General features: G+C 37.2%; 4 protein-coding genes across 4 annotated transcripts in view; 3 read left to right on the forward strand and 1 right to left on the reverse strand.

The window, feature by feature from the left end:
- The first annotated feature begins 1362 nt into the window (after positions 1–1362).
- fgg.S (fibrinogen gamma chain S homeolog) lies at positions 1363–12252 on the forward strand. The gene is made up of 9 exons (XM_018243249.2): positions 1363–1480; positions 2724–2771; positions 2856–3039; positions 3273–3363; positions 5231–5361; positions 5722–5855; positions 8068–8252; positions 9460–9737; positions 11975–12252. Exons 1-9 carry the CDS (start codon positions 1412–1414, stop codon positions 12169–12171), a joined length of 1317 nt encoding a protein of 438 aa, XP_018098738.1. The 5' UTR covers positions 1363–1411; the 3' UTR covers positions 12172–12252.
- A 6341-nt stretch (positions 12253–18593) lies between these two features.
- Positions 18594–27739, forward strand: fga.S (fibrinogen alpha chain S homeolog). Its single transcript, NM_001086860.1, is given in 6 exon segments — positions 18594–18667; positions 20186–20311; positions 21719–21902; positions 24237–24382; positions 25514–26582; positions 26907–27739. Coding segments are annotated over 6 exon segments (2292 nt in total). The 5' UTR covers positions 18594–18610; the 3' UTR covers positions 27617–27739.
- A 22265-nt stretch (positions 27740–50004) lies between these two features.
- fgb.S (fibrinogen beta chain S homeolog) lies at positions 50005–56427 on the reverse strand. The gene is made up of 9 exons (XM_018243250.2): positions 56313–56427; positions 55479–55499; positions 54577–54786; positions 54277–54460; positions 53434–53661; positions 52928–53041; positions 51791–51913; positions 51061–51346; positions 50005–50332 (listed from the first exon to the last, which is right to left on the reverse strand). Exons 1-9 carry the CDS (start codon positions 56403–56405, stop codon positions 50104–50106), a joined length of 1488 nt encoding a protein of 495 aa, XP_018098739.1. The 5' UTR covers positions 56406–56427; the 3' UTR covers positions 50005–50103.
- Positions 56428–63598: 7171 nt separating this feature from the next.
- plrg1.S (pleiotropic regulator 1 S homeolog) overlaps positions 63599–72089 on the forward strand; it is a 20484-nt gene continuing 11993 nt past the window's right edge. The window contains exons 1-10 of the mRNA XM_018243251.1: positions 63599–63803; positions 65873–65979; positions 67567–67691; positions 68513–68566; positions 68887–68980; positions 69345–69435; positions 69649–69750; positions 69866–69958; positions 71506–71655; positions 71762–71863. Of these exons, the coding sequence (XP_018098740.1) occupies positions 63774–63803; positions 65873–65979; positions 67567–67691; positions 68513–68566; positions 68887–68980; positions 69345–69435; positions 69649–69750; positions 69866–69958; positions 71506–71655; positions 71762–71863 (948 nt within the window). The 5' untranslated portion in view covers positions 63599–63773. The remainder of the gene's footprint in view (positions 63804–65872; positions 65980–67566; positions 67692–68512; positions 68567–68886; positions 68981–69344; positions 69436–69648; positions 69751–69865; positions 69959–71505; positions 71656–71761; positions 71864–72089) is intronic.

Consider the following 72089-nt stretch of genomic DNA (forward strand, 5'->3'; position numbering starts at 1 on the left):
GAATTAAAATAGGCTCTGGCATTTCAGGTACACAGAGGCCCAATTAACCCACACAGAGGCCCAAACAATCCACATCAGCCTACTAAATACTGACTTTCTATGGGACCTTATAGCAGCCCCTCTGGCATTTGCCAGAACCCACAGATTGCCATTCCGGGCCTGGGAGTAGGTGCTGCCAACTGTGAAAGACCTGATTAAAAAACAAACAAATGCTTCTCTAATTGTATCTAATCTGCCCAGGCCATAACCCAGTTGGTTCCTGATTTCTACACTGACCATTCCAAGGGTCAGAATATTTAATTTGCCATATTCCGGTTGTTAGCCCCTAAAAACATTCCCCTGTAATCTGTAAATATATGGGCAGTGCTGTGTGTCCAGGTCCACAGGGTCTGCCAGCTCAGGAGCCCCCACATATCCTCAAAGGCACCCCAGTTGTGAGCTCCTCAACATGGCATAATCAGCACTGCAACCACATCCATGTGCGTACCTTTTACTTCTTGCCATGATTAGGTGGGTGGTCAGGATGGAGTGCCCACAGTTTCCAGGAATGAGCCTGGGTCAGTGGGGCTCAGTCCTACATATAGGTATGAAAATTGCCTGGTTAAATTTCCTATGTGAAAACACTAATAGACAAAGCTAACAATTCTATACCAGTCTGTAAACCGTCACAGTGGTGTTTCCAATTTAGGTTTATTTTGGGAGAAGGTAGGTATTTCCATTAAACGCCACTCCAAGAGGGTGCTCTTGAGCCAAAAAATATTCCATTAACATAAAAAAAAATTTGAGTCATTTTCTGTAATGCACCGTTATCCAGAAACCCGCTATCCAGAAAGCTCTGAATTACAGACTCTCCCATGGATTCCATTTTATCCAGATAATCCAAATTTTCAAAAATTATTTCCCTTTTCTCTGTAATAATTAAACAGTAGCTTGTACTTTATCCAATCTAAGATATAATTAATCCTTATTGGAAGCAAAACAATCCTATTGGATTCATTTAATGTTTAAATGATTTTCTAGTTGAAGATCCACATTTGCAGAAAGATCCATTATCCCAAAATCACTGGCATGCATTTGCTTAGTTCAAGCTATAAACAAATAATAGCCTGAATATATAGAATACATAGAGGCCAGGAGATAACAGGCTAGGCACACAGTTAAGTCGACTTTTTACTCCAGACAGAAAAGCGTTAATGTTCCCTCTTATGCTCACTGTGTAATAAGTCATTTGCTGCTGAGGGTCACCACCTCCATAGCACCTCCCCTGCTGCCCTTTTTGTTTACTTTTGAGCAACTTCTGACCACTATTTCTTGTGCCACCTATGAGCACATAAAACTGCAGGAACCAGCAAGCTTTGCTTCATTTCAAAAAATCCAACCAAGAAGGTGCGGGGACATAGGACCTGCCAAAATGACAAGATTACACAAGCAAGGATTACTGCTTCTCCAGTCTTTAGCCCTCCTCTCTAGTGCCTTTGGTGTGAGTATCAGAATATCAATAAATTCTTACAAAATGCTTTTAGATTCTGCCTCGTTTGAAGAAAAAACACAAAACAGATAGGCATTGTTTGCCTGAAAGGCACATTTTTAGTATATGACAATCATTTTTTGTGTTTATAAAATATCCAAAAACATACAGACAAGTTAATTGACTTTGGATTAAATTACCCAATTTGAACTTTAGTTTGTAAGATGTCTAAAGCACTGTGTAAATCATGTTATTTAAATCACAAAACAATAACATTTAGGGAGTTATTTACTAAATTCCAGTCTGGCTTTTTGGTGCAAAACTTGAATTTTTCGTTTTTTTTTTTCTAAAAACTGACATTTTTCGGGATTTATTAAAATCCGATGCTGCAAAAAGTCAGAATCCAAAAATCTGCCATCTCAGACCAGTAAAAAATGATGGCTGATCCCAATGTTATTAATAGGGAAAAAAAGATAAATATATAGGATTCTTTTCCAGAAAAGGTGGCAACCCTGGCTGAGGTTGTACATAAGTCAATTGGAGAGGTCCCTATTCTATTCTGAAGATTCTGTGGTCTGCACTGGAATTACCGTGAAAATCTGACTATTTCGGGCTTTTCGGGCAAAAATCCAAAAATGCTCTCTTTTCGAGGAAAAATCCCTAAAAATTTGTTTAATTGGGAAAAACCTCAGGAAAAAATCATATGATTAGGTTTTTCCCTCGATTTTATCAAGATTTCCCCGATCTGATGAAATCATGCTTTTTTAATAATAAAAAAAATCCAATCATGGATTCTAGTTTGCTCTGACTTTTTTTAATTAAAATATTCAGAAAAATGTGGATTTTAGTAAATAACCCTCCCCATGATACATTTAAACTGCTTTTTGTGAAATGGTTTCAACATAACATCTAATTTTAAACCAAAAGTAATTTGTTTAGCACAGGAGTAAGATTCACAGAATACATACAAATTCTTTTAATTGTAAGGGTTCAGTATTTCTATTTGTGCTAATACTCAGCACAGGCATGTTGATATTTTATATACAAGTTTAATATAGATGGAGCACGGCTTGTATTACTTTAATTATTATTAACTTCTGGCACATGCTGTTTCACCTTTTCACTACTGAGTGACTGAGCCAGATGAGAAAATAAAGTACCCTCCATCTGTATGTTCTACAGGGAAAGTAGATGAAGTATGCAGCAACTTTGTTGCCTCTTTACAATTTAACAGTCTATTCCTTTTTTCCTACAGAATATTATACCAAACACAGACAACTGCTGCATCTTAGATGGACGTTTTGTAAGTTAACAATATCACATCATGATTAAAGGAGTCAATGGACTGGTCTGTGCTGGAATAATAATGCTTGTCCTTGTGTTCCAGGGGGAGTACTGCCCTACAACATGTGGCGTTTCCGATTTCCTGAACAGATACCAAGAAACTGTTGACACAGACTTGCAGTACCTGGAAAATCTTATAGCTCAAATTAGCAACTCTACAAGTGGAACTACCATAATAGTAGAGCATTTGATAAGCTCTGGGAAAAAAACAGAGACACCTCAACAAAGTAAGGAAGATATATTAGGGTATATTTTATATGCCTTTGTAACATTGTTGTGTGGATTCTAAACTTGTAGGTCCCCGGTTGTTGTACATTGCAGTTCCCAGCATCCTTAGCTCAGATTTGTATTTTTCTTTTGCAGCCGGAGCTCAAATGTTTAGCATCCCTGCTCTAACAAAATATTTTGACTATTTGTTTACCCTGTGTGCCTATAAATATATGTCATTTATTTCTACCAGCCATAGATCCCCAGACTCAGAAATCCAAAAACATGTTGGATGAAATTACAAGATATGAAAAAACGATTGTCCAGTATGAAGAAAATATACAGTAGGTATTTCCTTTGTGCTATTATTGCTGAATGGAAATGTTTGGTTACAAACACAGTTAGTTTATAGATAACAACGCATCAGACTGCGAGGGGTTTTTGTGAGGTGAGTCAACTTAGTGCAGTTTGCAGGAATTGTGTTTCAGCATAAATACCTTTCTATATTATTAGGATGATTTGCAATGGAATGAAATAAATTAATTGTAATTCATCACTATATAGCGACAGGTCTGACCCTGCCTATTAACTGTTTACTATAACTTTACTATAACTCACTATAAGTATGGGGCTTGTTACACAGAATTCTTGGGACCTGGGGTTTTCCAGATAACAGATGTTTCAGTAATTTGGATCTTCATACCTTAAGGGCAGATTTACTAAGCTCGAGTGAATTTTCAAAGTTAAAAAGTTCGGATTTCAAAGTAATTTTTTGGGTACTTCGACCATCGAATAGGATACTGCGACTTTGAATTTACTTAGACTTCGATTCGAAAGTACTGTCTCTTTAAAAAAAAATTTGACTTCATATTTCGCCAAATTAAAGCCACCGAAGTGCAATGTTAGCCTATGGGGACCTTCCACAGCACTTTTCTAAGTCTTTTTTGGTCGCATAAAAATCCTTAGATCGATAGCTTAAAGTGGACCCGTCACCCAGACACAAAAATCTGTATGATAAAAGTCCTTTTCAAATTAAACATGAAATCCAATTTCTATTTTTTATTAAAGCATTCATAGCTGTTGTAAACTCATTTAAAAATCTCAGCTGTCCATCAAATATTGTCTGCCCCGCCTCTATGCCTAGGCATAGAGGCGGGGCAGACAATTGCTTTCACTTTCCATTCAGCACTTCCTAGATGTCACTGCTCTCCCCACATTCCCCCAGTTCTCTTTACCATTTAATTGTGTAACCAGGACATGGGGATGGACATCGGGTCCTCCATTCTGGTGCACAAACAAGATTCTGAGACGATACAAGACTTGTCTTAATAACAGTGTCCACAAAATGGCTGCTGCCTGCTGGTTATAATTATGAATTCCCAGACTGAAGGAAACAAGATTCAAATAATTTATAAAGTGTAATTAAAGTTCATTTTGCTTGACTAATGTGATAGGATTTGGAATAATTTTTTTGGGTGACGGGTCCACTTTAAAATCGTTCGAATCGTTCGATCGAAGATTTTTATTGCCAAATTTGTTGAAAAAACTTTGAATTCAATATTCGAATTGGAAGTTTTTTAATTCGATGGTCGAATTTCGACGTTTTTTTATACTTCGAAATTCGACCTTTAGTAAATCTGCCCCAATCTACTAGAAAATCATGTAAACATTAAATAAACCCAAATAGGCTGGTTTTGCTTCCATTAAGGATTATTTATATCATGTACATTATACTGTTTTATTACAATGGAAAAGGGAATCCTTTTGACTATTTGGAAATGGAGTTGGCTTTTCCGTAATTCAGAGCTTTCTGGATAATGGGTTTCCAGATAACATATGTCATACCCAGTACAACAATTCACCAAATGCACCAGTACTTGCCTCAAACATATGAAACAGAGCTCGCCACAGTTCACCAGAGGTAAATTTCACGTATGCAGCATTATTAGAGACATATTTATCAAGGGATGCTGACAGTTCCCTCTTTGATAAATATACCCCTAAAAAACCTATTCAAGTGAATAGAGACTTATGGGATTTTTCCTGTGGTGAACTGCAGCCAGTGAGCTTGGTTTTTGCTCTATAATAAATATCCTGTATATTTGACAATGGTATTGTCTTCTGTACATAAAGCAAGAGTCTCAAAATACCATTTAATTCGATTTTAGAAGGCCTGTAAATTGGTAGATAATATTGTAACCGTGTCCACAGATACCTGCAAGAAGTATATTCTTCAAATCAAAATAAGATTTTCCTGCTTAAACAGAAAACAGCAAATCTGGAATTACAATGCCAGCAGCCTTGCCGGGATACAGTTCAAATTCAGGATTTCACAGGAAAAGGTAAACTCTTTATCATTCTCACTGTATAATAGTACAGCTCAGTGTGTTCGGCAACTCAAATTTCATTATTAAGTATTGAGAAAGCAGCAAAATAACATTTAATAACAATGAGGTTATGAATATTACATATTACTATATACTGTAATAAATATCATGTTGTGCAGGGCTATAACTTTGTTTTGTGCTGGCCTAGGCACCAGAGGTGCAGATATATAGATACAGCTCTGATATTACATACTCTCAGATGCAGGGAATGATTTAGAAATAACACATAACATATAAATGTTTATATGATGATACATTTAAAAACTTGATGGCAAATGAAAATATATTGATGGCAACATGTTGGACTTTTTCCAGACTGTCAAGAAGTTGCTAACAAAGGAGCAAGGGTTAGTGGACTCTACTACATCAAACCTCTGAAAGCCAAACAGCAGTTCCTGGTTTACTGTGAAATTGAACCATCTGGCAGCGCATGGACTGTTATTCAGAGAGTAAGTTGCTACTATAAAGTAAAAGTCACAACTGTGACTTACAAGGCCATTTTGATACAGTAATAAAAATACTGTAAATTGCTGCATAAGTGTCGCCAGAACTGTACTAGATGAACTAGTGTGGCCCTGACCTAATGAGAATTTGTCCACAAAAGGCTCGCCTTTCTTGGTCCAGTTACTGAATGGACCTCTTGTGTCAGTTACTTGTATATACAGTAAGGGGATTATTTATCAAGCTCCAAATTTATCTCAGTATTTCTAAGATAAAAATCCGAGCAACTCAGAATTCTCGAATGGACCTTATTTATCTTTCAAAAAAATAGGTTCAGGCAAAAACCCGAAAACTTTGTGTGTGTTTGTGTCTGTGTGTGTGTCTCTGTGTTTGTGTGTCTATGTGTGTGTTTGTGTGTCTGTGTGTGTCTATGTGTTTCTCTATTTGTGTGTCTTTTTGTGTCTGTGTGTGTGTGTCTCTCTGTGTTTGTGTGTCTCTGTGTGTGTCTCTCTGTGTTTGTGTGTCTCTGTGTGTGTCTGTGTGTTTCTCTGTGTCTGTGTCTTTTTGTGTGTTTGTGTCTCTGTGTGTGTGTCTCTGTGTTTGTGTGTCTGTGTGTTTGTGTCTGTGTGTCTGTCTGTGTTTGTTTGTCTCTGTGTGTGTGTGTCTCTCTGTGTTTGTGTGTCTCTGTGTCTGTGCTTGTGCGTCTCTTTGTGTGTGTGTGTGTGTGTGTGTGTGTGTTTGTGTCACTGTGTGTGTCTGTGTGTCTCTCTGTTTGTGTGTTTGTGTCTGTGTGTCTCTATGTTTGTGTGTCTGTGTGTGTGTGTGTCTCTGTGTCTCTGTGTGTGTCTCTCTGTGTTTATGTGTCTCTGTGTGTCTCTCTGTGTTTGTGTCTTTTTGTGTGTCTCTGTGTGCGTGTCTCTGTGTGTTTGTGTCTGTGTGTGTCTCTGTGTTTGAGTGTGTGTTTGTGCATGTGTTAACATGTGGGCTGCTTTGTTTGTTTTTTGCCTGGGCTGCTTTTTGCTCCCAGTCCGGCTCTGGATATCGGTACTGACAGCAGCGCAGACACTGGGACCTTCCCCATTGACTAATACAGGACCCGGAGACCTTTGAGATGACTTTAATAAATCCTGAAAAATTCTGATTTTTTTTTAAGGTCTGAGAACTTCGGATTTTTCGGACCTTAAAAAAAATAAATCAGAATTTTTCAGGATTTATTAAACTCATCTCAAAGCTCTCGGGTCCTGTATTAGTCAATGGGGAAGGTCCCATTTCGGGTATTCACAGCTTAATAAATAACCCCCTATATCTTTAAGTTCAATGCATATACCATTTATTGTACAGCACTGCGAAATATGTTGGTGCTTTATTAATACATGAAAATATTACTAAAATATTTCTAAAAAGGAAACTCGTGGCTGTAAATAGATGAAGCCTAGCCATAGCACAATTATTAATTAAATTATAAAACTGAATAATATTATACAATATGTGCAAAATTAATATCCAGGTATTTATTATTTATTATATAGTATATTGTATATATGGCAAATGAATCTAAAAAACTTACCTACTGGTCATATTCTTAGGGGCAGATTTATCAAGGGTCAGATTTAGAATTTGAACAACATCAAAATTCGAATTCAAAAAGACCAACCAAAATGAAATCGAAGGTTTTTTTTTTGGACGAATAGGTCCATTTTCAATCGAATTTCAATCGAGGTTCATTTCCGAATGAATTTGAATCGTATAAATCAAAGTAATGGCGCATCCGATCGAATCTGATTCAAAGTCCACCAATTGACTCCAAATAGGTTCTAGGAGGTCCCCCATAGGCTAATACAGCAAGGTTTTAGAAGGCGTATGGTTGAAGTCGAAATTTTTTCAAATTAGAATCGGATTTGGACTATTCCCTAGTCAAGGACACTAAAATTAGCTTGAAATTCTAATTTTTTAAATTCTAATTTTCACTTCGACCTTTGATGAATCTGCCCCTTAATGTTCGTCATGCCATGTCTTGCTGCAGTGGTTCACACTGCTTGTGATTGAGTCATAGTAGGAACAAGCGTTAATGCAGTACAACACACACTTTAAACAACAACTTTTTTGTCCATTTATAATTATATTAAAAATTACAGAATACTTGCATGTTGCTATTGTTTCTAATAAAACTGTGAAAAATGTCTTTCATAATAAAAAAGTTTTCTTTTAATTTTCCCCCAGAGACTTGATGGTAGTGTGGATTTCCATAAGAACTGGGTCCAGTATAGAGAAGGTTTTGGATATCTGTCACCAAACGACAAGACTGAGTTCTGGCTTGGAAATGAAAAAATACATCTAATAAGCACTCAATCTGCCATCCCATATGTTTTGAGAATTGAGTTAGAAGACTGGAGTAATCAAAAGAGGTATTTAAAAGACTATGGGGCAAATTTACTGAAGGGCGAAGTGGCTAATGCTAGCGAAAATTCACCAGCGTGACGTCATTTCATTACTTCACCGATTTACAAACAGGCGCTGGCTTAAATTCGCTAGCGAAGTGGACCTACTGTAGCGCTAAGTTGAGCTATGGCGTAACTATGCTAATTCACTAACTTGCGGATTTTACTGAACGTTACCTCTTGGGCCAGACTTGCCTTCGCCACCTCAGACCAGTGCAATAGAGTAGATAGGGCTTGCTGGCGTTTTTTACTTTTTTAAGGGTGATAGGCCTTATGCATTGACGAATTAACGCTAGCGCAACTTCGCTACCTTTCGCCTCCCTGAGCGCAACTTCAGATTTTAGTGAATTAGCGGTGCCCTGTCGAAATGCGGCGAAGGCGCCGCTAGCGCATTTTTGGCGTTTAGTGAATTTGCCCCTATGGGGGTTATTTAAGCTCCAAATATTTCGGACTTTTACAGGGGAAAATACAATCTTTTCTGAGGGAAAATAAACTTAATTTTTTTCGGGTTTATTAAATTTCGATGGTGTTAAAAGTCAGATGAAAAAAGTACTCCAACTCAGACCTGCCAAGAACATGTAAAAGTTAACAATTGGAAGATTTTCTGAGTTGCACTGGGTTTCTGAAAAAATTTTAGCTTTCGGGTGATTTTATAAAAAAAACGTAGGATTCTTTTTCCGCACAAGAAAAAATTGTGAAAATGTATTGAGCAGTAGGGGGGGAAAGTCTGTGCGGATTTGGTCTGAGTCGTTTTCAGAAAATAATGAAAACTAATAAATAACCCCCTTTATGTGTTGATTTACCAAAAAAAGAATCACTGTAGCTACTGTCAACTTTAAAGGGGATGTTGCAGCAGTCTGACACCCATTAAAACATCAATGCAATGAGGCAGTGAGGCAATGAGACTGTTTCATCTTATAGATAAGTCTACTGCTAACTTTTTCTGAACCCTCTTTCTGTATCTCTACCTGCTTTCTCTTCCACCACCCAAAATCTCTCCTTTTTGCCACTGTCTCTCTTCACATATCCATTCTTCGGACTCTCTTTTGTTGTCTCCCTTGTTTTATTTTTTATTTTTGTTCCTGTGCCTGGCTTCCCCTTAATAACCACATCACATTTGCACTAAATACAATTCCAACAATTTTAGACTTGCCCTTTTACTTTTTTTTTATAGCACAGCAGACTATTCCACATTTAGACTGGGCTCAGAAAAGGATAACTATCGCTTCACTTACGCATACTTCATTGGTGGTGATGCTGGCGATGCCTTTGATGGGTTTGACTTTGGAGATGATCCAAGTGACAAGTTCTTCACATCTCACAATGGAATGCAGTTCAGTACTTATGATAGAGACAATGACAAGTTTGAAGGAAACTGTGCTGAGCAAGATGGGTCTGGCTGGTGGATGAACCGATGCCATGCTGCCCACCTCAATGGCAAATACTATCAAGGTAATATACCTTTTTACTATAAAAACATTCATAATAACAACTGAGACAGGTTTTAAGGGCTTTGTGCAAGTTATATCATTTATGATTATCAGAGAACATATTATATAACAGATATCACTTTTGTTTCATTTTTCTTTTTTATTGTTTCTGCAAAGGCTCCCAACATCAGTAAAAAAATTAAAACCTAATACAAATTCCCTTGGAGCATTTTGGAGCCTTTTGACTACCTAAACTTCAGCCATACCTTAAACTTAAGGTCAAAAAGAAGAAAAGTTTTCCATTTTTACAATAAGGGGCAGATTTATCAAGGGTTGAAGTGAAAATTTGAAGTAAAAAAATTTTGAATTTCGAGCTATGTTTGTGTACTTTGACTAGGGAATAGTCTAAATCGAATTTGAAAAAAAATTGAAGGATTTTAATCCATTGATCGAACAATTTTCCTTCAATCAAAAAAGCTTGGAAAGCCTATGGGGACCTTCCCCATAGGCTAAAATTGATGCTCGGTAGGTTTTAGGTGGCGAAGTAGGTGGTCGAAGTTTTTTTTAAAGACACAGTACTTCGACTATCAAATGGTCGAATAGTCGAACGATTTTTAGTTCGAATTCGTAAGTCGTAAGTCGAAGTTGTAGTCGAAGGTCAAAGTAGCCAATTCGATGGTAGAAGTAGCCAAAAAAATACTTTGAAATTCGAAATATTTTTTATTCTATTCCTTCACTCGAGCTAAGTAAATGTGCCCCTTAGTGTGCTGAAATATGAAAAGAAAGTGCCACAATATTTTGTAGACTGAGGCATAGATTATAAACGAAGGTTCCCATTTGTCCGTTTCCCAGGGTAAGACCCATTTTCAGAACGTTGGTGCTTTGCAAAACTGTCCTCTGAATAAATCCTCCCATGGACTTTTCTATAAAAAGTTTGTTCATCAGAAAGAAGGGGATGTAGATTATTAAATGTGTTTGAAGATATTTTTCATATGGAACTGGAAAGAAATTGAAAGTAATTAATCTTTGGGGAAATGTGCTCAAATCAATTTTTCTAAGGCATAAAAACTATTTTAATGAACTGGGAAATAAATAAAGTTGTTGGAGACTTTTCCCACTGAGATCTTTTAAACCTCTCCAGCTGTTGCTTGCGGTTATTTGGTTTTTTTTTTTATCAACCTTGTGTATGTTTCACTTCCGTGTTTTTTCAAATCATGGAAAAGAACACTAACTTGATTTTTGATAAATCAGCCATTTAAAGAAAGCTTACTGTATATAAATGATAGAGTTTTTTTTCAAAGAAAACATTGTTCTCAGCATTACAAATGGAATTTTGTTCCTCAATCTGGAACTAAGGGGGTTATGTAATAAAAGACACTAAGGGGGTTATATATCAAAGTCCGAATTTATCTCAATATTTTAAACTCTGACCAAATCCACACTTTTTTTGGGCTTATTTATTAATACACTTTCCCAAAAAATTTGCTTGCGGGAAAACATCCAAAAAAATCCAAAAAAATAAATCAGATTTTTGCGTTTTTTTCCCAGATTTTTCATCCGATTTTCAAAATTTTTTACTCCAAAACTCAGAATTTTGCCGCAAACTTCGGGGTATTACCAAAAACCCAGCGCACATCAAAAAATCATTGGGACTTCTCCCATTGACTTATATGCAACCTCGACAGGTCTGAGATGCCGGATTTTCAGATTCTGACTTTTCTATCGTTGGGGGTTTAATAAATTCCCAAAAATTTGTGATTTTTTAAAAGTCAGATTTTATTTAAAAAAGTGACAAATATTTCAGGATTTTTGCATTAAGAGTAAAGTAAATAACCCCCTAAGTTTGCCAAGGAGCAGTAACCTATAGCAACCATTCAGCAGGTAGAATTTACCAGTCACATGTTTAAAAGCAAGCATCTAATTGGTTGCTATAGGTTACTGCCCTTGGAAAAACGTGGTGCCTTTTATAACATATGGGGGTTTATGTTCTTTATCTAAAGCATAAAGGTTTACTAGTTTACCGTACTTTGACCATTGAAGCAGAAATCACCAATTATGCATCCTCAGCTGTTTCTTTTATAATTGGATGTACAGTACAAATATAAATTATTTGTCAATGTAGTAAATCAGAGGGAGTTGGATGGAAATAAAACAGGAGGTTTATAAACAGGAGAAGTACACAAACTGGCTGACAGAATGAAAGAAGTGATAGAAATGATGCATACATTTATGGCCTGATCCCTTCTGTTGTTTTTGCAGGTGGTACATACAGTGAGGCAGACAGTGGACCCAGTGGCTATGATAATGGTATCATCTGGGCTACCTGGCGAAGCCGGTGGTACTCCATGAAGTCAGTGACAATGAAAATCATTCCCCTTAACAGATATGGAGCAGAGGGACAGCAGACATTGGGCGGATCAAAGAAATCTGACTTCGAAAATAGAGGAGACTTTTAATGATTATTTGGATTATTTTCATAGTTCATTGTCTTACTTTATAGATTCGATTCACAATTTATTTTTAAATAAATATAAACCATTTTACACTGTTGTTTTACTTAGTTTTGCTTAAGTTAAAACAGTTATACAGAATAGTTTATTTTTGCCTATTCAGTCCAGGGTATAAGTAACAATATAAACACGCTTGTAAACTTATTTCAACCTTTTACCTGCTGCCTTAGCTGGCCAGGAACAGAATAGTCCATTTACTACCCACTACCTAACCTGAAAAGTCTCACGCTTGTCACTCTGTAAGTTTAGTGTTGGGGCCTTGGAGTCTGTGTTGTTAGCTGTTTAAACTGCGGGTATCTGCATATTTGTTTTAATACCTTTGAGTTGCAATTCTCTTTCATTAGATTGTACTTTACCACAAAAATTAAAAGTCACAAAGGATTTCCAGACAATATAAAAGCACAACACCAAAGGCATAGTTTATGGAATATTTTACAACAGGGGGGGTACATTATTTATTATAATATACAAAGAATCATGTGACAAAAATGATGTCACTGAGCACCATTTATGAGGATATTATTTACCGGATATTCGTGCCTCTTCTGTATTACAATTATTGCAACAATAACTATATTTAACCTATTTAAGGAGATTTAACTTGTGTAATCGAAGGAGCAATTCATTGGAGTACACAAGCACACGTAGAACACAAGGAATTTGAATCACTGTAGATGTGCAACAGAAGGATAAGCAGCATTACTTCACACTGCCACATATGCAAAGATCCATGTATAGTCTCAGAACCATGATAATTATGGATTTGTCTCTATTTGTAGCTTATCTTATTACCATCAATATCTGTGGGCAATATCCTTTTACACAACTCTTACCAAAGTGTAGGGCTGATTAATAATAATATCACAGATCATTAGTGATGGGCAAATTTATTAGCCAGGCGCAAATTGGCAGTGAATTCCCACGATTCGCCGGTGGCTAATAAATTTGCGAAACTGCAGCAAAAATTCGACAGCGTCCTTTTTTTTGGATGCCGGGCATATTCGCCGTTTCGCGAATTTCGCGGCAAATTCACAAATTATTTGCTGCAACGCCCCAAATTTGCCCATCACTACAGATCATAGTAACCAGTTACTATTTTGAATTACAATGTGGAGATAAGCAAAATGGAAAAGTAAATACTAAAAAAAACATATATATTTAGCCAGTTCACACATGATAAACTTGGCCCCTGTAGAGAGGAGGGAGCTGCCCGTGTATGTGGCCATGTTGGGGCAACACATGTGTATTATGTGTAAGTGCTCTAGCGCATTTGAAATCTATGTCACATGCAAGTGCATAACAAGCAAGGTTCATTATTCCTGGTGCTGGGTGCACAGTGGTCAATAGAGGGCTTTTCTTTGAAAACTACTACTTTCCACATTCAGAATGTGGCCTCTATTAGCCTAACCTCTGGTGGGAAAAACTATTTTTTTCTGTATTAAAAATTAATGGTATGAAGATTCTAATTGTGTAAAGATTTATTATCTGGAAAACCATAGGTCCCAACAGGTCCGGACTGAGAATTAAAATAGGCCCTGGCATTTTAGGCCCACACAGCCCCCACCAGCTCTCTAAATACTGACTTTCTATGGCACATTAGAGCAGCCCCTCTGGCATTTGGCAGAACCCACAGATTGCCAGTCCGGTCCTTGGTCCCAAGCTTTCTGGATAACAGGTCCCATACCCGTAGTATAATACTACATGATATAATTCAATGGCTTGATACGAGCTGCTAGAGTAATGAGCAGCAGAATATACATTCCTCAATGCAAGCAGAAAAAATACTAAGGGGGTTATTAATCAAAGTCCGCTTTTATCTCAATATGTTCTGCTGAAAACTCCAATCAAATCTGCTCTGGTTTTTTACGCTTATTTATTAAATTTTCCCGAAAATGTGCTTTGCGGGAAAAAATCAGATATTCACGATTTTTTCGGATTTTGCACCCGAAAACTCAGATTTCTTGTGCTTTTTTGCCTGAAAACTTCAGGGTATTGCACGAAACCCAGCGCACATCAAAAAATCATTGGGACTTCTCCCATTGACTTATATGCAACCTCGACAGGTCTGAGATGCCGGATTTTCTGATTTGGACTTTTCCATCCTCGGGGTTTAATAAATTCTGAAAAATGTGTGATTTTTTTAAAAGTCAGATTTTATAAGAAAAAAACCATTATTTTCGGGATTTTTTGCATTCAGATTTTAGTAAATAATAGTCTAAATATTACACTAAATATTACATTTAATATTTAATAGTTTACCCCACATGGCCCTATATAATGTAGAGTATCTAGCTCAGGTTAGCGGCTTTACCATATTGAGGGAAGATTGCAACAAGCAGGCTTGGTGAATGAAACATTGAAGCCTAAATTGTTGTCTTGTTTACTGTTTTATGTAATGCATTTGTGGATAAGTTCTATCTAGGTCTATCAGTACTGGGGCAGACAGGGAAGACAAACCCCACAGCATTTGGCTTTACTGTAAATTAAAATGGTGCATTCAAGGCCAAGTGTGCCATGTTCATTCGTTCAGTGCTTCCTTGAGAAATGCTGCCTGCATTGTTTGACTCTTCTACCCCAAATGTCATTGATTGAAAACGAACTAATTAGACAATAATAACAGTGATAAAAAATAGTTATTTTAACTGACTTATTGGTCATCATATTAGCAGTTACTTTTATTTATTTATGCATTTTGAATTCAAACCATGTTTTATAATTAACGGTTTCAGTACCATCTGACAGTAGGAGGAGCATGCAGTGAAAATGTTCTGTAAGGAAAACGTTCTGCTAAAATTTTCAAATTTAAATTTAAAATTGCCATTACTGTAAAGGCTACAGACATCACTAAAGGTGACCCTCTTCCCATTCTTGTTATTCCCCTTTAGATAGACGACTGTACCTCACAGCAGATTGCTTTTAAAGACTTGTTAACGTTGCTGCTGACCTAAAGGAGTCAATAATAGGAGAATGCAGATATGGAAGACCTATCAAAAGGTTTTACAGGGTGAAGTGCCAATAGTGTAGCTTTAAATCTATTAAAATGTCTTCACATCCTTGGCATATGGCCAATTTAGATGCATCAGTAAATATAAACTGTGTATCAAATGACTTGCAAAAACATTATTCCTTTAGGTAAAGTATTGTTACAAACATATTCAAGTAGATTAAGCAGAATTGTTTTATCATTGGTATGGATTGGTAAGAACAGACAGAAATATGTCAGGTTCACATATAAATACATTCTTCTTCCCCTGGTGAGATTGTTAGTGCTAAATTATATTTTGCATTGCTCTAAGTCTAAAACCAGCAACTTCAAGGTCCTTAATGGTAAGGGCGGACGGGCAGATTTATGTTATCCAAACTAACCTTGCATGGGTTGCTCAATCTGTTTGATGAAGGATAAGAATAAAGCTAATTCTAAACAAAAGTTAACCTATGCCCATTAGTTGCAAAGTTCATATATGGAGATAAAAGGGAAAAAAACATTGAAATGATTTAAACGTGTCCAAAATGTGTTTAAGCCCCCTATATATAATTTAGTTAGCTGAGGTCTTGGACTCAATGAAACATAATAGATATCAAGTTTAATAATTATGTTTTCAACCGTTTTCATTTACTTTGTGCATCATTTTTCTGGCAAATGTTTAAAAATGTCTTTAAATTCAGATTACAGGGCTATATTTTTTAAGCATTATTTTTACAGCACTTTTTTGTGTGGTGTGATGGTTTGTGAGGCCTGGAGTTTGGAGACATTATTTGCAAAAAAGAAAGAGACAGCCGCTTAGATTCCACTATTTTTAAAGAAGCTTTATACAGTAGAGACCCCTTTTTATGTGTTAGGACAAAATAAAACTTTTTACTTCACTTCAACTATTTGATGGAAGATTGCCTTTATTTGAGTGCCTGCTCCAAATCCATTTATCCTTATTATGTGTAAAAACGTATTACTCAAGTACTCAAACGATATAAGCATAGGAGTCTGTTTAACTTTGAAATACACTATTTACTGAGTTAATGACAAGGGTTACGCTTTGCTTCATTAATGTTAATATTTGGGGAGGCATTTGCAAGGTCTCTTTCATGGTCACAACCTAAAACAATGTCATTTCTGCAGATCCAGACTGTGAGTTCTAGCAAATGCCAGAGGGGCTGCTGTAAAATGCCATGGAGAGCCGTTATTTATTGGGTCTTTGGGGGGCTGTTTGGAATTATCTGTACATGAAATGCCAGGGCCTATTTTGGACTGGATTTGTGCATATCTGTTTGAGGTACAGACTAATTAGCATTCACTATTTACAGAACCATGGCAAAATATGTATCTGGATAGTATTTCATAATTAAGTAAATGGCCCATTGGTGTGGAAATTATGTAAGATGTGTCCCATTAAATAAATCTCATTTTTGTTTAAGCAAAGAGTGATAGGAGTGACTGGATATATTTTCTGCTTAAAAGTGTTGAGTTTCTGTGCACATTGGAACCCTTGATTTCAAGTGAAGCACAATTACCAAAAATTCTGATATCCTTCTAGAATCCAGTCAAAACTTCTGCCAGTGCAGAAAATGAATCTTCTGGCCCCAGGCAAAACAACCATCTTAATTACACCTGTCAATCACCTTTACTTTATTGTTTTTTGTCAGTAATTTAAAAAGCAAATAGATCCCAATTCACCTGCCTTTGTGAACTTGGTAATGTCAAGTTAATCTTTTCAATTTTAGGGAAGGGTGGGCAGGAACAGGAGGGGGCACAATTAGGATATATTCATCACAAATGAATACCCTGTTCTATAGTTTCATAGTTCTTTCTCCAGGAAGGTGCATATCAGGTTAAAATATGAGCCAGGCTACATGCCTTTCTAGTTGGAGGACAGTCAAGATCATATGCAAAGGTCGAAATCTTGTGGGTGCTTCTATAAACAGTTTCAATGTAAGATATTTATGGTATTTTCTCATGAGCAGCATCAGAATAAAATCAGAATACAATTATTGGAGAGACGCTCAATATAATTAGAATTTGAATTTTAGAATTTTATCTTCCCTGAGTGTTAGTTAAATGTCCCTGATAGTCAGGAAAGTGTGTTAAAGGATAACTAAATCCCTAAAGCCCCATTATCTAGAGGGCTACCTTCCAAATGGTATCATATTCTCTGCTTTACAATATCCAGGCAATCTCTCTCTTTTAAAAGCTAATGGCGTTGGAGGACTAAGCCCTCTGACTGAAACCAATGCCTATGTCAGGAGACACTTATCCCAAGAAATTCTACCATGCAGGGAAGTACCAGCTTTTGAATACTTTGACCAGAGGTTAAGAGTTAGGAAGGTGCCAGCCTTTATAACTATGACTGGAGGTAAATCGTTAGGGACGTAGTATGGTGGCTTACCAATTTTATGATCTTTGTAACTAATAACCCCTGTTTTTGTAAAATACATGCACTTGCATAGATACTAGATTGATTGTGAGTCAGGGGACCAGGGAATGTGCATTGATCAATCCCCCTTCTTTTTCCACAATATGAGGATATTAAGGTCCACAAATTGTATAAGGCTTGATAAAGGGTCCAGTAGGGCCCGAAACGTTGCCCTCTTGTGTGATTGTATATGGGCTAATAAATCACTGAAGATTTCTGCAACATTACCAGTGTGCTACTGGATTTTTTCATTGGATGTGAAAGTTGACCCAGCTTGCAGGCAAGGGTCTTCTGGTTTAGCACCTGGACCTGCACAGGTGAATATAAGAGGGTAGAGCACTCCTAACTACTTGCTATTCACAAATTGTATAAAAGCACTTGTCTCTTTGTCTGTGGCCTTGTGCCTTTATAGGTTCATGGGGTACATTATTCCCTATATATTTTATAGAAGGGGCTACATATTGCCAGTCTCCCCACACACATAAGCATTTGTGTTTAGGCAACATGTCTACAATAGAATAAGTTAGAAAAATAAAAAGGGACAGTGTATCAGTGTGTTGCAAGATTTTCTTGCACAGAAGATGTGGCAGGAGTGTTTATTTACTTATAGTCCAGTTATATGTCAACCTATTAAGAAACATTTTCGGAAGTTGTTTGCAAAATTAATGCAGGAAAACAATAGTAAACCATGAGGCAAAGGTTCAGACGTGTCAATGCATTTGTTTTGGCCCTCTAGATATTTAGCTTGACCAATCTCTCTTTTTCATGGTGAAAGAACCTTAGGTCATTTGGAATAACCTTAGTTATGTTTGATCTGTACCTTGACTGCTCGGAACAGTGACACATCAGATGGGGTTGCAAGTAGTATTTGTTGAGTAAACACAACACAGACTAATGATTGACAACAGAATAGTGCCTAGGCTTAAAAGGACAAGACTTTACTCCATGGTTATTGTAGGCATCATCGAGTCCAAGCCAAGATGATTCAGTGGGCAGCCCTAATTACATTGCTTCTCTGCTTTGCAGGCAGTGTATGGGTATGATTTCTTTTTATTTTGCTTATATTGCAATTGTTTTTCTTTTCTTATTCCTTATACTTACTTATTTGCTAATTTATGATAACACTCTGCCGTAATCTTTCTCAATCTGGCAAGCCAAGTACCTGTTTTAATGTCTATTACATAATGCAAGCTACTAGTATGTTCTAGAAATATTGTAATATGTATGTATAACTTTATTTAAAAAGCACTATTAAAATATGCAGCAATCGATCTATCTATCTATCATCTATCATCTATCTATCTATCTATCTATCTATCATCTATCTATCTATCTATCATCTATCTATCATCTATCTATCATCTATCTATCATCCCCCCCCTACAAAATAAATTCCAGGAACATTATCCACGTTAGATATATTATGTGCAATAGATTTATACAAAATATACATACATCCTTTTTCATACTGCAACTCATTTGCCTTTTTTATATATTTAATCTAGATGAATTGCTTTGTTATTTGATATACCATATCCCAGTACTCGGTGAATAATTTGCAAAGTAATAATATCATCATGTAAAGTCAATCATTTTCCCTATGAAAATTGCTTACAGAACCTTCAGTGAGCTGAGGTTTTTTTTAAGATGTCTATAATTAAAAGATAATATTTGCATATAAATCGGCAGAAGCTAGGACATGGAACTCTGTGATTCATTGCATTCTCCCTTAAGTTATTATTGCACAGGTATGAGATCCGTTATCCGGAAACCCGTTATCAAGAAAGATCTGAATTACAGAAAGGCCCTCTCCCATAGACTCCATTATAATGAAATAATCCCGATTTTTGATTTCCTTTTTCTCTGTAATAATAAAACAGTAGCTTGTACTTGATCCAAACTAAGATATAATTAATCCTTATTGGAAGCAGAACCAGTCTATTGAGTTTATTTAATGTCTACATGATTTTCTTTAGACTTAAGGTATGAAAATCCAAATTATGGAAAGATTCGTTATACGGAAAGCTCCAGGTCCTGAGCATTCTGGATAACAGATCCCATACCTGTATTGTATTTATTCATATAGCGCCACAAATGTACACAATGATTTCATGGGCATAAACACAAACAGGGAGAGAATAAAATATGCATTGCAATGAGGATACATATACTACAAACCACAACATATTTCTAAATGCTATATGAGGCTCACATCAGTCTATCATCTATATTGCTATCTATCATCAATCTTTGTGTCTATTAATATCTCTATCTATCATCAATCTATTTTTGTCTATTAATATAGCTTGCTATCTGTAGTATGTATACATCTATCAATGTTAATATACTTTCTGTATTTACATACTCTATTATCTATATGCCTAGCTATCCATCAATTGTGTGCAATATTTTGCACCATTTATTGTAACATTTCTGCTCCTTTAGCATGTTTGCTTAATGTTGTAACTCCAAACTGAATCTTTATTTACTTTTCATTACTATAATACAATAACCGAAGTTTTCATAATATCTTTTTGTTGTTATTGAAACTTTAGTCTGAAGGAGAAGGCGGCATTGAAGCACAGGGAGGAAGCATACGTGGTCCTAGAATAATGGAATCTAAAGCAGAATCTGACTGCAAGCAGGAAAAGAACTGGCCTATCTGTTCAGATGAAGACTGGGTAAGAGTGTTTTGAGTGTTGTATTATAACTATGCTGTTAGTGAGACTTTAGGTGACAAAATTAGGGATGCACTGAATCCAAATGCCTGGTCAAGCTCAATACGAATCCTTAAAATGATGTGAATTTTTGTCACAAAAAGAATTGAAAAAACCTTCCAAACTCTAATTTATTTAGCATATACATATGCAAATTAGGGTTTGGATTCTGTTTGGGATTTGGGCTGAATCTTTCATGAAAGATCCAGGTTTCGACTGAATCCTAAAATAGTGGAATCTGTTCATCCCTTAACAAAACAAGTCCCATTAGTGTACAAGACACAAGCAATATGAATAATCTTTTTTTGCTCCTAAGCATGAACAGGTGCCAAATTGGGATTTGGTTGGCATGGTGCTTCTGCTACTCACTCTTAATAAACCAACAAGAGATTAAACAACAAAAGAAAGAAAATCTGATACCGTTTTGTTGGCTGATATAATTTAACCAAAAAGTCTCAGGTTCTGTTATCAATTTTAAGATGCTTTTGGCAAAAGTAACTGCAGTGGCTCGTAACTAGGGTGAAAAAGCCTACCACTTTTTGTAGTTCTTATTGCTTATATACAGTATATTAAAGGAGAGAACAAGTACACTATATATCCACAATTAATGTTTTTTTAACTGCCTTAAAGGAGAACTAAACACTAAAGATGAATAAAAATGTAATATTTTATATAATGACCTTATTGCACCAGTCTAAAGTTTCAGCTTGTCAATAGCAGCAGTGATCCAGGACTTCAAATTTGTCACAGGGGGTCGCCATCTTGGAAAGTGTCTGCGACACTCACATGCTCAGTGGGCTCTGATCAGCTGTTGAAAAGCTAAGCTTAGGGGTCGTCGTAAATAATCAAGCAAAAAATGAGGTTGGCCTGTAATATAAGCTGATCCTACAAGACTAATTATTACATTCTAATGCTAATTGCACTGGTTTCTGTGCTGCCATGTAGTAATTATCTGTATTAATTACTAATCAGCCTTATATTGTGACATTTATATTCTATGTGTACTGTATATTTCAAGTTGGTCCCTAAGCTCAGTAAGTGACAGTAGCACAGAGCATGTGCAGTGAATCGGCAGAAAAGAAGATGGGTCAGCTAATGGGGCATATTTGGAGACAAAGATCTTTACTGCTAAAGGATTGTGGTTGCCTTGGCTGGTACAGTAGCTCAAAATATAATGTACAACATTTCTAGACTTCACTTGAAGCTTTAGTTCTCCTTTAAAAACACATAATCCATATACGTAACTGTTGTGGCATACTGTTTTTGAAAAAAAATTCTCTCTAATGAGAATGCATGTAATCGTTATGTCAATATTTTGCTTATTTTTCTATGTCATGTAAAACTATGACATCATTTAAATCCTATTTGCAGGGTCCCAAATGTCCTTCTGGGTGCAGAATTCAAGGATTAACTGATAAAACTGATAAAGATTTTGCCAAGAGAATTGAAACAATTAAACAAAAATTTAAGGATGGAGAAATCAGTTACAAAAGTATAGATGTGCAAACCAAGCAAACATATGAGAATCTCAAGAATAACCTTATACAAGCCCAGCGTAAGTACAGTCCTGATACAATTTGAATTGGAACCCTCTTCCATTCAGTGTGACACATAAGTGATCTATACTAACAGGACCAGGTTCTTTTCACATTGAAGGTTCTATGATTTACCCAAGTTTTATCTCTTCCAGCAACTCAAATATATGGCATTCTGGTGGGTTTAGTTCAGTCTGTAGGTTTTGTATAACTCAATGAATACTGATCACTGATCTTTAGCGGTCACCTACCATTTTCAAATTCAAGTTTTCTGAACTCAAATGTTCAAGATTTGTCAAATGAGGAAAACTCTAAAACGAATTGGCTGCTTAGTGTGAATTAAAAAATGGCATTAAATTGGGTAGGTCAAATATAATTCTCCCATGATTTCTCAGTTCAGTAAATAATATTTTGTATATAGTAATTATTAGTACATACCATCTCAGCAGCTCATACTCAAACTAGTACCATATCCTACTATGGTGCTACAGCATTAAATGGAACAATACCTGTGTGTTGAAAAATAATTATGAATATTCTTTTATTATTATTATTATTATTAATAATAATAATAATAAGATGACACTTTTATCCTTACTACCGCCTCCTAAATGAGTAGTGTTTGTTTCTATACTGAGTATTATTATCCTTTGTTTAAATATTACCCGTATCAACATTTTTGCATGCTTTACCATTGATATCTATAAATGACCTCTTCTTTTCTCTAACTTCTGCTGGCCCCGCTGGCTTATAGATACTGAACAGTTCATTGAATGAAAGTACTTTCAAAGTAATCTATATTTCTTAATGAGCAGAAGGAATTCTCAGTAAATGCATCTCATTTTGGAATTTATGGTTTACATGGTGTATTTGGCTACTTTAAAGGGATGTTCACCTTCCAGTTAACTTATTTTAAGCAACATTTCAATTAGTCATCATTGTTTATTTTATTTATAGTTTTTTTTAATTATTTGCCTTTTTCTTCTGACTCTTTCCAGCTTTCAAATGGGGGTAACTGACCCCATCTTAAAACAAATGCTCTGTAATTCCAAACATTTATTGTTTATTATCCTTCTTTCTATGCAGGCCCTCTCCTATTCATATCCTAGTCTTTTATTAAAATCAATGCATGGTTGCTAATTCGAATTTGTAATTTAGATACTAGCCAACAAGCTGCTGACATTGCAAACAGTAGAGCTGCTGAATAAAAGCCTAAAACCAATAATAACAGATAGAAACCAACTTCAAATTGTCTCAGAATAGCACTAAACTAGGGGGCAGATGTATGAAGGGTTGAATATGGAGGGTTAATTAACCCTCGATATTCGACTAGGAACAAAAATCGTTCGACTTCGAATATCGAAGTCGAACGATTTAGTGCAAATCCTGCGCTCGAACGATCGAAGGATTTAATCAACGATTCTAATCGAACGATTCGAAGGATTTTAATATAACGATCGAAGGAATATCCTTCGATCAAAAAAACTCAGGCAAGCCTATGGGGACCTTCCCCATAGGCTAACATTGACTTCGGTAGCTTTTAGCTGCCGAAGTAGGGGGTCGAAGTTTTTCTTAAAGAGACAGTACTTCGATTATCGAATGGTTGAATAGTCGAACGATTTTTAGTTCGAATCGTTCGATTCGTAGTGGTAGTCGAAGGTCGAAGTAGCCCATTCGATGGTCGAAGTAGCCCAAAAAACACTTCGAAATTCGAAGTTTTTTTAATTAGAATCCTTCACTCGAGCTTTGTAAATGTGCCCCTATAAGTTAACTCAAAGGTGAAGACATATACAGTCAGCTGTGTAATAAATATAGGTGATCATGTAAAGTATATTTGAGCCTGCCTAGTGTCCTATTAGATTCTACAAACCTATTGTATGCTTTTAAGTGTATTCATAGAATCCCTGCCATATAGCAGGACAAGACTATTATATATTTTCACCAGAAAGGCAATAGGAACAGTTACACGAGTTTCAAAAGTTTACACATAATGCAAAAAAAGTTACAATATATTTTTAACTATTAAATAATAACTGCCCAAATTCTACTGGTATACATATTATAACACACACTGAGGCTCATTTATCAGCACAATTGGGCAGTAACCCACAGCAAACAATCAAGTGCTTGTTTTTTTTTCAGGCAGCTGCAGGTAGAACAATAAATGCAACAATTTGATTGGTTGCCATGTGTAACTGCCCACTGCATATTTGCCCAGTGTTAACAAATGACCCCCAGTGTTTCTTTAGGTATAAGTGGAAATTTAATTGTTACAGTATACCATTACACACACTACCAAACACACTCAAAATGTGTGCAAAGCTGCTAAAATGATTGTGGTTTAACTATTTTAGAAAGTGACGGAAAGTATAATCAAGCATCTGAGGATCTCCGTAAGAAAATCGAATATTTAAAGCTGAAAGTTTCCAATCAAGTAGAACGAATAAAATCACTGCAAAGAAACATCAGAGATCAGGTGGTGGAAATGAAACGTCTTGAGGTAACCAATTAAATGAATCTATCCCCTATATACAGTATCTATCTCTCGTTCTACACTCCTGCCTGTGGGGCAGATTTACTAAAGGGTGAAGTGGCCATCGATATCGTAAATTTGCCATCCGCAGGGACATCGGCAATTTACTAACAGGGGTAGAGATCAATTCACTAGAGAAAGGGTAAATCGCTAACAAAGTTTTGCGCCCTTTCACCAGGCGAATTTTCCATAACATTACCGCCAGAGTTTCCTTGACAATTTAGACCTGGCGAACTGATGAGATGATGCTACATCCTCCTCAATCTTATGTCAGTGACATAATCAGATCCTGTATGCCGAAAAGTTATACAAAATTATATAAAAAAAAGCTGGAGTTTTTTTATATTTTAAAGTGGGATTGTATTTAAAAGTCACCGCCGTTCGTCACCCAGTCCCCTCCCCTTTATTCATGCAAATTTTCATCATCTGGACCGGAGCAATGGGAATTGGCACATGGGAATTTAAAAAATGATTGTATCTCCAGCGCATCCCACTGTTTTTGAACCAACGTGGGTGTGGTTGGGCAGCATGCCTCCCCCCTAAAATCCTGCTGCCCTAGGCCCGGGCCTAGGTGGCCTTTCCACAAATCCGGGCCTGATTAGAGGATTTCTTTTGTCTTTATTTTGCTTCCTTGGACATTTGTGGTGCAAAGTGTGGCAAAGCTTTCGCAGGCAAAAACTCGCACTTTAGTAAATTTGCCCCAATATTTTAATGAAATTCACTACAGGTATGGGACCTCTTATACAGAATGTTTGGGACCTGGGGTATTCTGGATAATGGATCTTTCTGTAATTTGGATCTTCATATCTTAAGTCTACTTGAAAATCATGTAAACATGAAATAAACGCAATGTGCTGGTTTTGCTTCCAATAAGGAGTAATTATATCTTAGTTGGGATCAAGTACAAAGTACTCTTTTATTATTGCAGAGAAAAAGGATTTTTTTAAAAATCTGAATTATTTGATTATAATGGAGTCTATGGGACACAGCCTTTCAGTAATTCTGAACTTTCTGTATGGGCTTTTGGGTAATGGATCCCATACCTATACTTTGAAACCAAATAAATAATACTTTTTTCTGTTTGAATGTGTTTTTCAGGTTGACATTGATATAAAAATCCGTGCTTGTAAAGGATCTTGTGCAAAGAATACAGACTACAAAGTGGACCTTGACAGCTATAACAACATACAGAAACTACTCTTGCAAGCTGAAACCACAGACTTGAGTAACCAAATGAATTCCATACGAGTGCTAAAAATGAAGCCCATTAAGGATTCTCCTGTGGACTCTCGCTATAAAACACTGGCTCTTGACAAAGACCAAGAAGCAGAGTTTCCAATTTTCAAGGACATTAATCAATATTCATTTGTTTTAGAAGGGACAAAAGAAGAGGTAAAAGGCTCATCTATAGGAACCTCATCTGTTGTATTTCCTTCCGGCAGTGGGAAAGACGTAGATTTTCAAGGTTCCAAAGGAACACAGTCAGGGACAGTGAAAGGGGGAGATCAGTCAACCAAGGTCATCACAGAAAGTCGGACAGTTTCATGCACTAAGACTATAAAGAAGAGGGTAATAATCACACCAGAGGGCCCTAAAGAAGAAATAATTGAATCATATAGTGGTGGTGCGGAGTGTGAAAAATTAGGAAAATTTAGCACAGGTGACACATTTGAAGCAGGGTCTGATGGAACTCGCGTTATCAAAATTTCTGGAAGTAGTTCTTTGGGAGATATCAGTAAAATTCCTTCCTTTGAAGAGTTTTTAAGCTCATCTGGGAAAAAAACACAAACCAGCCAAACCAGTAGCAGTAGTAGTAGTAGTAGTAGTAGTAGTAGTAGTACCTATTCTAAGGGAGTAACTCACGATGCCTTTAGTGATCTGGGAGAAGACGAATTTGATGACTTTAGCCATACTGGACTTGATTCACCCAGCTTTACACCCATTCAAAAAGAAGGCTCATCTACATATACGAAGACTGTGGTTTCCAGCAGCAGCAGGGGAAGCACCAAAGATGGCACTCAGTTCGATATTAAATCTATGAAGAGTGGGCCAGTGTTTGATGACTTTGGCCCCATACAGCACGATAATAGTGAAGAGGACAGGCCTGATTTTCAGGCCCGCACTGTGAGAAAAGAAACGAAGTTGGTTGGAGATTACACTGGGAAAGGTAAATGAAAGTAAAAGGGCAGTGTGAGGTTCAACTTTAAAACCAGGAAAAAAATTACACATAATCTAGGCAACAAAACCCCTTTACCTAGCTTGTTTTAAAAATGTAATAAAGTAGATTGTCTATCAACAATAAAAAGTTAACAAGTAGATACGCATGCCACGTGCAGAATTAACATAAATAAATAACATAAATGACACTAAAACTACAATAACTTCACATATATCATTAAAAAATTGCCATAATATCAATGGCTTTATTTTTGTCAGTCCAGGTCTCATGAATTAAGTATAGCAAACCAGATAAAACTGCATTTCTTTTTAGACTGTGATGATATCCGTCAAAAACACAGTTCTGGTGCCAAAAGTGGCATTTTCAAAATCAGGCCAGAAGGATCCAGTAAGGTGTTAACAGTGTATTGCGATCAAGATACCCAGTTGGGAGGATGGATTTTGATTCAACAGAGAGAAGATGGATCAGTTAATTTTAACAGAACCTGGCAAGACTACAAGAATGGATTTGGCAGTGTGGATGCCAGTGGAAAAGGAGAAGTCTGGTTGGGCAATGAAAATATCCACTTACTGACCCAAAAGGATGCATTTCTTCGAATTGAGTTGGAGGACTGGTCAGGGGAGAAGGCTTATGCTGAGTATAATTTCCAGCTAGGGTCAGAGTCAGAAGGCTTTATTCTTAAAGTATCTCAGTATGAAGGCACAGCTGGAGATGCCTTGATAGAAGGATCCAAAGAGGATGGAGAATACACGTCCCACTTTAACATGAAATTTAGCACATATGATAGGGACAGTGACAAGTGGGAGGAAAATTGTGCTGAAATGTATGGAGGGGGGTGGTGGTATAATAACTGCCAAGCTTCAAACCTTAATGGAATTTTTTACATTGGAGGTCAATATGACCCGAGAAACAGTGTTCCTTATGAGATTGAAAATGGAGTTGTTTGGGTACCTTTCAAAGCAGCAGACTATTCCCTTAAAACTGTCAGAATGAAAATTAGACCTGTTGAAACATCAGGTTAAGCTATATTCTTATAACCCCGCACTCCCATGAAAAGTTTAATGTATTATTATGTGTTTTTATTTCCTGGCTTACTATTTTCCATTTGTAATTATGAACCAACTAAATAATTCCTTTATGCCTAATGAACTGTGTATGTTGTGTTTTGTTCGATGGTTAAGTATCAGCTGCTGCCTTTTCTTCCCTAATATCAGATCTGTCGTAAACCTATGTAGTGCAGTGGTGTTCATTCACTGAGTTTGCAAATTATGACAGAATACAACTGCCAGCATCTTCCAACAGTGTAAGCCTGCTAAGAAATACCGGGGATCTGTAGAACAAGCTAAACCTTTTAGTATAACCATGGCAATGAAACACAAATGTTAGCAATTAATAAAAGACATACATGAAAAAGGTGCCCTAGTTACTGAGATAAATGTAAATGTTTTGTATAATTTAAACTGGAATATTAAATGACAAAATGTTTATAGGCCTTAAGCTGCAACAGTGATGTCCTCCCACAGACTTGTATCGGTTTTATACTGATTGATAACCCTGGTAGATCCTAGTTGGGTATAGCTAGAAGTATGTGTCTGTGTTTGACATGCCTGGTATTCATAAAGTAAGCAACCACGTGTAGCAAAAAGGTTCGCAACTGGCAACCCTCCAACACATCTTAAACAAAAACATTGTATTAGAGGCATGTTTAGGGGGAGTAGGACAATGGCAAGAGGGTCATCCATTGAAATGCATGAAATGAGAATGACAGATAATAGCGTCGGAACTTCGTCTTAAAAAAAATTCAGTTGAACAGTGCAAATTGGGGAGAACCTTTTACATATTCAGTGGGAACATACATACAAACATTTCTAACCTAAGTCTAAATATTTCTAACCACATACTTATTGCAGGTATAGACACAAGTAGCTCATACTGTATATAAAAATGATTAGAATTGTGTAGTAGTCACACAGGTATATACATAATTCATTTCAACACTGCTATCTACTACTGACTCTACACCACTTTTTGATCATAGTGAATTTTATATTTTATTCCTGAAATTCCTTATGCCAGTAAGTCTCCCAAACAGGAACTGAGAATTACTAAGGGAAATGAGGAAATTAGCAGAGATGTCAAACTTAGCCTCAACATACTGAATATTTTCTTTATCCTAACCAAATGCATATATATACTTACATTGTGTGTATATATATATATATATATATATATATATATATATATATATATATATACAAAATGATGTTATTTAGGGGTATAAAGGGTGTAGGTCCCTAGAGATTTAAAATGATTACAGGTCATCTACAATATATAAATATTGTCTGTAATTCAGTGCAACTATCCATCTCTAAGCGTTAGCCTGTAGCAGATACAATACACTTAATTTTCTAAAAGCCAAAGTAAGTGATGCAATTTTGCTTATTGGCAGGATATCAGATGCCCGTCTGGGTGTAGGGTGGAAGGACTAATCAACAAGACTGGCAAACAGTTCATGACTCGAATGGACAGAGCTAAACAATCCAGCACTGCAAGTTATTCCAGTCACATAGAATCACTTTCTGCAATAACACAACTTCATGACACCTTTGAAGAAAACATGATTAGAGATAAAGGTAATAGTCTGGAAACTGCTGGACATTCTAAAACATCTATAACTTGTTTGTAATACTTTTAATATATTTGTTGGAGTTGTCAAATGGATATGATACCCCCATCCCAACTGCTATACCAATGCATATAACATGCAAAACACACATAAGGACAGATTTATCAAGTGTCGAATTGATAATTGGAATTTCTAAATTTGAATTTTGAGTTTATTTTAATAATTCGACTAGGGGACCTCCTACAATCAATTTGGAGTCGTTTGGTGGACTTTTGAAAAAAAATAATTTTTATTTGGTGAAAAAACTCGAAGCTCGATCCTATTCCTCCGTTTTTAAAAAATATAATTTTTTAAATACATTTCGATTGGTCGGTTTTTTTAGAATTTTAAAGTTTATGGGAGTTGATGGGAGTTTTTAGAAATCCCATGAACTCGAAATTTGACGGTTGATAAATCTGCCCCTTAAGGTGATACTGACACTAGGGGGCTGATTCATTAAGGGTCGAATATCGAGGGTTAATTAACCCTCGATATTCGACTAGGAATTGAAATCCTTCGACTTCGAATATCGAAGTCGAAGGATTTAGCGCAAATGCTGCGATCGTACGATCGAAGGATTATTCCTTCGATCGAACGATTAAATCCTTCGAATCGAACGATTCGAAGGATTTAAATCCAACGATCGAAGGAATATCCTGCGATCAAAAAAACGTAGGAAAGCCTATGGGGACCTTCCCCATAGGCTAACATTGACTTCGGTAGCTTTTAGCTGCCGAACTAGGGGGTCGAATTTTTTTTTAAAGAGACAGTACTTCGACTATCGAATGGTCGAATAGTCGAACGATTTTTACTTCGAATCCTTCGATAGTCGTAGTCGAAGGTCAAAGTAGCCCATTCGATGGTCGAAGTATCCCAAAAAAACTTCGAAATTCGAAGCTTTTTACCTTCGAATCCTTCACTCGAAGTTAATGAATCGGCCCCTAAAAATGTTATTTTCAAAATAGGAATCTACATGAAAAGTTAACTTTAGGGGGCCGATTCATCAAGGGTCGAATATCGAGGGTTAATTAACCCTCGATATTCGACTAGGAACTAAAATCCTTCGACTTCGAATATCGAAGTCGAAGGATTTAGCGCAGATAGTACGATCGTACGATCGAAGGATTATTCCTTCGATCGAACGATTAAATCCTTCCAATCGAACGATTCGAAGGATTTAAATCCAACGATCGAAGGAATATCCTTCGATCAAAAAAACTTAGGAAAGCCTATGGGGACCTTCCCCATAGGCTAACATTGACTTCGGTAGCTTTTAGCTGCCGAACTAGGGGGTCAAATTTTTTTTTAAAGAGACAGTACTTCGACTATCGAATGGTCGAATAGTCGAACGATTTTTACTTCGAATCCTTCGATAGTCGTAGTCGAAGGTCGAAGTAGCCCATTCGATGGTCGAAGTAGCCCAAAAAAACTTCGAAATTCGAAGCTTTTTACCTTCGAATCCTTCACTCGAAGTTAATGAATCGGCCCCCAGGTCTTGTTGATCGTTTTTGTAAGTAATTGTTACTTGTTCCAAAAACTGACTGTTTTGCCAACCTGACTGTCCTTTCTCAACTTGTCAGTTAGAGTTTCTAATGCTAACGGACTTCTGCTGCACAAATATGGCAGCCCTCTCAATAAAGGGGGTAAGAAAATTAAAAATGTAAAAGCATCATGCAGATACTTTTATGGCAAAATTATAAATAGCATTCAAAGACAATGTTATGATAGATATTTAAAAAGTTTATTTTCTGGTACTAGTGTCTCTTTAAGAATTAATCAAAAATATCATCTTTGAGAGAAATTAAACTACTTTTAAGTAATATTTTTAAACTATAAATAAGAGAGCTAAAAGGTGCCTTGAATGAAAGAAATGATAAATATATATGTACAGTGTAAGAGAAAGTGTATAATTCTTGGTGTTGGGCCACACACTTGTTGTGACACTATGGGTGGCACAGTACATGAATGCAAGAATACGATGCAATGGGTTTGTGCCTTTAAGCCTTATCATGTATATAAATTTTGCCAAGTGAAACCACAGCCAAGCAAGTGCAGACTGGGAAAGTCATGGTAGCAAAGTTCATAATTGGTAACATTAGGGGGCAGATTTATCAAGGGTCGAATTTTGAGGGTTAAAAAACCCTCAAATTCGACCCTTGAAGTAAAATCCTTCAAATTCGAATATCGAATCCGAAGGACTTTAGCGCAAAAGGTTCTATCGAATAAAAATCGTTCGATCGAACGATAAAATCCTTCGAATCGAAGTATTTTAAGCGATCGATCAAATGATTTTTATTCGATCAAAAAGAAAAGTGCTCTAGAAGGTCCCCATAGGCTAACATTGTACTTCGGTAGCTTTAAAGTGGCGAAGTCGAAGTTTTTTTTAAAGAGACAGTACTTCGATTATCGTATGGTCGAACAATTTTTACTTCGAATCGTTCGAATCATTAATTTGATCGAATTCAATTGAATTTGACCAATTCGATGGTCGAAGTACCCAAAAAAATACTTTGAAATTCGAATATTTTTGCATTCAAACTATTCACTCGAACTTAGTAAATTTGCCCCTAGGTAATTCTAACTTTTGCTTTTCCATGTTGTGGGTAACTGTACCATTTTTCAGTGACTTTTGCAAAACAACTAATGGCCACTACAAATGACTCATCTGCTACTATCCTTCAAGACAGAAGTGCAAAACTCTTTTTAGGACATTGTTTCATGTTCTGTGCTCTGAAGATAATTATGCTTTTCCTTAGATGCCATCATTGGCTTTGCAGGAATTGGAGAAGAGTTGCGGATGAGATTGCTGGCTCTTAAACTCAAAGTGAAGGATCAAGTGGTTAAAATCAAAGGTTTGTTAAGCAATCTACAAGATCAGCTCCTGGAAATGAAAAGAATTGAGGTACATACCATATCTTTATATACTAAGAATGACAGTCAAAGCAAGTACATTGAATATTTACTTTACGTATCACACAACTACAAGCTATAAAAATAGTATCTTCTATTTTTATTGTCTATTATTTACAGTATATAGCACAAACCCAATTCTGCAGAAATTATTCATACCTTCCAGATTATGTCCATGCTGGAGTTGAAGTCAAGACCCCAGCTCCAAAGCAGCAGCACAAAATCATTGAGCCACTATGCTAAACCACGGAAAGCAACGATGAAATTGATTAGCTACAGACAACTTCACTGTTGTAATTTCTATCATAGATCACATTCATAATTATGAAGTCCAAAAGGTTGACTCTCAGAATCATTATTCCTATGTGGCAGTTTGCTTTCTTAGGATGATCTTAGGTTGATCCACTGTCATTCCTGTTCATATTAATGAGGAGCATCTTGCTCCCCGACTTGTAGCCAGATGATTTGCTACAAATAGTGTAGGAAAAACAGATGTGTGTTTGTTTTTAGTTTTCTACACTGAGGGGGTTATTTATCAAGGTCCGAATTTTTCTATGTATTTCTAACATAAAAATCCAATCAACTCCGACTGCCCAAATGGGCCTTATTTATCATTAAAAAGGTCTGAAAAAATTGGGTCAAGCAAAAATCCGAAAACTTTAGAGCTTTGCCCGAAAAGTACAAATTTCTGAAATTTGGAGAATGATAAATATCCCCCTGAATCTTTGTTCAATATAAAGAAAAAATTTAAAAGATGATTTAACAAAACCTAGAGGGGTTATTTGTCAAAGGTCGAATTTTAGAGAATTTTTTATTTTTAGTGAATTTTTTAACTCTAATAAATCTGAATGTGCTCACAACTCAAATGGGGGGTTATTTATGAAAAAAACATCTAACATTCGATCGAATAGGAACAAAAACTCGAATATCAGGAAGGCTCTTAACATCTTCAAATGGTTCAACGGACCTCTGCCATTGACTTGAACTCGGCTGGATTTAGGTGGTAAAGTATCGAATTAGGGTCGAGGTGTGATAAATCTCACGTTCAAATTTAAATTCGAGTTGGTTGTTTTAAATCCGTAATTGTGAGTTTTGACCAAAAAACTAATTCGATTTTCCATTCAAACCTTAGTAAATTTTCCCATAGGTGTCACTCTAGAAATAGCTGTAAGGCTACGTACAGAAGACCAATGACTTGATGAATAACAATAACTAGGTGAAGGTGAGGATCAGGGGATTTGTAGCTATTCTTGTATAATACCTGTTGTTTGGATAATGTTTTTCAGGTGGACATCGATATTAAGATCCGTTCCTGCCAGGGATCCTGTAGTAATGTGTTACCATATATGGTCAACCTGAACAATTATGCTGCATGGAAGGCACATCTGGCCTCACTGAATACAAACAATATGAAAGAAATGCCAGGACACTTGCGTCCCATCAGTCTGCTCCTCGTACAGCAGAATGCCACCAGCCTGGAACATTCTATTATTACTGGAGGGAAGCCGCTGGGGTTTTTTGAAAATATCCAACAATACACATTGAAGCTGGGAAACTATAACGAAACAGTGTAGTGTAGAATATTTACTCCACTTTTTCCAAACGTATAGCATGTTGTGACTTTTCTATTGCAAATAAAGAGAATTAGATACTAATGGGATCTGGAAAAGAAATGGGTGTCAAGGCACATCCAAATTATTGAAGAAACATAGTACACACTTGGTTGCAATTAAAGGGATTCTGTCATCTGAAAACATGTTTTTTTCAAAACGCATCATTTAATAGTGCTACTCCAGCAGAATTCTTTCTCAAAAGCCAAACAGATTTTTTTATATTCAATTTTGAAATCTGACATGGAGCTAGACATTTTGTCAATTTCCCAGCTGCCCCAAGTCATGTGACTTGTGCCTGCACTTTAGGAGGGAAATGCTTTCTGGCAGGCTGCTGTTTTTCCTTCTCAATGTAACTGAAGGAGTCTCAGTGGGACATGAGTTTTTACTATTGAGTGTTGTTCTTAGATCTACCAGGCAGCTGTTATCTTGTGTTAGGGAGCTGCTAACTGCTTACCTTCCCATTGTTCTTTTGTTTGGCTTCTGGGGGGGAAGGGAGGGGGGTGATGTCACTCCAACTTGCAGTACAGCAGTAAAGAGTGGTTGACGTTTATCAGAGCACAAGACACATGACTTGGGACAGCCGGGAAATTGACAATATGTCTAACCCCATGTCAGATTTCAAAATTGAATATAAAAAAATCTGTTTGCTCTTTTGAGAAATGGATTTCACTACAGAATTCTGCTGGAGCAGCACTATTAACTGATTCATTTTGAAAATAAAAAAAATCCCATGACAGTATCCCTTTAAGTTCAGAAACCTAATCGCCCCAAAACCCTGTACCCCTGAAATCTTGTAACCTACTGTGGTCTATTCACTAATCACTATGATTCCAATTTCAAACAAAAAATACTACAGTATATTATTTTTAACAATATTTCTGTTCTATCACAGTCTACTGAAATGTTGCCGTTTTACAGTGCATACACTCCAGACAATGCACACATCTTGCTAACACTCCTATGGATATCTCTCTCTTGATCCCAGTTATACAGTATTAGGCTGCCATCTTTTATGTATACCCAAACCAATCACAATCAAATGCTCATGTAGAAAAGTGTTGGGCATGTCACATATGTCTCTTTCTTAATTTAACACTTTTTCTTTCTTTATTAATTTTTTTTTCTTCTATGCCATTTTACACTTCATAAACAAGACCTTTGTATCTTTCATGTAAGAAAAATAAATAACAATTTCAATAAAAAATATAAAGGTATGGGATCTGTTATACGGAAACCCATCATCCAGAAATCTTGGAATTACAGAAAGGCCACCTACCATAGACTCTATTTTATCCAAATAATCCAAATTGCCTTTGTAATAATAACACAGTACCTTGTCATTGATCCAAACTAAGATATAATTAATCCTTATTGGAAGCAAAACCAGATTATTGTGTTTATTAAGGGGCCGATTCATCAAGAGTCGAATATCGAGGGTTAATTAACCCTCGATATTCGACTAGGAACTAAAATCCTTTGACTTCGAATATCGAAGTCGAAGGATTTAGCGCAAATGCTGCGATCGAACGATCGAAGGATTATTCCTTCGAACGAACGATTAAATCCTTCGAATCGAACGATTCGAAGGATTTTAATCCAACGATCGAAGGAATAGGCAAGCCTATGGGGACCTTCCCCATAGGCTAACATTGACTTCGGTAGCTTTTAGCTGCCGAACTAGGGGGTCGAAGTTTTTTTTAAAGAGGCAGTACTTCGACTATCGAATGGTCGAATAGTCGAACGATTCTTAGTTCGAATCCTTCGATTCGAAGTCGTAGTCGTAGTCGAAGGTCGAAGTAGCCCATTCCATGGTCGAAGTAGCCCAAAAAAACACTTCGAAATTCGAGGTTTTTTTACTTCGAATCCTTCACTCGAGCTTCATGAATCGGCCCCTAAATGTTTACATGATTTTCTAATAGACTTAAGGTATGAAGATCCAAATTATTTAAAGATCCATTATCAGGGAAACCCCAGGTCCCAAGCATTCTGGATAACAGGTCCCATACTTGTACTGTATATACAGTAGATATATATATTGAACATTTGATTTCATAACATCAAATGCAACAATTCCTTTTAAAACTGCCTAGTTAAAATGACTTGTTTTGAAGGTAACCAGTTTTAAAAGGGTCAAAAATAAACTGAAAAATAAACTGCATGCTCAGTAAGATTTTTCTAAAGGAGATCATCAATTTATAATGGGATATCAATAAAATATTGTAGAATAGATGTGGAAATAAGATCAATCCTGCAGTGATCAAGCTCTTCTTATGCTCCTAATATTTGCCCTAACAAAATAAGGCACAGCACTAACCCTAACAATGGGATGCCAAGGTGGAGGCTGCCAAAATTCTCTCGTGGATTAAATTACTGGCTAGTAATGGTGTGTCATTGGAGTGGTCTGGTCCATCCATTTTCATTTAGGAACCTGCCTCATCTGATTTATGTATGTAATATTGTTGCACTGAGATGCTTTTGGGGACTGTGTTTTAAGGATACAAAGACATTGTTTATATACTGTAGAAAAGGAACAGCCATGAATATCTTATATATCTACAATTCTGTTTAAGACTGCATGGTTGTCCGTTTATGTTATGACTTTTTCGTGAAAATATGTTTTACAAATAGATGATCCTACAAAATATGCATTTGCATTTAGTGTATTTATTTTTACTCTGTATCCGACTGGGTTTGCATGTTTAAACCTGGCAATGTTCTTTGTTAAGTATTCATTTGAAGGAATAAAAAGTTATATTTAACTTTATGGAAGTCAAGAGATCTTTTTTTACTAGAACTACGCTCATATAAAACAACAATACATACAAACACACACAGACAGTAGAACCACATTGATTGATACAAGGAGGCAGGGGAAAGAAAAGGATAGTTTCTTGGATTTTGTTAGGAGTGTCAGTGACATGCACATTCTCAGAGTGCCTCGAGCAGCTGCTGAGAAGTATAGGGGTTGTTGCAAATCAGCTTGATGCTACAGGGCTGATTATTACATTGTACAGAAGATGGTTAGTGTTTTACTGTTTCCATCACGTCACTTTAATTTCCTTACAAAGTGGATTTATTTGTGAGCCGTTTTTGGAAAGGTTTCAGTGTGTCTTAGATACACTTGAGAGTCCAACTTGAAGGTTAAACAGTGTGAGATTTGGACCTCCAAAGAGGCCCTGAAAAAGTATGACAAGCGCTGTATTAGAGGAAAAGTAACACTGAAAGCTTCAAAGAACTACCCCTGGTGCCATGTGCAGAACACTTTATTCCTTTGAAAGCTCACCTGGCGCTACTTTTACCCTTTACTTAATTCCAGCTTTAGGGTCAGGGCACACAGGCAGATTGAGGGGGATTAGTCGCTGAATCTGCCTGTGTGCCCTGACCCTTAAAGGGCATGTAAAGTCTAAAATAGAATAAGGCTAGAAATGCTGTATTTTGTATACTAAATATAAACATGAACTTACTGCACCACAAGCCTTATCAAACAAATAATTTATGCTTTCAAAGTTGGCTCCAGGGGGTAACCATCTTGTAACTTTGTTAAACATCTTTGCAAGACTAAGACTGTGCACATGCTCAGTGTGGTCTGGGCTGCTTAGGGATCGTCATAAACAAAGCTGATTGAGTTCTGCATGGCTGGGAAGTAAGGCGGGGGCTCCCCCTGCTGATCATAAGTATGATTGTTTCCCTGCTCAGCAGTTAGGGACCATCTGACAATTCCTATCCACAGCAGTAAATGAAGGGGGAATTTCACTGCATACAGTCAGGTTTCTTATACAAACAGTACACATTTTTTAATTGAAGTATATTGGAGATAGGTTTCTTTTTCATTAAAGAAAATAAAAATGGGATTTTATTTTTTTGCCTTTACATGCCCTTTAAGCAGGAGCCCTTAAAGGCTGCCATAGGTACTTATTTCCCCTTTTTGTTGTAATCCACAAAGATGTTTTTTAATAAGGGGCTGATCAAATAAAACCTCAGAATGAAAATAAAGAAGAATTGACCTGTGACATTTCTCTTATATGAGACTTTCTGAGAAGAATCAAGAAATACAGGTATGGGACCTGTTATCCAGAATGATTGGGACCTGGGCTTTCCAGATAAGGGATCTTTCCGAAATATGGATCATCACACCATAAGTCTACTAAAAATCATTTCATTAGTATATAAACCCAATAGGATTGTTTTGCCACCACTGTTAATTCATTATGTCTTAGCTGGGGTCAAGTACAAGGTACTGTTTTATTAATGCAGAGAAAAATAACATGTTTTATTAAAGTATGAGACCTGTTATCCAGAATGTTTGGGACCTGAGGTTTCCATATTTTCCATAATTTGAATGTTCATACCTTAAGTCTAGTAGAAATTCATGGAAACATTAAAAAAAACCAATAGGCTGGTTTGGATCAAGTACAAGGTACTGTTTTATTATTACAGAGAAAAAGGAAATAATTTTTAAAAATTTGGATTATTTGGATAAAATTGAGTCTATGGGAGATGGCCTTTCTGTAATTCGGACCTTTCTGGATAACAGGTTTCTGGATAACGGGTCTAATACGTGTATTTGATTAAAATTGACTCTATGGTCTTCCTGTGATTTAAAGCTTTCTGGATAACAGGCTTCTGAATAATGAATCCCATGCCTATCTTTTGAAATTTTGATAAATCTCTCCTTTAATTATTTGGATAAAATGAAGTCTATGGGAGATGGCCTTTCTATAATTCTGACTTTTCTGGATAACGGGTTTCTGGATAATGGATCTAATACCTGTATTTGGATTAAAATGGAGTCTATGGGAAATGGCCTTTCTGTAATTCGGACCTTTCTGGATAGCGGGTTTCCGGATAACGGATCTAATACTTGTATTTAATTAAAATGGACTTTAAAATTTTGATAAATCCCTTCTTTAATTTACCTTTTACAAGACAAGCAGGGCAACGCTGTTGTTTATTCTTTAGGTAGTGTTATCCTTGAAAGTTTAATAAATAACCCAGTGAAGTTCTAGTTGTGCTCTAAATGCTGTGCCCCCACTGTCAGCAAATACTCAGACCCAAGGTTTGTTTTAGGCTTGGGTTGGATTATAGGTACACAGGCTTTTAATTATAGGTGCACAGGCTTTAAATGACACGTACAAAGGTGGTAAGAATAGGAAATTAAGTGGAAACATAGTCCCACTGTTATTTGTAGGTTGTCTACATATATAAGTACAGGATGGGGGACAGGTCAGAGAGAGAAAACTATATACTGTATAGTAACATTAAGGGGCAGATTTAACAAGGGTCGAATTTCGAAGTAAAAAATACTTTGAAATTCGACCATCTAATTAAAATACTTCCAATTCGAATATCGAATTCGAACTGTTTTCAACGAATTTGTGTATTCTGCGGTCTAAGTAAAATCGTTCGACTCGATTTTAACGTATGATCGAACGATTTTACTTCGACTTCAAAAAACTTAGAAAAATGCTGTAGAAGGTCCCCATAGGCTAACATAGCACTACGGCAGGTTTAATTTGGCGACTTATTGAAGTTGAATTTCTTCGATTATCGAATGGTTGAATATTCAAACTATTTTACTTCGAATCGAATTCGAAGTAAATTCGAAGTCGTAGTATCCTATTCGATGGTCGAAGTATCCAAAAAATTACTTCGAATTTCGAATTCTTACTTCGAAAATTCCCTCGAATTCACTTCGACCCTTGATAAATCTGCCCCTAAATGACAACCTAACGCTCTTGCTGAACTACACATTTTACTTAGCTCCTGTTCTCCAGTAAGTCCTTGGCAATGCAACCATTTTTGTCTCCCTTATTACTATGTATAAATATATATATGCTATTTGTTTAGGCCATATGGATCACTGGGTATGTATTATATTGATAACAATATTATAGATATATTGTTGCCATCTCGCCATCAAGGTCACTGACCCCTGCAACAACAAAAAAATGTTGTGAGGGTTACAATCTATTTATTATGACTTCCTCTTCAGTCTCTGCTATTCATTCTCCATTCCAACTTCCATACCACTGTGTACCAGGGTAACTGAACCCTTTCAACCAGTCCACAGTCTAAATTCCAAGCACCTACACAAAAAATAAAAAATCAATATCAATGGCACATTCTCGTAGAATATCACCTTCTACTCTGCACTAAAAGGTGAATTTAAAGGTGAACTACCACTTTAATATTACAGTAAATATATTGTGAATACATTAGAATTTATGAGGTTCTATTTTAATGCTGGTATGAGATACTGGGTAAAGTATTGTGAAAATTACATCCCAACTGCTTTCCACTTCCACCAACAAATAAAACACATTCAAGTCTATGGGGGGCTGCTTTGGACATTTTGACACCATGTTTTCAGGCTACTATAAAATAAGCTTAAGGCACCTGAAGTATCCCTTTTTTTACTTATTGCCTTGGTGTAAGCTTGTTCTTGCTAGCAACCAAATACCTACAGGACGTTCCTGAAGTCAGGAACGTCCTGACCAGGCAAAAGTTGGGGACACAAAGGCAAACCTTGGTTTTGGGATATCCTTCCTCTTGACTCACCAGAGGTAAAAAAATAAGCTGTTTGCATTGTGTAGTAATGTGACAAATGTATTGGCTGTGTGGTGACTATAGTTGTACACATAAAGGGGCAAATTCACTAACCGGCGAAAATTCCGCAGCGCTGGCTTCGCACACATTGCAACACTTCTCCAGTCGTAAATTCGCCTGGACAATGCTAATTCAGGAAGATACGAAGTTGCGCACAGGGTACCGAACGCTGGTGAAATTACGCTGGTGAAATTTTCAACTTCTTTTTGAGGAACTCCTATCTACTCTATTGCACTTCGCCTGGTCTGAGGTGGCGAAGGCAAGTTTGGCGAAAGAGGTAACAGTCAGTAAAATCAAAAACTTAGTGAATTTGCGTAGTAACGCTCTTTCGCCAGACCGAAAATTCATCTGGCGTTAGAGTGCGAAGTTGCTCCAGAGTCTATCTCCTTGGTGAATTTATGCCAGCTACCGTTAGTAAATCTGCCGAATTTGCGCCAGCGTTAGCCACTTCGCCCTTTAGTAAATTTCCCCCATAATATATACACACATTCATCCATCCATTTCATTCTTCTCAATGTGCACTCAACATCTTTTTATTATGTGAACCTTTTTCTCCATACTAGCTTGGTAGCTCAGTCACTGTATTGGTAAAGGTCCATTATTACATCTTTCCATACATTATAAAGTGACCAGTATTATTATGTATGTATTACAGTATTGCTATATAGTGTTTCTCAGAAAGTAAGTAACAAAAGTAAGACACGTAGTATGCGTTCAAGAACATTCATGAACATTTACTACTCGGACAAGTACTCGGATGAAAAATACAAATACAGAACTATTGGTGTTTACAACTGTGGAGCAGGAATATATCGAGGCTTACAGATTTTTAAATGTTTGTGAGTATTCAATAGGGATGTAGCGAACTGTTCGCCGGCGAACTTGTTCGCGCGAACTTCGACCGTTCGCGTCCGCCGAATGTTCGCGAACGTCGCGCGACGTTCGCATTTTGAGTTCGCGTTCGATTCGAATACAAATCGTTCGACCATTCGACCATTCGAATTCCTTCGACCGCTACAAATCGAACGATTTCCATTCGTTCGAACGATTGTAAGCATTCGATCGAATGAAAAGCATTCGATCGAATGAAAAGCATTCGATCGAATGCTTCGATCGTTCGATTCGAATGAAAATCGTTCGATCGAACGATTAAAATCCTTCGATCGTTCGAATCGAACGATTTTAGCGGGTGTTCGAAGTTCGCGAACTGTTTGCGAACGTTCGCATTTTTTGCCGGTGTTCGCGAACGGCGTTCGCGAACACCAAATCGGCAGTTCGCTACATCCCTATTATTCAATCTTAAACCCCAGGAAGTGTCACTGTTAAAAAATCAGGTAAAGGGTAAACTGACCCTGTGGGTGAAGGAAAAGAGCACTTCCCTTTATCAGCTTACAGAAGGGTGTATTATAGAATAAAACCTACTAAACTATGGGGGTTATTTATCAAGGTCCGAATTTATCTCAGTATTTCTAATATCAAACTTCGAGCAACTCCAAATTCCCGAATGGACCTTATTTATGAAGAAAAAAGCCAAGGTCGGGCAAACTTCGGAGCTTTTCCCGAAACTCAGAATTGTTCTGAATTTTCCACAAAAACAGCGTTTTTCTCTGAGTTTTGTGAATTTTTTGCACAGAAACCCCAAAATCATCGGATATCGGTACAGACATCAGCACAGACACTGGATTTGGAGTTTAATAAATCCTGAAAAATTCTGATTTATTTTTTTAAAGGCCTGAAAAATCCGAATTTTTCAGATTTCGGGTATTCGGAGCTTAATAAATAACCCCTTATACATTATTATTATTTCCTTCTCTGTCTATCCCTGAGCTTTTTAGCGCTGGTTCATTTACAAAATACAATTCCAATATTGCTATGGAGGGTTTCTCAGAAGGTAAGTAACAAAGGTTACTTTACACGTAACCTTTGACTCAGACACGTAGCATGCATTAAGATTGCTTATGCAGGCACAATTTTGTTTAGATATTCCCATACCTGAAAACATTTCCCCATCAACTGATAAAGGAACTGTGGGAGTCCTGTTTACACTAAGGTTCAATGTCCTTAGCATAGGCTGAGTTTGCAAAACACATCCTTTGATAGGAATTCTAAATAGTATCCTGCTAAAAACAAATTGGATCATTTTAATATTAAATTAGTTTAATGTCAGAACTTTTAACATGGTCATGCAGGTTGCTAAGCCGATATTTATATTCACAAACTAATATTAGACCCTTCAAATATGATTTGCAGTAGACAGGCCGATTAGTGTTTAAAGGCTACTGTATCTTAGAAAAATTTTCTCCACTGAGGTGCAAACTAATAGGGGTAAATTTACTAAAGGGCGAAGTGACTAACGCTAGCGAAAATTCACCAGCGTGACGTCATTTCGTTACTTCACGAATTAAAATTCGCTAGCGAAGTGGACCTACTCTAGCGCTACTTTGCACCCTAACGACCAGGCAAAGTTGCGCTATGGTGAAGAGACGTAACTACGCTAATTCACTAACTTGCGTATTTTACTGAACGTTACCTCTTGCGCCAGACTTGCCTTCACTACCTCAGACAAGGCAAAGTGCAATAGAGTAGATAGGGCTTGCTTCAAAAAAAGTGGGCACAAAAAACTCTGGCGTCTTTTACTTTTTTATGGGTGATAGGCTGAAAAAGATCGTAATTTTTTTTGGGGTACCCTCCTTCCCCCCTACATTTCCTAAAATATGGCACATAAACTATACAGTGGGCACATGTATAGGGCAAAATAACAACTCTATTTTATTTTTTTTTATTTCCCGGCCTTGTGTAGTGTAATGTATTTGCTGCTACATATACGTCCATTGTAGTTTAACTTGGCACTGTATGCAAATTAGGCATCGCTAGCGCAACTTCGCTTTGCTTGACTAATTAACGCTAGCGCAACTTCACTACCGTTCGCCTCCCTGAGCGCAACTTCGGATTTTAGTGAATTAGCGGCTCCCTGGCAAAGTGCGGCAAAGCCAACGCTGGCGCGACTTCCAAGGTAAGCATATTTGCCCCATAGAGCCCACACTCCAGTTTGGGAAACAATATTATTTTGCCCAAAACCATGCTCATAGTGAGTACTACGACTCCCGCACTGGGAGGGAGCTCTTGGTGTGTGCGGCCAGGTTTGGTGACACACATAGGCATAGCGAGCAAGTGGGGAATCTAATCATTATTCTCCTGTTTAGGTTCCCATCATGGCCAGTCACATAGGGAGCTCCCTCCTGGTGTGGATGGCATAGTGTTCAATGCAAGTATTTTTTGGGCAAACTTCCACCTGATGCAGAGGCATAGAACTCCCTACATGTATTTTGTTGGGCAAAATAGTATTGTTTTCCCCAACCAGAGTGCAGGCTTTAAATCACACCTCCAGTGGGGGAAACAGTTTTCCCATGATAAGTTAACTCAACTATTTACATCTAAAATGAGGTTGGATTTTATATTGTAAGCATTATTGAGCAGGACCCTTTTACCTCCTGTCTTGCTCAGTATTTGTATGTAATTTGTATGTTTGATGTGTACACCCATCTATTGTAACACTTTCTTTGGAGAATATGTTGGTGCTTTATCAATATGGTTATTATTAATATTATTATTAATAATAATAATAATAATAATAATAATAATACCAATGTTTAGAAATTATTATTATTATTATTATTATTATTAGTAGTAGTAGTAGTAGTAGTAGTAGTAGTAGTAGTAGTAGTAGTAGTAGTAGTAGTAGTAGTAGTAGCAGCAGCAGTAATAGTAGTAGTAGTATTATAAAAATGGCACATGCAGAGCTATGACCTATTTAGTATACTACAGAACATGAAATAATGTCAGTGCGCTAATCCAAAAAGATACAGGAAAGCTTTATGGTGATTTAGTTGACCCGGTGGTTTTGCAGACAAGCATCTTTTAATCAAATTTGAGTTTTCAAAGTTCTCCTTATGCCCTTTGATCCTGTTTAAGCAAACAAAACCTGATCCTTCAAAAGCAAAATCTGTTTGAATCTAAAAGCATATATGAAGCTAGACAAAAATGCACCACTGTTTAGTTTATTTGCTTTGCGGGTCTCAAGTTACACACACTTCAGCTACATTTTGATAACGAAAACGAAGTGCCGCGTGTGCTTTAGAGCAGGTGACTCTTCATTATAGCGGGTGGGAAGACACGCAGTTCGGGGAGATTGTCGCCCATATGAAGAGGTGATTAATCGCCAAGCGACTAAATCTCCCCGAATCTGCCCGTGTGTCTCAACTAGGGTTGCCACCTGGCCGGTATGATGGTTGACCCCAAAAATTATGGTTGACCCAAATGTTAATAATAGGGAAAAAAGAATTGAGCATAGGACTGGCCAGATATGGGATGACTTTGACGTAGTTGGCCACCTTAAATATATTGCAATATATGGACAAACAATCCCTGTTTTGTTTAAAGGGTAAGGCATTTTTCAGTAGCAGTATGCACAAAATGTCTCTGTCTTAAATATATTGACAATGGGTTGAGTGCTGAGGACTCTTGTAATTCTCAACTAGGGTTGCCACCTGGCCGGTATGATGGTTGACCCCAAAAATGATGGTTGACCCAAATGTTAATAATAGGGAAAAAAGAAAAATAAATAGGAAGGCCCGCATTTTTTTCCGAAAAAAGTTGGCAACTCTAGTCTCAACCTTAAAGAATGCATTTAGATATAGCTGAGTGTGGTTTAATAATGGAATACAGGCATCAGCAGCATCAAAAGAAAACACATTCTGGATGCAAAGCTTGCATACTTATTGTATCATTAAAACAAAGCACATCAGAGAAAATAACCTGGGGAGGTGATATCATTATAACTGATTTTTATTGGATCCTAAGTATCATTTAAAATAAAAACTTGAAATATAAAGAACAGCAACAACAGCTTAATGTTAAATGCTGCCAGGGCACTTGTGATTTTCTTATACCAAGATTAAAGGAGAACTTAACCCCTTAGTTACAAGAGCCCCCCCCCCTTAATTACCCTCCTTTGGGCAATACTCTTAGGGGGTTATTTACTAAAATCCAAAAAGTTCTCATTATTTTCTGAAAACGACTCCACCCAAATCAGTACGGACAACCCCCCCTGTGAAAATGTTATCAATACATTTTCACAATCATTTCTTGAGCAGGATAAAAAATTGTGACAAAATCTGAATCATACAATTCTAAAAATCTTTTTGGATTTGTCACCAAAACCTGCGACTTTTTCAAATTTTTTATATTTGACGTCTGAAACCTGAGACTTTTTCGGATTTGACGACCGAAACCACAAAATCTTCGGACTATTGAATGAAACCCAGCGCAGATCAGGATATCATTGACTTCTACTTGAACTCGCCAGGTCTGAGATGGAGTCAGGGGTGATCCCGGCCCCTCCACCACAACCCCCCTTCCCGCACACTCACTAGTTTGAAAACCGGAAATTGAGCTCTTAAAGTTGCAGGAGCAGCATTTTGCCACCCCTGGAAACTAGTGGGGCACTGCAGCCTGAAACAAGTTGAGAAACTCGCCTCATTGCTACCGTGCCCCTGGATGGAGTACTTTTTTATTAGGTCTTTTAAAACCATTGGGGTTTAATAAATCTCGAAAGACTAGAAAAAACCTGACCTTAATAAATAACCCCCTTAGGGGCAAATTCACTAAGCGCCGAAAAACATCAAATAAAATTTTTATTTTGCCCTACACATGTGCCAACTGTATAGTTAAGTTGGCATGAGTTAGGAAATGTAGCGGGGAAGGAAGGGGAGCCCCAAAAATTTTTTCGATTTTTTTCAGCCTATCACCCATAATATAGAATATAGAATAGTTAAGTTGGCATGAGTTAGGAAATGTAGGGGGGAAGGAAGGGGAGCCCCAAAAATTTTTTCGATCTTTTTCAGCCTATCACCCATAATATAGAAAAAACGCCAGCGTTTTTTGGGACTTAGAAACATTTTTAACTTTTTTTGAAGAAATCCCTATGTACTCTATTGCACTTCATCTAGCGTGAATTCGCAAATTCAATAACGGACGCTGGCGTAACTTCGGTAGTGTTACTTCGCACCCTTACACTTGGCGAATTTGCGCAACGGACGTAACTACGCAAATTCACTAACGCGTGCATTGTTCTGAAAAATACCTTTTACGCTAGACTTCCTTCACCACCTCAGACCAGATGAAGTGCAATAGAGTACATAGGGATGTCTTCAAAAAAAGTTAAAAATGTTTCTAAGTCCCAAAAAACGCTGGCGTTTTTTCTATATTATGGGTGATAGGCTGAAAAAGATCGAAAAAATTTTTGGGGCTCCCCTTCCTTCCCCCCTACATTTCCTAACTCATGCCAACTTAACTATACAGTTGGCACATGTGTAGGGCAAAATAACAATTTTATTTGATGTTTTGAAGGTTTCCCAGGCATTTGTAGTGTTGCTACATATTCCTCCATTGAAATTTGAATTTGGCGCCGTATGCAAATTAACCATCGCTAGCGTAACTTCGCTTCGCGAATCAACGCTAGCGCAACTTCACAACCTTACGCTACCCCTGAGCGCAACTTAGGATTTTAGTGAATTTGCGGAGCGCTGGCGAAACTACGCCTGGCGAAGTGCGGCGAAGTTACCCCTGGCACAACTACGAATCTTAGTGAATGTCCCAATTAGTGTCTTAGCGCAGACATGTACCCTGCAGGCGCATACGCAATTGGAGCTAGTCAGAAAACCACTTCAACTGCCCATGCGCCTACAGGGTCGGAGTCGCCAAAGAGACCAGGGGCAAATTCGCTAACCTCCGTAAATTCGCCAACGTTCAGTAAAATGCGCATCTTAGTGAATTTGCAAAGTAACACACTTTCACCAGTGTGAAATTTCGCCTGGCGTAAGAGTGCGAAGCAGCGCTAGAGTCTATCTCCTTCGCTAGCGAAGTTGCGCCCGTTAGTAAATCGGCGAAGTACCAAAATGACATCACACTGGTGAATTTTCGCTAACTTTAATCACATCGCCGTAAATTTGCCCCCAGAAGAGTGGACAGAAAAGGACAGAAGATGGTGCCTGGGACCTCGCTGCGCTACTCTGAGTTTTTAGCTCAGGTTTTCAAACAGGGGCATTGTTTTACATAATAGACTATGTGGGAAGGGAGAGATAAGGGAGGCCGATGGAGGGAATATATATATTATAAAAATTATATATAATTTCAAATATAACTGTTAGGTGGTTATTTAATAAACTCCGAATGCAAAAATCACGAAGAATTCGTGATTTTTTTTCTAAAATCAGACTTTTAAAAAATCGCGAATTTTCCGGAATTTATTAAACCCCGAGGATGGAAAAGTCAGAATCTGAAAATTCGGCATCTCAGACCTGTCGAAGTTGCATATACTGTAAGTCAATGGGAGAAGTCCCAATGATTTTTTGATGTGCGCTGGGTTTCGTGTAATACCCTGAAGTTTTGGAGTTTTTAGGTAAAAATTCCAAAAACTTTTGAAATTCATGAAAATCGTATGCGGTACAGATTTTTTACCACAAGGAAAATTTAATAATAAATAAGTGTAAAAAACACGAGCGGATTTGATCAGAGTTTGTAGCAGAAAATATTGAGATAAATTCGGACTTGCAACTTTCATTGCAGGTGTATGACGTCATAGTGACAGCTATATGCTCACCAGTAGGTGCAAGTAAATAATTAATATGCATCAAACGCCAAAGACAACCAGTGTGTAGCCTGTGCCACTCTTCCTCTCTTCCTCTCCCTCACTGATTGCATAACTGAGTGATTGCCAATATTCTAGGCCAGAAATTATTCTTGCCCCCAAATTTTATTCTTCACACTTTTAGCAGACAAGTGTATTATCCATGCAGTTATAAATTAATCTTTAAAACGTAACTTGTGTTTAGGTGGCAAAGCTTCATTAGAAAAAAGAAATTGAGCAATGTGGTAGCACAAGTTCACGTTGTGTCCAATATGGCAAAAATTACAATACAAGAGATATGATGTATTAGTCTAGTGCATTGTATTTAGCTAATACTATGATCATGATCTGGGTAGGGGTCATACAGTTGAGATCCAATATATAAATTGAAATGCCTCTGTGTTGAGCTTGAATCTATTTCTTTATTCTTTAATAATTTGTTCAAAAGGTAAGAAAATAAGACATTTTTGAGCTGTGTATACATTATCAGAGAAATAACTGGAATGCAGAATAATTAATTATAAAGCCAGGTTTATTATTTATAAATACAGGTATCCAAAAACCCATTATCCAGAAAGCTCTAAATTACGGAAAGGCCGTCTCCCATAGACTCAATTTTATCCAAATAATCGACATTTTTTTTAAATTATTTCTCTTTTCTCTGTAATAATAAAACAGTACCTTGTACTTGATCCCAACTAAGATATAATTAATCCTTATTGGAAGCAAAACCAGCCTATTGGGTTCATTTATGTTTACATGATTTTCTAGTACAATTAAGGTATGGAGATCCAAATTAGAGAAAGATCCGTTATCCGGAAAGCTCCACGTCCCGAGCATTCTGGATAAAAGGTCCCAGACCTGTACTATATATAATTACCAAAAAGTGAAAGTCTTGTTTGCTTAGATAGGACATTCTTGAATTTTGGAGGTTTTTGGATAATGGGTTTCCAGATAATAGTTAGGTTAAATATATTTGAGAACATATGTAGAGTATTCCACTTATAGTTAATGTTACTGTATAAAAGATGCCAGAATCACCATGATTTTTGACCTTTCTAAAACGGGCTTCCTTGTTTAACACGCATCCTACTTGTACTGAATGTTTCCATCATGTACGGTAATCATATAGCCACACATCTTAGCATTAAAGCATGTGCAGAAATGTATAGTAAGTAGTAAACAATGCAGTTGTAAATGCTACTCTTGGACCAAAGGTTGGAAACCATTTAGATTGATACACTAAAAGCAAAAAATGATTCAGGTGACTTTATTTTGAAATGAGAGTGTAGTTCCATACAATATTTTATACAGAGTTGTTGCTGATCCTAATGAAATTGTATATGATTTAGTCAGTCGTCTCTGAGTTTCTTTTCTGTTCTAGGATTTTACGATAAGTGTAAGGTTTCTAAAAAATGCATCGACAAAATCAGGGCAGCAGTCAGTTAACTGAGAGCTCTAACAATGAAGCTATTACAGACTGACTGCCTGGGCTGACACAAACTAATATAAGTCTGAGTTCTGTAGAGTCTGGGTACAGTTAAAGAGGTTGTTCACCTTCCAAACACTTTTTACATCTCAATTGTTTTCAGATTGTTTATCAGAAATAAATATTTTTTCAGTTGCTTCGCATCTTTTTTTACTGTTTTTCTAAATCTGTAGTATAAGGATCAGGGCACACAAGCAGATTCAGGGAGATTAGTGGCCCCGCAACAAATCTTCTCTTCTTCAGGGCGACTAATCTTCCCAAACTACCTCCCCTGCCTTCCCGATGACTAAAATGTAAATCGCCAGCGGAATGGCACTCAGCAAGATTCATTGTCCGATGTTTCCTCGTGCGGCAATCCCCCCATATCTGCTTGTGTGCCTGACCTTAAAGTTTAATGTTCTAAAAAACAACTGAACTGAAAAAAAAAAAGGTGAAGGTGGTAATGCTAAAAGTCATCTATATGTTTTTGATGGTCCTCTTCACTGACCCAGGGGACTTGAATCATGGGTTCTAAGGATTTTTTTATACATGTCAGCATTTTATTTATTAAAATATGGTCTAATCTTTATGCTCATCTTCTTCATTGAATACCAGGAGTCCTTCCAGTTCATCCATACAACACCATCATCTGTGCCGTGCTTTGCCATATCCCATGTGTAATGTCCACCCCAATAATATCTTCCATTAGGATTGGCCGCATGGCATCGATTGTACCACCATCCTCCACCATCTTCTTTTGAACACTGTTTGTTAGGATCTGAGTGTTGCCTATAAATTATAAAAGTGAGATGCTGTAAAAATGTAGGTAAAAATATACAGTTCATTGAAATACATTCTAGACTGCCCCTCTACTGCTAAGAGAACAGAGCAATAGAAACGACTTAACTTACGGCAGGTATGATAGTAAAGGAGGGTGATAGTAGTAGGGTGCTTTCAGAAGAGCCTCCAGTGTATCACCCCCAAATGTCCTGGGCAGATACACTGTGATTGATTGCTTAATTATAGACTAAAAGTGATCCATCTGACTCTAGGCTTGTAAAACCAAAAACCAACAAGGCAAAAAACAGGAATCATTTTCACAGGGAGTACAAATATTGTTGAGCAATTACTCTCATTTCATTTCGTTCAGTTTGCGAGTGGCTCATGAACCATATATTTTAGACTGTAAGCTCTATTTAGCTTTTATTGATACTCTCTACCTCTTTTATCAGTTAGCATTTGTATTTTTGTATTATAGACGCTATATTACAATACTATTTTGAATTATATACATAAAATGAATATTAGACTATACAGTATATTAAAAGCAGGTATAGTGACATCTTCATAAAAAACTGATGTGCAGTCTCTGTTTAAGAATTAACCAAATCCACATGTACTGTGCAAGCTGCTTTACAATATTATATTCTGATATTAGTAGATTGCCAAGCCAAGTTGTTATTGTTGTTGTTAACCCTTTGAAAGTAACAGTGACCAATAAATGAAAAAATACTAACCATCCATCATTGTCTCTATCAAAAGTACTGAAGAACATGCCATTGTGTATTGTCATGGTTCGGTTCTCTCCTTTCAGTTGTGAAGCACCCTCCATTAGAGCATTGCCAGCAGTTCCTTTGTAGCCACTAACAGAAAGTTGATATTTATTTGCCTCGTTTTGCACTGTGAAACCATTGTATTGGGCTGTTACTTTGGCACCGTCCCAGTCTTCCATTTCAAATAAAGCTTCTGTAGCTCCCAGGTTAGTCAGCTGGCTAATCTTTTCATTGCCAAGCCAGAATTCCCCTGAAATTCATTGATTTAAAATGCAACAAATTAATATTTCAACAAGTGCAAATTACTTCTTTTAGAGTATTTTTACAGTTATAATGCGTAAAACATAAAACCAAAAGCATTTTTGGACACTTTGCCATTTTATTTTGTTCTATGAAGCCAAGACAAAATTTCAAGCCTTGCTTTATTAATATGAAGCTTGTAAATAATTAAAATTAGCAGTTATCCTAAACGGCAATGGTTAACTCAACATAAAAGAGCATGGCATATCCAAAGCTTTTTTTACTTTTTCATGAATTTTAGAAAAGTGTTTTTATATTTATAGATAGCATTTAGATTTATATATAGCATCTGTATTCATAGAAAACAGGACACACAGCAGCATTCATATTGATTTGAAAGGAATATTAGCATTATTGAAATTTTTATAATTTAATTACTGAAATGTGGCTCTACCTGGCATGTCGCAGATACCCTTTCCACCGTTGGAAGCAATATTTCCAAATCCAGATTTGTAGGCATCCCATGTCCTTCCAAAACCAACACTGCCATCTTGTCTGTTCTGAATAACAGTCCATCCTGTAAAATTTAATTGTATTAAACTGTGGTAAATTTTAACCCAGTACAGTATTTGAATATTTATTAAATGTCGCTATGACTGCTATGTTGAATGAAGTCCTTAAACCAATCCTCTTGCACTTTTATCTGCTGACAGGCAGTGCACTAAGCCACAAGGTTCTATGGCTGCCATTTTTTTCTATTTCCTCATCTACTGTCAAGATCTCTTGGTATATTATATCAATTATTGATGTGTGCCCTTTGCTTACATATCAGACTATATCAGTGTCGGACTGGGACGCCAGGGGCCCACCAAAAACCCTTAGACCAGGGGCCCACCCAAAAGCGTTTAGACCAGGGGCCCACTCTAAGATTATTTTCTTCCTCTCCTCACTCAACCTCTATTTGCCTATTCTCTTTTCTTTACATACTATAACCTATTATTCCATCTATTTAGCCTCTTTATTCTCATAGAAATAGGCAATGGCCTTGAAATAAGCCAAATGTTTAGGAGCAGGAGGGCCCACTGACACTTGGGCCCACCGGGAGTTTTCCTGGTATCCCGGTGGGCCAGTCCGATGCTGGAATATATATATATATATATATATATATATATATATATATATACTGAGACAAGCTAGACTTTTCTAGAGTTTGAATAGTTGCAACCTCAATCTATGCAGTAAGCCTATGAATGCACAACCTTCACCACAAACTCAGCAAGTAAAGGCTGGCTAAGAAACTTAAATTTTTTTTTATGCCAACTTTATTTTACCTTTTTTTGAAAATTAATAGAACAATGTTATTTTCATTTGCTTGTGACAAACAAACAACTTGACTAATCCTATCTTTTTTTCTAAAATATGCTGGTGCTCGAAAATAAAATATGAAATAGCAGAAAAAAGTTTTTTTAATAAACGCTTTTCAAATAAATCTGCCTCCGTGTCAAAACTCAGTTAAAAGGAATTTTGGAAGTTGACATAAAACAGAATGACAGAATTTACACTTATTTATATGCTGACTTCATTGACCTACCTCCATCATGTGTTACCATATCACAATAAACCTTGAATGGTCTGAAGAAACTATCAGGCTGGATAAGGTACATCTCAGATGTCTCTCCACCTTTCCTGTAAATTTCTTCGCATTCTGCAATCAATATTAAAGTATTTAAAAATGCAAAAAGAGAAAGCATACAAAAATAGGCAGGGCTCTGGGTTGCTTGATCAAATGATCACAAAAACAAAAAGATTATATACAAAGAAGTTAGATGAAGATTAACTTGATAGAAGACAAGACATGTAAGACGTATATTATGTCTATTTCTTGGGATTTGTACAAATCGTGCATGTGCAAACATTGTATCAATTATATGTTCCACTGAAATCAGCACAAGCTTTGAATGATTGAAACCAAGAAATATACAGTATCTCCTCTGTAGTCCTAGGTCTCCTGCAAGCTTGTCATCTGCCTTAATAAAAAAATCCATATCGCTTAATCTAATAAGAAAGTAAATGTGCCATGTTTATTTATTGTAGTACCTTTGCCAGAGACAACCGGGATGGGGCAAGTTGTGACACATGGTGAGCGACAATTTTCCACTTGTGTGGCTATTGCAGTTTCAAGTTTCTGAATTTTGGATCGAATATTTTCTAGTACTTGCCGAAGAATGCGAATGTTAGATGGAATTTTGGTGTCCAGATTGTCTTTGATGAATGTGTACTGCTCCTCCAGTTCTAGGTTGTATTCATTGATTACATTCTGGTTATCTACAAAAGAAGTTACACATGTCAATTTAATTCACATTTCTGTTAGATATTCCTGCAAAGCGAACCTTAAAGGACATGTCAACGGCAAAATAAAAATGGGCCTAATACAGGAAAAAATAATTCTAAGCAACTTTCCAATATACATTTATTAAACATTTTAGTTATTTGTAAAAACAATTGCTATTGAAAGTAGCATTAATCCTGGTTGATATTTTTTAAACAATGTTGCAAAAGTCTGAGATCCCCAGAAAAGATATGTCTGTTAATCAGTTGCCTTGTCTTACATTGTTTCAACAGTCTGAGCCACCAGGGTGGGTAATAAAAAGGAACAGACATTGCATTCCATAGCAATACATATACAAATAACTTAAAAACCAAAGCTGCTGTATGTATAGGACAACCAAATGATATACTGTGACTTAGACAAACCTAGACCTACTGTAAGTTGCTAAGATCCCCTACTTTATTTAGCCATTTAACTGCTAAAAGCTTGGATCTTTATATGACCAGTTTGGTCCTTAGATCTGAAGAGATATGTCTGCCTGCTTGTAGTCATTACTAGGTGTTTGCAATCAACAGTGATAGTATAGTAATAAAGTGTGAAACTAGCTATACCTAGTGTTTGTTGTTGTCTTTCTTTAAGCTTCTGTCCCAGTACAGTTGTATATCTATATATAATATTTGCTGATTGAGACAAGGTTTCCACTCTTCCACGGACATCATTGATAGCAGATTTAACATTCCTTTCTTGTTTCAGCAATGTTGTTCTGAGCTCACATCCAGTTGGACACAATGTTCCCTAAAATTAAAAATACATAACCTTTCAGCTTTGTATGTTGGCCGCAAGGGATTATGAAGACTAAAACACAAATTACAAAAAGGTGGTCGCCAGAGAAAAACATAACGTGAAATTACCAGTTCCTCATATGCATGTTTACAGCCACCGGCATCTGGATACTCAGTAGCTTCTTTTTTCTGAGCTTTGGCAGGAGCCTTGGTTGGACGTCCTCTGTAACTTCCACCGCTGATTGGTGGGGGGGCAGGTCTTCGAGTAGGAACTGGCTCTTGGCCTCTTGATAGGGGCCTGTGTCCACGAGCATCAACCGTAGCTGTTGCATTTTCTGACTAATATTAATAGCACATGAAATAACTGAGTCAAAATGTATTTCTGTTATAACTTAACACCTAATTTATATACTGCATATAATTATTTGTATTTTAACTGGTTTATAGCCTACAAGAAAAATACCAGGGTGCATATTACCACAACACTATATTAAGCAGTGATTTTCCAAAATTGTATTTTCTCTCATTTACAAATCCATGTGAAAAAAAGGAATCAAAATAATATTTTGAAAATAAATTTACAAAAACAATTAAATTTGCTCTGTATGCAGCACAGCTTTTTAGTCTCTAGATTTTGTGCAAGTACAGTAAGCAACAGCTTGGATTCATATATTATCTGATAATTAACATATGGTTGAAGTTTCTGACTTATTCTCTAGTGACAAGGCAGGGCATTCATTTCGCAAAATATTTCAAATGCATGATGAGACATTCTATAGCCAAAATTATTTTTATGTAAAGTTTTTCAAACTTTTTTACCCATATATGGAACCACTGGAGTGGTTTATTAGATATGGCAACTTGTGAAAGCAATTTCAGTTAATGTAATAAAGAAAATAACCGTGTTAATTTTTTTTTAAATTAGATTTAAATTAATCCTTTAATATCCACTGGCATCAACAAGTGATTTGTTTGTATTCCATCAAAGAGATCCCATTAAAAGAAAATAATAAGGTTTCTTTTCAGCTTACCTTGTTCAGTGCTGCTTCATCCTGTTAACACAGAAAAGCAATTTAACCAGAGGTTTGCATATTGTTTGTTATATAAATCTATCACTTCTAAATTATGTATGTATAAGTATAAATTATACATTCATGTGCATATACAGTATATGCCTGTGTGTGTCTGTATTAGACCAGTGATCCCCAAACAGTGGCTCGTGAGCTGAGCAGCCCCTTGGATGTTGCTCTCAGTGACCTCAAAGCAGGTGCTTATTTTGGGTTTCCTGGTTTGGAGACAAGTTATGGTTGCAAAAAAAACAGGTGTCCTGCCAAACAGAGCCTCCTGTCAACTGCCAGTCCACATAGAGGAAACTTAATAGCTAATTAAAGGCCTTATTTTGCACCCCAGGAAAATTTTTCATTCTTCATTCCCAATTTTCATTTTACATTTGAATGTTGCCCATGGGTACTAAAGGTTGGGGATCCTTGTATTAGAAAGGTCCCTTGGTTGCTGGTCTCTCTGTACATTAAATAACCCCAACAGGCTGGGCTTACAATAAGGATTAATTATATCAAGTACAAGGTACAGTTTTATTATTACAGAGAAAAAGGAAATCATGTATAAGAATTTGGATTATTGATATAAAATGGAGTCTATGGAAGACGTCCTTTCTCGTAATTAGGAGTTTTCTGGATAATGGGTTTCTGGATATATATAATTACAGGATAATTGCAGAATAAATATTTGCCCTTCAGTAAGTTGCTGTCTAGTTTTGTACAACTAAAAAAAACTGTCCAGCCTTCATAAAAAAAACACAGCAATCCTTATATATGCTATATTATATAATGAGAAAGCTCAATTACCACATCATCCTCATCGTAATCACTTGAACAACACACTGCCGAGACACACAGGGCAAACAGCAGAAGCACCCTCGTGATTCTGGATGCTTGCATGGCTGGTATCTCTTCTAATAACTCTTCTCTCTAAAATTCTGCTGTTCTTAAATACTCATTGTAGTAACACTCCACCCCCTCAGCCACATCTGTGTCTTTCTCCTGATAGGGGTTTTGCTGCAATCACTCCTGTCTAGCAGGTTAATAGATAATTTGTACTCTGTTAGATGAACAGATTGATCCCACAGTAGAGGTGGTCTGTTTGATCACATTGAGAAACACTTTGCACTTTTGTGTTTCTTTAATACCTGAATTTTGTTTTTTAGTTTTTTTCTCTAAACCAATAACAACGAAAATTAGTTATTGCCTTTAGTTACTCAGAGAAACTCAGCAACTGTCTATTCATTCCTATGAGATTATTAGAATCATATTTATCAAATGAATAACTCGTGGAGGCTTATTTATTGAAGATGGGATTTTAGTGGTTTTAGAAGTTTTTGAAACCATGACTAAACTCACAAACTCTAAAACCATTATTGCCATCAAATTTATTAAAAGTTATGATTTAAAAAAGTTCCACCTCTACAGGTTCAAGTTTTTCGGAAAATTCTGAACAAAAAATATTCCAAAAAAATCTAACAATCTGATTTCTGGTTTAAAAATGGTCCAATAGGATCAATGCACCTCCCATTGACTTCTACAGTGCCTTGACAACTTTTACTTGGCAAAGTTTGGCATTAAAGGCTTTTAAAGGCCTTTGGCCTCATGTTTTTTTATGATTATGGAACTTCTCTGTGACTTATAATATCCTTATATTTTACAATAGGGGGTACTTTATTCACTATATTGATCCTATATATAGTGAGTAAAGTACCCCACTATTTGGTATTGACTCTATTAGGCAGAAGATGCACTGACATTCAATGCGGAAGCACAAGGGGACAGCAGGTAAAAACAGGCAGTCTATGTGGTGCAGTGCATAGAGCGCCTGTGTTATTCCGTGGAGTCTTGCGTTCAAACGCTGGGTGGGTGATTTTCCAGTCCTTTCAGGGTTCTTTATGCCTGTACAGAAACCTCTATTCTTTGCAGGCTCACCGGTGGCATTTTCTTCAGGCTGCATTCAAGAGCGATTGCTACTTTGGAGTCGGCAAAACCAACACTCCCACGTGGCTGTTCTATGGCATATGCAGCAAATGGCCTGGTTTCTTCCCCCAAAGGGCCCGGCGTGCAAGCCCCAGGGGTTAGGTAGATTTCCGCAGAAGTTGACTTTTCTTTGGAGCATGTGGCAATTTGCCCGTTTCCCTGCCCCTAGTTCCAGGGGCATCTTCCTCAGGCTACATTAACGAGTAAGCGCCAAAGCTGCATTTTTATTCAGGTTACATTAAATAGTAATCAATCTTTGCTAATCAGCTTCTCAAATCCTTTTTTTTTTAAAGTTTGGTACAGAACACTGTCCTCATTAAGCAATTTGCCAAGGTCAACTTCAGGCTGATGCTAGGCAAACCCCAAAAAGGGTTCTGTATGGGGGGAAAAAAGACCCAAGTTGATGCAAAGGTAAGGACAAAATGCTAGATGGGGAACACCTGGCCTGAAGGAGATACCTGGGTAGCTTAGAAGGACAACCCCTGTAAGAAAAAGCTGCAGCCAAATGATGGACATCTGGCATTTGTCTTTCCATCACTCTCCAGAGATATTTGAAGCACAACCAACCAGAGCTGTTTTGGCACTGAGTTTTTGGCAGAGGTGAGAATTGAACCCACAACTTTTTGGGCCTTACTGACTCTATAATGCAGAAGATGCATTTCCGGCACTGCCATTCAATGCAGAGGCACAAGGGGACAACAGGCCAAGACAGGCAGTCTGTGTGGTGCAGTGCCTAGAGCACCTGTGTTCTGCCTGTGGAGTCCTAAGTTCAAACCCTGGGTGGGTGATTTTCCAGTCCTTCCAAGGTTCTTTATGCCTGTACAAAACCCTCTATTCTATGCAGGCTCGTCGGGAGCATTTTCTTTAGGCTGCATTCAAGAGTGACTGCTACTTTGGAGTCGGCAAAACCAGCAACCCCATATGGCTGTTCTATGGCGCATGCAGTAAATGTCCTGGTTTTTCCCCCAAAGGGCCCGGCGTGCGAGCCCCAGGGGTTAGGTAGATTTCGGCGGAAGTTGCCTTTTCTTTGGAGCATGTGGCAATTTGCCTGTTTCCCTGCCCCTAGTTCCAGGCCTATTTGGTACCTGTCTTTTGAGGACAAAGGCATAGGTTGCACCTTCCTCAGGCTACATTAACGTGTGACAGATTTGTAGTGTTTGGTAAAGCGTCAAAGCTGCATTTTTATTCAGGCTACATTAACGAGTAATCAACCTTTGCTAATCAGCCTTTTTTTTTTTTAAAGTTTGGTACAAAACACTGTCCTCATTAAGCAATATGCCACGGTCAACTTCAGGCTAATGCTAGGCAAACCCCAAAAAGGGTTTTGTATGGGGAAAAAAGACCCAAGTTGAAGCAAAGGTAAGGGCAAGGTGCTAGATGGGGAACACCTGTCCTGAAGGAGATACCTCGGTAGCTTAGAAGGACAACCCCCTGTAAGAAAGGGGGAGCCAAATGGAAGGCGGATGATGGACATCTGGAACTTATCTTTCGGTAAAGAACCAAAGCTGCATTTTGTTCTGGCTACATTAACGAGTAATCAACCTTTGCTTCAGCTTCTTAAATACTTTTTTTTTTTTTTTTTTAAGTTTGGTACAGAACACTGTCCTCATTAAGCAATTTGCCAAAGTCAACTTCAGGCTAATGCTAGGCAAACCCCAAAAAGGTTTCTGTATGGGGAAAAAAGACCCAAGTTGATGCAAAGGTAAGGGCAAAATGCTAGATAGGGAACACATGACTTGAAGGAGATACCTGGGTAGCTCTCATACACAGTTCCTCTCAATAGCACAGTAAAATGTAGACTGGGTGGGTGGGTCTTGCATTGTGAAGGTGCAAAGCACAGCAGGAGTCTTTTATGACCTCAAGTTCAGTTATGGTCAAGTTAAGCTGTTCACAGTTGTGTGAAAACATCCGTTTCATTAAAAGTAATTGCTTCAAAAGTGGTTCCTTGAAATCTATGTAGAAAATATTCAGTATAATCATGCCCAATTTGCTTCTAAATGCAAAAGCAATTGAATAATACTTGATGCATCAATCACAATTGCATGAGATGCATCTCACCCAGGCTATTGCAATTATTCTGGAAAAATATGGGGGAATAAAAGGCTGCATTGTGGATAATAAATATGAGGACTGGGTCCAACAAGTGCACTTTGCACACTGTACTTGTGGGTCACACATTGCCCCTACTGCATGGTTCACTTTGTGTGTTGTGTTGTGTCTGTATGTGCTTGCTACCACTTGCCACCATTACAATTAAAAGGTGTACTTTGCATTTTAAGTATATTACATAAAATATTGTGTCTGACTGCGACAGGTGGAATTATGCTGGAATTTTAGGAAAGAAAGTTGCATTGTACTGTACATCAAACCATAAGAGATAATAGGTACACATTAAATACAGGGCTCTCTGGCACCTTGTGGCCTCTGGTAGCACTAACATTGCTTATCTGACTGACCCGAAAGTAGGGGTATATTCCAGGGGATGCCCACCTCCTGTCCACCATCCCACTATAAATACAGATTTGCCATATGCTGGAAGTGCTGTATTAAGAGAAAGCTTCTGGTAGTTGCCCTTGAGGCGCAACCCATGAGACAATGTCCAAAAAATGGTTTTTTTCCCATTTATCCTCAATCTCAGCATATGGTGAATCACAGTCTTTTTCTACATTATTAAAAAAAGTAAACAAGCAAAAGTAAATTATTTACTTTGTTGCAATCCGAAATGTGCAATTGTAGTACATCTTACTACAGTGTTTGCTTGCATCACACTACTGATGAATTTGCACTATATTGGGATCTGATTTCTAAATGACAAGCTTCACTGTGAGTCATTTACTGTTTGCCAGGACAGGACATAATCTGTGTGCTTAGTGACATATCTCCTGAGGCTCTTGTGCAAGATTGTTTTATACTGTTTTATGCTATCGGAGATCTATTATTGACAGAGCTACAGTCTGAGCCAGAATAAAATGGGAAATCCCTTGTTTCTCAATCTGTAAATATAGCTTCTTCATGATAATGTTGTGATATTTTTTCACCCTCTTTTGATGTTGTTTTGTTATTAAAGACACTGCAGGGTGACACATCTAAAGGGCTGTAAGCAACAAAAATGAATTTGTTTGTATTTGTTTAAATATACATATAGGATCCACTATCCAGAAAGCTCTGAATTACAGGAAGGCCATCTTCCATAGACTCCATTTTAAATAAATAGCTCAAATCTTTAAAAGTGATTTCATTTTTTTTCTGTAATAATAAAACAGTACCTTAGTCTTGATCTATTGATCCAAACTAAGGCACATAAATCCATATTGGTGGCAAAACAGTCCTATTGGGCTTATTTAATGTTTACATAAGTTTATTAGCAGACTTAAAGGGCATGTATAGTCTAAATAGAATAGGGCTAGAAATGCTGTATTTTGTATACTAAATATAAACATGAACTTACTGCACCACAAGCCTAATCAAACAAATAATTTATGCTTTCAAAGTTGGCTACAGGGGGTCACCATCTTGTAACTTTGTTAAACATCTTTGCAAGACTAAGACTGTGCACATGCTCAGTGTGGTCTGAGCTGCTTAGGGATCGTCATAAACAAAGCTGCATGGCTGGGAAGTAAGGCGGGACTCCCCCTGCTGTTCATTAGTATGATTGTTTCCCTGCTCAGCAGTTAGGGACCATCTGACAATTACTATCCACAGCAGTAAATGAAGGGAGAATTTTACTGCATACAGTCAGGTTTCTTATAAAAACGGTACACATTTTTTAATTAAAGTATATTGGAGATAGGTTTCCTTTTCATTAAAGAAAGTAAAAATGGGATTTTTTTTTTTGCCTTAACATGCCCTTTAAGGTCTGGTGATCCAAATTACTGAAAGATTACTTATCTACAAAACCTCTGTCCCCAAGCATTATGGAATTAGATCCTATACCTGTAATATACTGCTACCAAGCACTGGTAAACAATGCATGTTTGCTTCAAGACCTCTAATATATAATAGTTTATATAAACAAGTTGCTTTATAGTGATGGGGCTGCCATTCATATTTGTATAGCAGATAACTAGTCACAGGCAGGTCCAGGTGCAAGATGTTCACCCGCTGAGCCGAAAATTTCCCCCATGCCCTGCTGGCCGCAGTGTGTCTTATCAGGGGTGGATTGGGTACAATATCAGTCAGGCCCACACCCTCTGCCAGGTAGGCAGTTTCTTTGATAGGCTTCATATGTGATATCTATGGATAAACTACAGAAAGTAAAGTTTACCTAATTACATCACCTTTTTAATGTATGTTTCTGAAATATGTTTTACTCTGCCGAGCAATACTAAAACATCTTCCAGAAAAACAGTGGTTCCCAGTAGCAACATAAATATTCTTATTTTATCCAGATGATAAAATCAAATGCAATATAAATATTGCGCTGTGCCTTGTGTTGCCAATCTTTCCGTCTCTAGAATGGCTTATCAATAATTCTAGTATTGCCGGGATCACAGGTTTATGGAAGACGTGATCATAGGTGTGTTTAAGTTCTCTGTTTGCTCATGAGTGAAAGAATCTACACAATCAATATAAAAGAATTAAGAAAGCTTTTACGTTTTTAAGCTCCTCTCTGTATTTTTCATAAAGGCATCCAGCACCACCTCCTGTTGCAATGTGAAAATAACACATAAGCAATAAAAGTATCAGCGTTAGGCAGATATTAAATTAAATCTCTAAACAGGTAGCAATGTCTAGAAGTGAATAGTCAAGCCACCTCAGTTATACATTATGTTCTTTTATATACACCAGTTTTGGTTAAAAAAACAGTAACTAGGGATGCACAGAATCCACTATTTTGGATTCGGCCAAACCCCCGAATCCTTCTCGAAAGATTTGGTTGAATACTGAACCAAACCCTAATTTGCATATGCAAATTAGGGTTGGGAAGGGGAAAAAAATTGTACTTCCTTGTTTTATGACAAAAAGTCACAAGAATTCACTCCCGCCCCTAATTTGCATATGCAAATTAGGATTCGGTTTGGCCAGGCAGGATTCTGAATCCTGATTCTGAATCCTGCTGAAAAAGGCAGAATCCTGGATTTGGTGCATCCTTAACAGTAAGAACAAAAAAGGGTTTTAAAGGAATGCCAATAAAATGTACTGTTATACTGCACTAGTAAAACGTGTGTGTTTGCTTCAATTATAGTTTATATAAACAAGCAGTCGTGTAGCCATTGGGGCAGCCATTCAAGCGCAGGATACATAGTAGATAACAGATAGTTCTGAGGAATCCCATTGTATGCTACAGAGCTTATCTATCTGCTGTGTATCCTGTGCTTTTTCTCCCTTTTCAGCTTTGAATGGCTGCCCCAATGGCTACACAGCAGTTTGCTTATATAGTGAATAAAGTACCCCCTCTTGTAAAATTAAGGATATTATAAGTTACCGAGGAGTTTCATGACCACATTAAAACACAAGGGCGAAGGCCGAGTGCTTTTATACAGGTCATGGAACTACGAGGTAACTTCTAATATCCTCATATTTTGCAACTGGGGGTACTTTATTTATTATAATACACAAGTTTCAGTGAGTCATGTGACAGAAATGACATCAGAACTCACCGTTTATATATGATGACATCAGAACTCACTGTTTATAAGGATATAATTTACAAGATATTCATGGCTTTTGTGTATTATATAAACGATTATAGTTACTGAAGCAAATACAAGATTTACCAGTTCAGGGCAACAGGACATTATATTTTAATTACATTAAAAGACTTTCATTTTTTGGTTACTTTTAATATGCTGTAATGTTTTCTTGGAAAGGGTTTAAATAACACAATAGAACATTTATTTGGGCTCTGCTTATGTACTGCTGTTGTTTATTGGTACCATGATGCATCAAGACCAGAGTTACACACAGTAAGCTTTGAAGAGGGACTCGACTAGTGAAATATAAAATATGGTCGTGACTTTCCTAACAGAAGGCATCCAGCTCTCACTATCAACTGCAACTTCCCCTATCTTGTCTACAATTACAAATAATGCTGAACGGGTTTTGTTTGACTAACACACAAATGTCACTTCTGCCCTGCCGTAGCACGCAATCCAGTCGAGTGACGCTGCGAACGTCAGTTACGTTCTGATTCCACCACGCCGCCAGGGGCACTCGTCACGAATCACGGCGGTTCTGGTCCCAGAAAATGTTCCAGCTCTTTTTAGTAGTTCCGGTTTGTGGCATCACGTCCGGTTTTGCAGCGTTGGTTTGTGCGCTGGTGATTTCGTGTTCGGTGCTGCGGCGATGTCTCAGCGAGAATGGGGGTCGGTGGAGGTGAGTGAGGGATTGCTGCTTAATTATATCTTAGCGCGCCACATTGTAGTGGGTTAATGGCTGAAATACAACGGGGAACAGTCTGCAGGCGTGACTAGAGAGTAAATGCAGCACGGAAGCCCCAGGCCTGGAATTTTATTACATTTTATCTATCGCTTACTATTTAATTTAAATACACATTGTGCGACCTGACTGCAGTTATGAACTTCTGCTATTCCCCGGCATAGCTCTCAAGGGGATCCTGGGAGTTGTAGTTTGAAAACTCGCAACAGCGGCGCCTCCTTCAAAATGTATGGTGGCTATTTATACTGTAGGAGACATTCCTCTGTAGGGCGCAAATCTGCTTGTACAACTTATCAGAAGTGTCCATGAATCTTCATCTGATCTTACATTGTACATCACCCCAGCTCTGGACTAAGAATCAAAATAGGCCCTGGCTTTTCTGCTACACAGAGGCCCAATCAGCCCACAGAGAAGCCCAAACAGCCCCCATCAGCCCACGAAATAGTGATTTTCTATGGCACCTTATAGCAGCCCCTCTGGCATTTGCCAGAACCCACAGATGCCAGTCCTGGCCTGCATCACCCTAATGACTTTGTTCTAACTAATGGATCCTGCCTAATACTGCTTCAGTTTCTCCATCATTAAAGGACCAGCTTAACCTTAAAGGGATACTGTCATGGGCAAAAAAGTTTTTTTTTCAAAACACATCAGTTAATAGTGCTGCTCCGACAGAATTCTGCACTGAAATACATTTCTCAAAAGAGCAAACTGATTTTTTTATAATTAATTTTGAAATCTGACATGGGGCTAGACATATTGTCAGTCTCCCAGCTGCCCCCAGTCATGTGACTTGTGCTCTGATAAACTTCAGTCACTCTTTACTGCTGTACTGCAATTTGGAGTGAAATACCCCCCCCCCCCCAGCAACCAAACAAAAGAACAATGTGCAGGGAACCAGATAGCAGCTCCCTAACACAAGATAACAGCTGCCTGGTAGATCTAAGAACAACACAGTAAAATCCAGGTCCCTCTGTGACACATTCAGTTTCATTGAGTAGGAGAAACAGCCTGCCAGAAAGCAGTTCCATCCTAAAGTGCTGGATCTTTCTGAAAGCACATGACCAGATTTCAAAATTAAATATAAATAAATCTGTTTGCTATTTTGAGAAATGGATTTCAGTGCAGAATTCTGCTGAAGCAGCACTATTAACTGATGTGTTTGGGGAAAGAAAAACATTTTTCCCCATGACCGTATATCTTTAAGTTCCATTTGCCACTTTTAGAGCAGAGAATATAAAAAAAGTAAATATTTCCTAAATAAATAATAGGTAAAAAGTATGTTTAAACGGGTTGTTCACCTTTTAATTAACTTAGTATGATGTAGATATTAGTAATCTTCTGAAACAATTAGCAATTTATTTTATTTTTCATTATATGTTGTTTTTTGAGTTATTTAGCTTTTGGGCAGTTGCTTAGTTTTTTAAATGATTTTACATGTACTCCCTGCTGTTTTTTCTCAGTTATGGTTATATTGTAAAATACATCATCCATGAAAATTGTCCCGTGGCCATATATATGTGTACACAAACAAGTATTGAGTTATAGTAGGACTACACTGCATAGGTAGCTTGTTTAGACTCCTGCTGTATGATTAAAGTGGACTGTAAATCTAAAGGTCTGCTTGTATGTCCATGCCTGAGGGTGCATGCTTTAGGCTGAAAATTGAAAATGTGGTGTGAGATTTCATAACTTTTCTTGGGAAATTTCATACCACATTTTAAATTTTATATTAATAATCTATTTTTGCAAATCATTCCATAGTTGATTAAAACAAGTAATGAAGAAACAAATTAATCTGTTTCTTTTTCACATGTGCGCACATAAATATGTGTGTGTAATGAGCTCTGGTCTTACCTTATGTAGCCTTAAATAGTGTTAAGATCACATTTGAAGATAACACTGTTCTTAATATTACCTCGCTAGGTGAAGAGCATATAAAAAATTTGGGGTTTAGCAAATTTTGGGCTAACTTAAAAAAAAAAAAAAAATTGACTTTGTTGTTGCAGGACGTGCAGAAACACTCTGTCCACACACTTGTCTTCAGGTCTTTGAAGCGGACCCATGATATGTTTGTGGCTGATAATGCCAAGCCGATTTCAATTGATGAGGAAAGGTAAGTCCTGTGTATCTTGCACTGTTACAATGACCGTTATTTTCTTTCATCCTTACTAAATAGCATATCTTAAAAAACGTTGTCGTGGTTTTAGTAGATTTAGCTTATGGATCTGATCGGCTCTCAGCCGGAGCTTGGCATCACTAGTGCTGTGCAAGGACAGATCTCAATTCTCTGAGCAATCATTACACACAGCCTGGTTTAGTTTAAACACATCCACAGGTAGCGGTGAAGGAAATAATGCTGTCTATGGATGAGAAAAAAAATTGTTACCCATATACTTTTAATGCATTTTGGTGAATTTTTGGTGAAGCGAAACTGGTCAAATTTGCCCATCCCTAGTTCTTTCTATAAATAATTATACAGAGGACAACATTATTTCCTTATATCTATAAATCAATGTATACATTGTTTAAAGGGTCAATACAGAGTCATATGATCTGCTGTAACCTTTACATTTAAAAATATATAGTGCATAATCTTTTGCATGGAGTCTTATGTATGCATGTATAAATGAAAAGCTTGTGCTCAATATAACAATGCATGGATACAATAATAGGCACTCACACTTTCCCCACCTAACATTCATACATTTAAAGCTAGAATTAGGTTGCAGATTATAAAACGGTAGATAAAAACCATACCCAAAAGTAATTCTCAGTTGAGAATGGAGGCACACTCATAGGCAGGGACATAACAAGAGGCAGCAGACCCACTAACTGTGAGCAACCAATTGTATATAGGACATGTTAGAGAGTATGAGTGATGCACAAAAACAGTATGGGCATAGAAATTTTTAGATACTTAGGGATTCACAGAAACTTAAATTCTCTTTTTGATTTGGCTAAATGCAAGCATTTTTGTTTTTTAGCATGATTCATCCAAATCCAAGAGCCTGGCCAAACCGAATCTGAACCCTTAAAATCACGTGACTTTTGACACGAACATACTTTCTTCACCCCTTGCTTTCCTTCATTTGCAAATGCGTATGCAAATTAGGGTTCAGATTCAGGTTAGAATTGAGCCAAATCCTTCCTACACTACTGGCTATGGACAATGTAATATAAATTCCCCAGTGCATAGAAGACAAATCCTACTCTATAAAAATATTTGTGAGAGCCAAGTACTAGGTTGAGATGATGACCACCAACACAGCAGCAGCATTGTGCATTTCCCTTACAAAAGTACCTACCTTCATAAACAAAACCTAGAACCACAACAAGCATGGATCTTTATTTATAAAGCTACCTGGGTGTCTCCTGACACTTGTACATCACTTGTGACTGTAAAACAGAAAGCTTTGTGGAGCACCTTGGTTCATTTACAAATTGCAGCCCTTGGTGTTGCCACTATATAACTAAGGTTCTACAGTCATATCACAAGCAACTAATTGGATCACCCAAAGTTTGTTCACTTTTGGACCATCTTGAGTCTAAAAAATGCTTGAGGGATTGATAAGTTAGAATATGGACATACACTGAATATTGGCTACTGCAAAATGACACAATATATATAGAACAATATAAAAATGAAGTTACTGTGCATCTAAGAATAAATGTAAACATGTTAATGCTTTTTCCCTGTCAGCCACAAATTAAAGATGGCCATAAAGCTACGCACAGAGTACAGCCCTGTCTTGCACATGCCTGTTGTTAAGGAAAATCGAGAAAAGGGCCATCATGAAACGTATGAGCATTATACAGCACAACAAGGTATGTTTACTCAGTTTTATGTATGTATCCTACATCTTTTGGTAATCAAGCCACAGAATGTGAATTAATTGGTTATAGCAATATTTTAATTGGGTGTTTTGCCTGGTATTATAGATATATATATATATTATAAGGACATTGGCAATCTCCAGGTCCTGTACCACCTAATGAGACTACTAACATCTTACATAGTTTTCTTAAAGGTTTGGTTAACCTTAAATGAACTGTTATGATTTAGAGTGATAATCTGAGACTATAGGTGTTTATGAGCTCTTTAGCTTTTTATTCAACAGCTCTGCAGTTTCAGCAGGCTGGTTGCTAGGGTTCAAATTACCCTAGCAACCATCCATTGGATTGAATATAAACAGGAGAGGCCTGAATAGAAAGATGAGTAATAAAATGTAGCAACAACAATAAATTGGTAGACTTACAGAGCATTTGTTTTGTTTTTTTCTATTGGATTGGTTATCTTTATTTGAAAGTTAGAAGAAGGCAAACCAACTATAACAGAAAAATGACTCTTAATTGAAAAGTTGCTTTGCATTAACTATTCTATAACATTGAATTTTAACTTAAATCCAATTTTGAACCAGCTTAATATTTAACAATTGCACAAGAGTGCAGAAATAGGGTTTGATCGGTTTCTCTGGTAGCCTTTCTTCAATGTGAATTTATTTATTTATTTATTTTTTCAATTTTTCTTGGTGCAGTATCACTTTTTACTGTTATTAAAGCATACTTCATTCTGTTTTCTGTAGCTTTAAAATAATGTTTGTTATTGTGTTTAACCTGAAAATGCTGAAAAATGCTTGTTTCTGTAGGGATTGAATCAGAATACATGTTAACTGGAACACACCCATACCCTTCAGGCCCAGGTATGTTGACCTCCAGACTTTAGCTGTTACAAGTTAAGGCCCCTCTAACCTCTGATTTCTGCTTTTACTGTCATCATACTGTAAAGGTTTTCTGTTCATATCTGAGCTATTTGTAAGATAATATATATAATTTAATTTTGTATTTAACATTAACTTTCTTCCTAAATAGTTCTGTAAATTCACTGTGGAGTGTTGCTCACTACTTTCTAACCTGGCTACAGTTCTTTTGCTCTTCAAGTCAGTTCTTTTGTTTTTCTGGCATTTGTTTTTGCGCATAATAGAAATGGATGCATAATATACAAATAATTTGTTTTCTATAGGGGTGGCGCTAACAGCTGATACTCAGATACAGAGAATGCCAAGTGAATCGGCAGCCCAGTCTTTGGCCTTGGCTCTTCCACCACCACAGTCCAGGTAAAAGGCTTGTTTTTCAGTAACATGACAATCTGGGGCAGTCATATTCTATTATTTGGCCATCTACACGTGACAATCTGATATCTGAACAGGCACTTCAGAGATAATCAGAGTGAGCAGGGAGAGACTCAGGCAGGAAGTGATGTCACACCAAGCTAGTATGGCAGCTGCTATCCTAATGAAACAGAAAGCTTCTATAGCTGTTTACTTAGATATGGGAAAGCATTCTACAGAATAAATAGTTTGCACTATTGTGGCTAATTTATTGACGATAAGCTGCTTTGGTAGCTTTTCTTCTCCTTTAATATGTGGGCTTCGTTGCACGTTAGAGTGTTAATCTTTGTGTTCCCTCCTGCTTCATCAGGTTAGATGCTCAGCGTACAGCTGCTAGTGTTGGAGATATCTACAGGCATGCTGGACTTGCTGAACGTTCCCAGGCTCCAGGACTAGCAATGGTGAGTTTTCAAATTTAGGGACAACACCAGAGCCTTATTATTGATCTGTCGGGATCATGGTAATGTTTGCTACTTGTATTTTATAGATTTTCACTCTAGGTGAGTTCAAACGCATATTACTGTGTATTTGGTTGATTTTGGTTGAGAAGTGCTGTTTAGTTTTTGCAAGTAAAGGACAAATAAACATATTATGATAACTTTGTCAATATACAGGCTTCCATGGAGTCCGGAGGTACGAAAAACTCTACACTTATTGCAAAGAAAGCTCCTACCATGCCTAAACCCCAGTGGCACCCACCTTGGAAATTGTACAGGGTAAGGCATGCCCTCTCTTGTATTTGCCTTTATTGGTATTATTCAGACTGTTAAATTACATACATCAATACTTTATGGAAATGCAGCTGCTAACAGGTGATCTTTCTTTTTTTAGGTTATAAGTGGCCACTTAGGCTGGGTTCGAAGTCTTGCAGTTGAACCTGGAAACCAGTGGTTTGTAACAGGCTCAGCTGACAGAACAATTAAGGTAGGACAACTTCACTATGTCGCTGAGTTTTGTTCAAATTGTTTTTACAGTTCAATAATCCTTATTATATGTGTGTTTAGCTGAAATTGTAAATATTTCCTTCAAAATATTTACAGCTGGGGACTGTCAATTACTTTTTGGCATGACTGGTCATGGTACTGCATTCGCACATCTGTTGTGATTTAAGATCTGGAATAATGGTGCAGCTCACAGAGAGCCCAGTGGCTGTCAGGAACTTACTCAGGTTCCAAGCCAAGCATTTGTTCTAAATGTGCACATATAGCGGTGTTAAGAGTGCAAATAATGTAAGGAATTATTTATATCTGCTATAAGTTTGTTTGCTATTACATTTGCAGAAACAGAAGTACCGGTGCTTATGATAAACCTTTTTTTGTTTTCCCAAATTGCACTTGACTGTCTTATCTTTTTTTGTGGGCTGAACTGACATTAAAGGGGAGATTTATCAAGGGTCGAATTGAAAATTCGAATTTAAGTTTTTTTATGGCTAAAACTGTCAAGGGAATTGTTAAAATGAGATTTGAGTTTTTTTTAAGAATTCTTATTAGATTTTTGAGATTTATCATACTCTGGCCCTTTTAAAGGAGAAGGAAAGGCATCCTGCACTTGGGGGTGCCAAATGTTAGGCACCCCAAGTGATTGTATTGACTCTTCTGAAACCCCGGGCCGGTGCCCCTATCGGCAGAAAACTGCACCAGTCCGGGGGTTATACCAGTTTAGCACCACGGAGTGATCCTCTTCTTTCCACTGTTTTCTTTGTGCGGCTGCGAATGTACAGTAGAACGAAAAGCCGAACTTTAACTTAAAAGTCGGATATTTCGTTCAGCTGCACATGCGTTTGCCCTGGAAAATATGAAGACAGAAGAAGCCGGAAGAGAATCGCTCCATGGTGCTCTCTGGTATAACCCTGGGCCGGTGCAGTTTTCTGCTCATAGGAGCACCGGCCCAGGGTTTCAGGTAAGTCAATACAATCACTTGGGGGTGCCTTACATTTGGCGGATGCAGATGCCTTTCCTTCTCCTTTAAGAACTCAAATTTGACTTCACCACCTAAAACCTGCCGAATTGCTGTTTTAGTTAATGGGAGACGTCCTGCGATCAATTTGGAGTTGTTTGCACCCTTCCTGACATTCAAGTTTTTAAAACGAATTTGAATCTGATTCAAATTACATTTGGATTTTCGGGTCCATCCTATGCACCCAATTTTTAAATTGCGTTTGGTCGAATTTCGAGTTCATGGGAGTTTTTAAAAACTCGCATGAATTCAAAATTCGTCCTTTGATAAATGTGCCTCTAGAAAGCTACAGCATTTGTCCTGAATGATTCTCATTTTAACCAGCACACTTTGTGAAACCAAACAAAGAGCACAAGGTTAAAAGTGGCTGTATCCTGTTAAGCTGCTGAATATGCTGACGCTTTCATTGCATTTTATATGTCGTGATATTTTCTGTCCAAGCTTTTCTCTTTATTTGCAAATAATGTGTTAACTTACACTAACATATTTCCCAATTTTTCCTCTTTTCACTTTAGATATGGGACCTGGCAAGTGGTAAATTAAAGCTGTCTCTCACAGGACACATAAGTACTGTCCGAGGGGTGATTGTTAGTGGCAGAAGTCCCTACTTGTTTTCTTGTGGGGAGGACAAGCAGGTCAAGTGCTGGGATCTGGAATATAATAAGGTATGGATTGGATAAACAAAAGCCACATTTTAAGTTGTTCTGCATTCTGTTTATAATTAATCTGAGAAGTTTTTATGCTGACATCTAATATGTTCCTGCTGCATAGGTTATCAGGCATTACCACGGTCATCTAAGTGCAGTCTATGGTCTAGATCTGCATCCTACTATTGATGTACTTGTAACTTGCAGCAGAGACTCCACTGCACGTGTAAGTAACATTGTCAGATTCAGACTATCTACTTCCTGAATGCCCAGGCATTGCATTACTCCTGATATAATCTGCAAGGCTCTCCAGCTATAGCTAAACTGCAACTCACAGTATCCTATAAAAGCCAAAGGCTGCCAGGGGTACTAAGTTGACTTGTATGTTTTATAACCTCAATTGGTTCTCACATTGATGACATTTGTTTTCCTACTAATATTTCTGCTCTCTT

Source organism: Xenopus laevis, chromosome 1S, assembly GCF_017654675.1.
Source record: "Xenopus laevis strain J_2021 chromosome 1S, Xenopus_laevis_v10.1, whole genome shotgun sequence".
NCBI classification, from domain to species: Eukaryota; Metazoa; Chordata; class Amphibia; order Anura; family Pipidae; genus Xenopus; species Xenopus laevis.

Coding starts and splice junctions, on each gene's coding strand:
- fgg.S (XM_018243249.2), top strand. CDS start 1,412: ATGACAAGATTACACAAGCAAGGATTACTGCTTCTCCAGTCTTTAGCC. Junction 3,364..5,230: donor CAGTATGAAGAAAATATACA/GTAGGTATTTCC, acceptor CCGTGTCCACAG/ATACCTGCAAGAAGTATATT. Junction 9,738..11,974: donor CAATGGCAAATACTATCAAG/GTAATATACCTT, acceptor TTGTTTTTGCAG/GTGGTACATACAGTGAGGCA.
- fgb.S (XM_018243250.2), bottom strand. CDS start 56,405: ATGCAAGCATCCAGAATCACGAGGGTGCTTCTGCTGTTTGCCCTGTGT. Junction 51,347..51,790: donor GGGTATCTGCGACATGCCAG/GTAGAGCCACAT, acceptor AATGAATTTCAG/GGGAATTCTGGCTTGGCAAT. Junction 50,333..51,060: donor GATAGAGACAATGATGGATG/GTTAGTATTTTT, acceptor TATAATTTATAG/GCAACACTCAGATCCTAACA.